Here is a 56,633-nt window from a genome sequence, read left to right as displayed (position 1 = left end):
ATTTCTTTTAATAGTTTTTAAAGAGCTTTCCACCCATTACCTCATTTGATTTTCAAAACAAGCCTATAAAGTGTGTGTTATCATGTCTATTTTAAAGGTGAGGATTCTGAGCAGCATAAATGTCTCAGGGTCAGAAAACTAGAAAGAGAAGTGACATCTGAACCCAGAACTTCCTGACTCCAAATGTAGGATGGGAAACCCTGGTCTTTATGTGAAATTTATCACCAACTGTCCTGACCTCTCAGCATCAGGGTTCCCAAGGGCAGCCACTATTTTTTTAACCTCCTTTGTTAGGGCAGATAGCAAGTATCCAGCATACTGTTCATAAATCATAGGCTTTTAGAGCTGGAAATGATCTCAGTCCAACTCAAGTCAGCTTTTATTAAGAAGCTTTCTTATCAAGAAGGCTTTATTAAGCACCAGGGCTAAGTGTGGCCCAACCCACTTAGAGATGGGCAGAGATTTATTTATTTATTCAACTGCTTTTGAGAAGCTAAGGGACAGGAAGCTCAGGATGCTGGCTTTAAACCGAAAAGGACCTCAGAGATGTACTGCAACCCTTCCATTTTAACAGAGAGGGAACTGAGGCCCAGAGAGGGGGAGAGTAGGAATTCGAATCCAGGGCAACCATTCTCCCCTCCCCCTCCCCCTCTCCCACATCCCTAGAACCCAGACAACACAAAAGGAAGAAGAGACAGTAGCATCAGAAGCCACAGCTGGAGTCCTCCAGCGTCTGCGGTGATAGAAATCAGGGGCACTGGGGGCGGGGGTGGGGTCACCGTGTGCGCGCACGCGCGGTCACGCGCACTCTGGGACGGAGCCGTTCGGGAGCTGGAGAGGACGCCCGGCTGGCGCTGTCCCTCCGACCTCGGGCTGAACTCCACCCCTACCCTTTCCTCCACCCCCACCTCCGGGCCGCTAGCCGCCTCCGGCGATCGCAGCTGCTGGGGGCCGACCGGCTGCGCTATGGTGTTCACGCTATCCGGGTCCCCGCCGGCTCCACATTCTCTTCGGCGTCAGTTTCCCCGCCGGCGCGCATAGGCGGCTGCACGGGCGGAAGTATCTTGCAGCGGTAGGGTGGCGGTGGTCGGCGGCGGCGGCGGCGAAGGGGCGGCCCGGGAGCTGGGGCTGGGGCTGGCGGGGGTGGCGCGTCGGCATAGCCGTCGGTCATGTTCCCTTTCGGGCCCAGCAGCCCCATCGGGGCTGAGGCGGACGAGCTAGCCGGGGACGAGCTGGGCTTCGTGAGCCAAAGCGAGGAGCGGTCGCACGAGGGGAGTGGAGCTGCGGCCGGGCCTGCCTTTTCTCCTTCCTCGCCGCAGCCCAGCGACCCCTCCTCCAGCCCTCCCCGCGACCCCCGAGATCCTCGCACGCCTTTTCTGTCCATGCCCGACAGCCCACCGGTGGCGGGGCCCTCGGGCTTGTCTGCGGGGCCCTCGGGCTTGACTGCGGGGCCCTCGGGCTTGTCTGCGGGGCCCTCGGGCTTGTCTGCGGGGCCCTCGGGCTTGACTGCGGGACCCTCGGGCTTGTCTGCGGGGCCCTCGGGCTTGTCTGCGGGGCCCTCGGGCTTGTCTGCGGGGCCCTCGGGCTTGACTGCGGGACCCTCGGGCTTGTCTGCGGGGCCCTCGGGCTTGGCAGGGCCCTCGGGCTGGTCTGCGGGGCCCTCGGGCTTGTCTGCCGGGCCCTCGGGCTGGTCTGCCGGGCCCTCGGGCTTAGCGGGGCCCTCGGGCTTGTCTGCGGGGCCCTCGGGCTTGTCTGCGGGGCCCTCGGGCTTGTCTGCGGGGCCCTCGGGCTTGTCTGCCGGGCCCTCGGGCTTGTCTGCCGGGCCCTCGGGCTTGTCTGCCGGGCCCTCGGGCTGGTCGGCGGGGCCCTCGGGCTTGTCTGCGGGGCCCTCGGGCTTGTCTGCCGGGCCCTCGGGCTGGTCGGCGGGGCCCTCGGGCTGGTCGGCGGGGCCTTCGGGCTTGTCGGCGGGGCCCTCGGGCTTAGCGGGGCGCTCGGGGTGGTCGGCGGGGCCTTCGGGCTTGTCGGCGGGGCCCTCGGGTTTGGCGGGGCCCTCGGGGTGGTCAGCGGGGTCCTCGGGGTGGTCGGCGGCGCGCGCGGGGGAGCTCGCGGCCGGGGCCAAGGGCGAGCCGAGCCCCGGGTCCCCGCGTGCCCCCCTTATCCCCTCCCCCCCGGACTCCCCCACCGCCCACTCCACGGCCGCCGCCGTCGCAGCCTGCCCCTCCGCCTTCACCTTCTTCTCTAGTCGCGTCGCCGCCGCCGCCGCCTCAGACTCCGGGTCCCCGGAGCCCAAGCGCGGGGGGGCCGGGCCGACAGGGCGCCCTGTCGGCATCCCCCTCTTCCGCTGGCTGAAGACCCGCAGCCTGGGCCGGGGGCTGTACGTGGACCCAGCCCGCGACAACTTCCGCACCATGACCAGTCTGTACAGCTCCATCCACCCGGCGGACTCGGTATACCTCAGCACCCGCACCCACGGAGCCGTCTTCAACCTGGAGTACTCCCCCGATGGGTAGGTCGCGGCCGCGAGTGGGGGGGTGGAGGGGGCTGCGGAGAGGAGGGGGCTTCACCCCACCCCCACCCACCGCCCCTGCCCGGGGATGGAGGGTGAAGGAGGCCGGCAGGCCTCGGCGCATTGCCCCGGCTTCCATGCCCCGCCTCTTTTATTTATCCTATATTCCATAAGGCCGTGTCCCCCCTTCCACGGACTGCGCTGCCCCTTAAGCCCTTTCAGTTGGCCGTTAGTGGCGGACCCGTGTTGGGTCGGTCAGCCTTTATTAAGCTCTGACTGAGCCGGGCATTTTGCGAGATGCCGGGGATTGGAAGAGCTGACCGAAAAATGGGTACGCTGCCCTCCGGAGCTCGTGTTCTAATGGGGGAGACGTGTGAATGCACAGCTCTGTATCTACGCCATTTTTGTCAGGCACGTCCCGGGGGCCGATCTGCTTCATTCATGGTCCGGGAATCGCCGACTGTGTGCCGGGCACTGTGCGAAACGCCCGGGAGACCCTTCCTAGAAAGGATAACGGCCCCGTGCCCTCGAGGAGCTCACCATCTCTTGGGGAAAGGAGGGGGTCAATAGCTGTGGACAGAGGATAGGGAGTGTCCCAAAAGTCTTAGTGCCTTAAAAAAAAGGGGCTCAAAATTGCACCAGGACTTTTGGGACACCTGTACATAGACTAGATGGAAGGTAATCTGGAGGAGATGGACTAGCTGTGGTGAGGTGGGCGGCCGGTGGTGAGGTGGGCGGCCGGCGAGACGCGACTGGGAGCTGCCGCCTGCAAAAAGGCGGGGTCTGAGTGTATTCCATCACAGCTCACATTACCTTTTGTTGAGCCATTCCCCAAAAGGAAGATTCCCCATTAGGTCACAGTTTTGGGCTGCCATGCAAAGAGCTTCTATTAATATTTTTGAATCTTGAAGGAAGCCGGGGTAATTATGTGACGGAGGGTAAGGAGTATTGGGGACAGACAGCGGAGAGGAAGGGGGGAGGGAGTGCTGAGTAGGCCAGAGCAGGTCTAGAGTGTGTGGAAAGGAGTCAAACGTAAGCAGAATGGAGTGCTGAAAGCTTTAAATATCAAACAAGGACTGTTTGGACCCAGAGTTAAATAAATAGATGTATATGAGAGACATTGGTCAGGGCTGTGTTTTAGGAATATTTCTTTAGCATCTGAGTGGAGGATGGATTGGGATGGGATGAGACTTGAAGCAAGGAGACTAATTAGAAATCGGTAAACATTTATTTAGTGCCTTTTGTGTGCTAGGTAGGCACTGTGCTAAGCTTTTAAAAGAAGGCTTTTGCTAGAATAGTCTGGGCAAGAAGTGATGAGATCAAACCTAAGGGTAGGTGTTGGCTCTGTTGAGTAGAGAGAAGCATAGGAAAGATGTGAAGAGAGAAAGATAGGATGTGATAACAAATGAGATATGTGGGGTAAGTGTGAATGAGGAGTCAAGGATGGGAACTTGATGACTGGAAGGGTACCTTTAGGCAGTAATAGGAGAGTTGGCAAGAGGGGACAGTTTGGGAGGAAAAGAGAGTGAGTTCTTTCTGTTAGGAACATGTTGAGTTTGAGGTGTCCAAAAGGAAATATTTGGAACAAAATATATAAAAGTACAATAAAACATGGATAACATTACATTTTAAAACTATCAGTATGTAGCCTTGTCCAGGTTCCCAATATACACGTATCTTTAGGGATTCTTCTATATCAATTAATGGTTCTCATTTCTATTTGAGTTTGACACCACTGGTGTAGAGGCAGATGGAAAGAAATTGCATGTTATTAATTGCTGTGTTTTGTCTTGGTATTAGTAATTTCAAGAATTTTGGTGCTACACTATTGGAGTCCCTAAATCAGATGTTAGACTGTGAAAGAGGGCATTGGAGCTTATCTTTCAGTTCTGCATCTAATGATAATGGTAGAGGTATGCGAACAGGAATACTGACTGGTAGGTACCATACCACAAGACATGTTTGTCAAACCTCCACACCTGTTGGAAGACTTACTGGATCAGGAAGAAAGGAAGCTCAATTTTAGATGGTTATCTCTAGACCTGGGGTGGTTTTTCCCTAGTTCTGCCTTTCACTTTCCCTTCTGAAGGCCACTGAGGTGTCTGTTGTTGTGACCATACTTTGTGAGAGGATGAAAAATGACACTTGTTGTTTCTGCTATCAAACTACCCCCGGTCAGAAAAGTTATGGCATCAATAACTAGATGGAGGCCACAGTACATCGTACCTGTCCCAGAGAACAAAGTGATTTATCTGTTCAGATCAGCCAATGGGGGCAGGATTGGGAATACAGCCTCAGAGGAGGGAGAGGGAAGTGACAATAATCAACAGTAAAAGTGGTGGATGGGAAGAAAGGAGGAAGAGTTGAAAAATATGACAGAAGGAAAAGAGGCCAAAAGGTTGGGCCAACTTCTTCCCTGCTTGGCTTGTTAAAGGTTTATGAAGACTAGCTTTAGGATAACACTCAAATTTAGAATGACCAGACATTTATTAAGACCCTACATGCTACACATTGTGCATGGCACTGGAGATACAGATAGAAAGACAGAAACATTTCTCTACTTTCAGGAGACAAGAAACACATATGTAAATATATGCAGAACAGATATGGAGAGAATACAAATACAGGGTAGTTAAATTCAAGGTTGTTAGGGAGGGCAGTTGCAGTTGGGATCAGGAAAAGATTCCTGTAGAAGGATGTTGTGGGAATAAAATGAGATAATTGAATGAAAAATGCTTCAGAAAGTTGAGTGGTCTAGGAATTCTGTAAGTTTTTTTGTGCATTTGTATAATTTGGCCTCTCTTGTCATTCATGTTACTGTTTTAGAATTGTTAAAACATTTCCACTGTTCATTCCTTTCACTGGTAGAATTGTACAATAGTGTAAGCTAGTCTATTCATCATAAAAATATAATCTACTCTGACTTTATGTTTTGGGAGTTAATAGTAATGAATTGGAATCCATATAGAGAATGTTAATCTTTAGGTTGTATACAATGACCTTACAGAATGCCATTAGGTAAAACTGACAGAATAAAGTACTACCTTAAATTACATAAATTGTTTGCAAAGATAGAGGAAGAAGGGATCCTACCAGATTTTTTTCATGAGGCAAATGTGGTCCCAAACTAGGGAGAGAGAAAGAAGGGTTCCCATCATTTCCACCTCAGCAGCTAATTAATGAGAGTGAAATACAAAATAAAATTTCCCCCTTTGAAGGATGAGATTATCTCTAAAACAAGTTAAGAAGTTATTGGTTTCTTTGTTTCATTATAGAGTTTCCCATCAAATGGCTAGATAATGGAACATTTATTTCCTCTTTCCAGTTAGTCACTTAGCATTTGTTTAGCATTTACTATGTGCTAGCCAGTTCATCTTTAGTATACTCCATTGACAACTTGGGACACTATGAAATAAAGGGCATTTTTTTTCATGTTTCAGGTTTGATTGGTTTTTTTTCCTCTTTTTTTTTTTTAAAGTGAGACAGTTGGGGTTAAGTGACTTGCCCAGGGTCACACAGCTGGTAAGTGTTAAGTGTCTTGAGGCCAGATTTGAACTCAGGTACTCCTGACTCCAGGGCTGGTGCTCTATCTGCTGCGCCACCTAGCTGCCCCTTGATTGTTTTTTCAAAATTAGGGAGGAAATTTCTGAGTGTAATGAGATTGAGGGAAAAAAAAGAACCTAGTAATTAAACCTGTTGCCTTTTAAAATGTCATTTTGTGGGTTCCGGCAATCCTAGACTATAAATCTTCTATTTTCAGCTAGGATTGTCATTAAAACCAAGTTTCCAAATAAATTGACCTTAAAATATATACCATACAGAGTGTTAAACCAAGAATTAAAAAAAATAAACATTACATCATTTTTGTTTGTTTTTTTGCAGGGCAATGAGGGTTAAGTGACTTGCCCAGGGTCACACAGCTAGTATGTGTCAAGTCTCTGAGGTTGGATTTGAACTCAGGTCCTCCTGAATCCAGGGCTGGTGCTTTATCTACTGCACCACCTAGCTGCCCCACATTCCATCATTTTTACTAAAAATTATTAATAATGATTTAGTGAGAGTAGCGGGTTTTATACAGTTAAAATAATTATTTAAAAGTGCTTATTTCATCCTTATCTCATCTGTTTTTATTTTGATTTTGTTGATAATATACATAAATTAATACAGTAGTATTGCAATTTATGAATATATAAATATTGAGAGTATGTATCAAATTTGGTTTTTTACTGATAAGGCTGCATGATCAAATAAGTTTGGAGATCTCATACATAGACAGGTAAACTCAAAAAATGTTAGAACTGGAAGGGATTGTAGAGGTTACTTTATCTAGTCTCTTTATTTTACAGATGAGGAAGAGTTAGTTCTGAGACAGGTAGTCACTTGCCCAAGGTCACATAGTGAATAAATGGCAGCTCCCAAACCAGAATTTACATCTTGTCATGTGTCTAGCTCATCCTTTTTCTAGAAATCCTCAGGGTTTGAATTTCTTTCTTTTTTTTTTTTTTAGTGAGGCAATTGGGGTTAAGTGACTTGCCCAGGGTCACACAGCTAGTAAGTGTTAAGTGTCTGAGGCCCGATTTGAACCCAGGTACTCCCGACTCCAGGGCCGGTGCTCTATCCACTGCGCCACCTAGCTGCCCCAGGGTTTGAATTTCTGAAATCAGGCCTGTCCAATTTTGTCTTAGTTGTTTTAAAACAGTTGCTTTAGGGGCAGCTAGATTATGCAGTGGATAGAGCACTGCCCCTGGAGTCAGGAGGACCCGGGTTCAAGTGTGACCTCAGACACATACTTGCTGTGTATCTCTGGGAAAGTCACAACCTGCAAAAACCCCAATTGCTCTAGTTGCATATGTTGGATTTGAAAACTCTAGAAGAAACAGACAACTGTGCAGGAAGAATCAGCATGTGCACAGCCATCTTTAATAATTGCCCTTTTTTTTTCTTTTTTCTTTTTTTGAGAGGCAATGGGGGTTAAGTGACTTGCCCAGGGTCACACAGCTAGTAAGTGTTAAGTGTCTGAGGCCAGCTTTGAACTCAGGTCCTCTTGAATCCAGGGTCGGTGCTCTATCCACTGCACTACCTAGCTGCCCCAATAATTGCCTTTTGGACCATAATAAAGCATCAAGATGCCTCTTCTTTAGGGGGCAGCTAGGTAGTGCAGTGGATAGAGCACCGACCCTGGATTCAGGAGGACCTGAGTTCAAATCTGACCTCAGACACTTGACACTTATTAGCTGCGTGACTCTGGGCAAATCAATTAACTCCCATTGCCCCACAAACACAAAAACAAGCTGCCTCTTGCTGCTGATAATTATTGGAAGCCATTTTGGGGGTATTTGTGGCAGAATATTTTGAATGTCTGAGGAATGGAGAGTTTGGTTTGAGTGATAGAGTTGATCCTGAGAAAATAATTAACATTCAAGTTATTTTACAGTAACTAATGCAGCTGTGAGGAACATAATGGGGACTATTGGTAACTGTGAGTCAGGGCATTTGTTTCTAGTAGGGCTTTTGGGTATAGCTCCCCAGAAATTCTCTCTGCTCTACTGTTTGCATTTATAAAGAAATGTTTCAATGACCCTTTGCTTTCTTGCTTTCTTTTTTTTTTTTAAATCATTGCTACTAGCTCATTTTTAGCTTCCTGTCGCCCCACAATTAAAAAAACAACAATTCTCCCTTGAAATAAATAAGCATAGGGGCAGCTAGGCGGCACAGTGGATAAAGCACCAGCCCTGAATTCAGGAGGACCTGAGTTCAAATGTGGCCTCAGACACTTGACTCTTACTAGCTATGTGACCTTGGGCAAGTCACTTAACCCTCACTGTCCCGCAAAAGAAAGAAAGAAAGAAAGAAAGAAAGAAAGAAAGAAAGAAAGAAAGAAAGAAAGAAGGAAGGAAGGAAGGAAGGAAGGAAGGAAGGAAGGAAGGAAGGAAGGAAGGAAGGAAGGAAGGAAGGAAGGAAGGAAGGAAGGAAAGAGGCATAGTCAAGTAAAGCTAATATACACATCATCTGTGTCTTAAAATAAATCTATTCTGCACCTCATGTCCATCATTTCACTTTCTAGAGGTGAGTAGTGTGCTTCATCATGGTCCTCTGGAATTGTGGCTGATCATTGCTTTGATCAGCATTCTGAAGTCTTTAGGTTACTTTTCTTTACATTGTTATAGGAATTTTATGAAGTGTTTTCCTGATTCTGTTGTTTCATTCCATATCATGGTTTATACAAGTTTTCCCAGGTTTTTCTGAAACCATTCCTTTTGCCATTTCTCGTGGTATAATAATAAATAAATATTATATTTATTAATAAATATATTACATTCTATTACATTCATATACCACATTTGAGGGAGCCATTGCCTAGTTGATGAGCACCCCCTTAATTTCTAGGCCTTTTCTCTAACAAAAAGTGTTGCTATAAATACACGTGTTTATTTGAGTCTTGTCTAACTTTGTTTAATCTTTTTGGGGCATAGTCCTAGTAGTCATATTGCTTGGCCATAGGGTATGCACAATTCAGTAATTTTTTGGGTATAGTTCCAAATTGATTTCCAAGTTGATTTGATTAATTCATAGCTCCACCAACAGTATGTTAGTGGACCCATTCTTCTTTATCCCCTTCAACAATTGCATTTTCCTTTTTTGGCTATCTTTGCTAATCTGAACAATACGAGGCTAGACCTTAGAGTTGTTTTAATTTGTATTTGTCTTATTAATTATTTTTTTCTTCTTCTTTTTGTTTTTTTTTTGGTGAGGCATTTAGTGTTAAGTGACTTGCCCAGGGTCACACAACTAGTAAGTGTCAAGGGTGTGAGGCCGGATTTGAACTCAGGTCCTCCTGACTCCAGGGCCAGTGCTCTATCCATTGCACCACCTAGCTGCCCCTTATTAATTATTTTTAAGCATTTTTTCATATGGTTGTTGATGGCTTGGCTTTCTTCCCTTGAGAACTTCTTGTACATATTCTTTGACCATTTATTGGGGAATGACTCTTATTCTTATATATTTAAATCAGTTCTCTATATAACTTTGATATTGAGAAAACTATTTTCCTTCCTAATTTTGTTTGTGTAAAATTGATATAATCAGAGTTGTCCATTATCTCATGTGAGTCTCATAATTCCTTGTTGAATCTAGGTCTCTTCCCTTATTTGTAGTTGAGAAAGGTATCTTCTTCTTTTTTTTTTTTTTTCATGTGTACACATACATTTATTTTTTTTTTCTTATGAGATATTTTATTTTTTCCGTTACATGTAAAGATAGTTCTCAACTTTTGTTTATACATGCTTTACAATTTCAGATTTTTCTCCCTCCCTCCCCTCCCTCCCCCCTCCCCTAGACAGCAGGTAATCTGATATAGGTTATATCTATATATCTCTATACATATACATATAGATATATATACACACACACATATATATACACATAATAACATTAATCCTATTTCTGCATTAATCCTGTTACAAGAGAAAGAATCAGAGCAGTGATGCAAAACCTCAAAATAGAAAAAAAAACACAACAGCACCCAAAACAAAAGAAATAATATGGTTCAATCAGCATCTATACTCCACAGTTCTTTCTTTCTTTTTTTTTTTCTTGGATTTGGAGATCCTCTTCCATCATGAGTTCCCTGGAACTCTTCTGTACCATTGCATTGGTGAGAAGAATATAGTCCATCACAGTAGGTCAACACTCAATGTTGATGATACTGTGTACAATGTTCCTCTGGTTCTGCTCATCTCACTCATCATCAGCCCACGCAAGACCCTCCAGGTTTCTCTGAACTCTTCCTGCTCATCATTTCTTACAGCACAATAGTATTCCATTGTATTCATATACCACAACTTGTCCAGCCATTCCCCAATTGATGGGCACCCCCTCAACTTCCAATTCCTTGCTACCACGTAAAGAGCAGCTATAAATATTTTTGTACATGTGGGTCCCTTTCCCCCTTCCATGATTTCTTTGGGCAAAAGACCTAAAAGTGGGATTGCTGGGTCAAAGGGCATGCACAGCTTTATCAAAAGGTATCTTCTTCCATGCTCTTCAGGTTTATTATGTGACCTTTTATCTCTTGGTTCCTATATCCCCTTCCCAGCAGTTTTTGTCACATGATGAGACCTAGTCATTTTTTTGCCTTTGAGTTTATACAGCACTATGCTGCTATGTTCATTTGCTCTTCACATTGTGTACTTAATAGTTCTACTGCTGATCCGTTTTTAAAATTTTTTAATCAGTGCCAAATTATTAGCTAGTAACAGGTTTTTTTGCTAGCTCCCCTTCCTTTCCAATTAAAAATTAAAATAAAATTTATAGAAATAAATAAAAATTTCAATCAAATTTCCCCACATTGTGTTTATTTATTTTACATTTAATTTAATTAAAAAAATTTTTCCCTACATGTAAAGATAATTTTTTTGAGTTCCAGATTTTTTCCCCACCCTTCTTTCTCTTACCCCCCCCAAAGCCAGCAAGCAATCTGATACAGGCTATACATTACAATCATGTTAAACATATTTTCACATTAGTCATGTTGTAAGAGAAGAATCAGAACAAAAGGGGGGAAAAGCAAGAAAGAATAAACAACAACAGCAAAAACCAAAGTGAAAATAGTATGCTTCAATCTGCATTCAGACTCCATAGTTCTTTTTCTGAATGTGGAGAGCATTTTCCACCATGAGTCTTTTGGCATTGTCTTGGTTCATTGTATTGCTGAGAGGACTTAAGTTTATAACAGTTGATCATCACACAGTGTTGTTTCTACTGTATACAATGTTCTCTTGGTTCTACTCATTTCACTCAGCATCAATTCATGTAAGTTTTTCTGAAATCCATCTGCTTATCATTTCTTACAGCATAATAGTTTTCCATTACATTTATATACCACAACTTGTTTAGACATTCCCCAGTTGATGGGCATCCCCTCAATTTCCAATTCTGACTAAAAATTGTTACCCAGCTTTTTGCTTTCCTTCTAATTTTGTTTGCATAGATTTTGTTTGTGCAAAATCCTTTTAATTTAATGTAGTCAAAATGATCTACTCTAAATTTCATAATGTTCTCTCTCATCTTTGGTCATAAATTCTTCCCATATCCATAGAACTGACAAGTAAACTATTCCTTCCTTTTCTAATTTGCCTGTGGTATCACCCATTATGTCTAGATTATGTATTCATTTTGACTTTGGTGTAGGGTGTGAGATGTTGGTCTATGCCTATTTCCTGTCATACTACTTTCCAGTTTTCTAGTTTTAAATTAAATTAAAAAAATTTTTTTCCCCTTGAGATCCTTCACCTTTTGTTCCTCCAAGTGGAGGAACTGAAAATTGAAACGCTCCTGGAGACAAGTGACCTGCCTTCCAGCACATATACTGGGGGGTGTAGGGCTAGTTCCTAGTCTACCATTTGGGATCATTGATGACAAGCCTTGCTTGACATGTGGGAGATATCTGACTAAGACAGTTCTGAATGCCTCCTAGTTTCTCCACAGGAAAAGAGAATGAAAGAGGAAATGTGACACAGAACTCTGCATGTTGGCTCTAGAGCAACAAGTGTGATCAAGTGTGAGAGTGGGTCTTGGCTTACATAAGTGGTCTTGTTTTTAAAGATGGATACTCTACACAAGTAATGGACTAGGAATTTTTATCTCATTGTCTTCTAAGCTGTAATAGCTTCAGCATGTTACTGGTTCAAATCCCTACTTGACTTTCAGCAAGTTATTTTTTAACCTGCCTGGTTTTTCCTTAGTTATAAAATTTGGGAGTTGGGACTAAATGATGTCTAAGGCCTTTGCCACATGTAAATTTATGTTATTATCATTCTTGACTGAATTTTTACCAGAGTGGGTTTACTTTTTGACCAGATTTCTCTTCCTCATTTAAGCCAGCCCTTCTACTTGTTCTTCTTTTAACCTCCCTGTTACTAGGTCATCAATAGAATTCAATAATTAGAAGATACTGAGCCCAATCAATAATACATAACTTTTCAGGTTTTCTTTTTGTTCCTTACAAACCCCTGAGCCTTGGGTTAAAACTCCTCTTCTGGGGAACTTTTTTTTTTTTTTGGTGAGGCAATTGGGGTTAAGTGACTTGCCCAGGGTCACACAGCTGGTGTCAAGTGTCTGAGGCCAAATTTGAACTCAGGTCCTCCTGAATCCAGGGCCAGAATTCTATCCACTGCATCACCTAGCTGCTGATCAGTTTTTAAAATTTTTTAATTGGTGCCAAATTATTATTATTTTTTTAATTAAAGGTATAAATTTTCTGTAATGCCTCATGGCAGGAATTGCTATCTTAAACCCCTCCATTTCCATGACTAAATGTACATCACAGCCATTTATTCATTGTTTCTTTGTCTACTATTGTGTTCGTGGGTATATTGTACATAGAGCCCCTTTTGATTCTACTTGTTATAAACCACTTTTGGTTACATTCAAGGATCTAATGGCCTATAGCTGTTGTCAGCCTTTACTATAGCTTTGCAAAGTCAGTTCTTTTTGTTCTAAAAGTATTTTTTAAAATTCACTTTTATTTTACGATCCAAATTCTTTCTCTCCTTTTCCCCCTCCCTCATCCACTGAGAAGGCAAGAAAAACAAAGCCCTTTGCAAACATGTATGGTCCTACAAAACAAATCCCCTTATTCCATGTATGAAAGGAAGGGAAGAAAAAAGGAAATATCTAAAAATATTTTAGTAAATTTTTGACCTGTTGCATGCTCTGACTGTAATATTCATCCTCTTGTTCCTTTTTGATGAGGAAACAGTTAATCTTTCTAAAGCTAACGTGTATATATGCTCGTATTCCCTCTTGTTCAGATGACAGTGAAGCTCATGTTACCAGATCCCCACCCTCTTTCTCCTTGTTTTTATAGACCCACTTATTCACGCCAATTATGTAAGATAATTTTCCCTAACCTTCTTTTCCTCCCCTAGAGGAGTATTTTCTTCCTCCCTTTTAATTCTTCAAGACAAATGAGAACCACTTTTGTGAAATTGCCTTGTCCAATTGAACTCCCTCTGTGACACCTGATGATTATTTGGTTCAGAGAGGTCATCTTTCCATATTTGAATGTTAATGGCTTATTCTTGTTTAGTCCTTTATCATTGTTAGTTTATGTTTACTTTTTTGTTTCTCTTCACTCCTGTGTTTGAACTTCAAAATTTCTACACAGCTTTGGGTCTTTCATGAGGAATTCCTGGAAGTCCTCTATTTCATTAAAGGTCCATTCCCCCCTCTCCCCCCCCAATTAGGATTCTATTCAGTTTTGCTGAATTGTTATTTTTGTCTCTAAAACCCTATATCCTTTACCCTCTTGAATATCACCTTCTCACGTCTTTTATTCTTGATTTGTTGAGTCATTTTCTGTAATATCTGACTCTTTGTGACCCTATTTGGGGTTTTCTTTTGTGAAGATTAGAGTAGTTTGCATTTCCTTCTCCACCTCATTTTACAGAAGAGGAAACTGAGGCAATAGGGTTAAGTGACTTGCTCATGGTCACACAGCTAGTAAGTGTCTGAGGCCAGACTTGAACTTAGGAAGATGAATCTTTCTGTCTGCAGGCCCAGCACTCTATCTACCACACCAGCTTCCCTTCTTTATAGTAGTAGGTGCTACATGTGTCATCCAATCTGCAGTTCCTTGGTACTTGAATTTTTTCTTTCTAGCTGCTTTCAGTATTTCTTTCTTTGACTTGGAAACACTAAATTTTGGCTATAATGTTCTCAGAAGTTCATGTTTTTGGAGTTCTTTCAGGAGGCAACTCCTTTTACTTACATTTTGACAGAGACCTGGGCAATTTTCTTTTAGAATTTCTTGAAATGTGAAGTCAAGGCTCTTTTTTTTTTGTTTATGGTTTTTCCAGGTAGTTCATTCAGGCCCTCTCCCTCCATCTTCTTCATTCTTCTCTCCCTCCCTTCCCTATGTCCTGGGGCAAACTCACATTTTGTAAACATGTCTATGGGAACAATTCACCCAGGTAAAGAGAGAACTTTCTGTATATAGAAATGCTGTGATTTATGTAGGATTATTCTATATCCTGAAACTTTGCTAATATTGATTGTTTCAAGTCATCTTTTAATTGATTGTCTAGGGTTTTCTAAGTATACCATGATGTCATTTGCAAGGAGTGATGGTTTGTTTCCTCATTGCCTATTTTTATTCCTTCAATTTCTTTTTCTTGTTTAATTGCTATAACTAGCATTTCTTTTCTTTTCTTTTTTTTGTGAGGCAATTGGGGTTAAATGACTTACCCAGGGTCACACAGCTAGTAAGTGTCAAGTGTCTGAGGCCGGATTTGAACTCAGGTACCCCTGACTCCAGGGCCAGTGCTCTATCCACTGTACCACCTAGCTGCCCCTTAACTAGCATTTCTTTTTTTTTCTTTTTTTTTTTTTTAGTGAGGCAATTGGGGTTAAGTGACTTGCCCAGAGTCACACAGCTAGTAAGTGTCAAGTGTCTGAGGCCGGATTTGAACTCAGGTCCTCCTGAATCCAGGGCCAGTGCTTTATCCACTGCGCCACCTAGCTGCCCCTTAACTAGCATTTCTAATACAGTGTTGAATAATAGTGGTAATAATGGATATCCTTGCTTCACCCCTGGTCTTATTGGAAAAGCTTCTGGTTTGTAATTGTTACAGATAATGCTTGCCCTTGGTTTTAGATAGATGCTACTAGATTGTCAGTTTTGCTGGCATATAATTGGGCAAAATAACTTCTTCTTTTTTGAGGGGTGGGGTGGGGCAATGAGGGTTAAATGACTTGCCCAGAGTCACACAGCTGGTAAGAGTCAAGTGTCTGAGGCCACATTTGAACTCTAGTCATCCAACCAGTTCTGAATCCATCTAATTAATTGTATTATTGTCTAGACTACATCTTTCCATTTACTTCTAAATATTCATACAAGATACTTTAAATTCATTCATTTATTTATTTTTGTGGGGGCAGTGAGGGTTAAGTGACTTGTCCAGGGTCACACAGCTAGTGTCAAGTGTCTTAGGTCAGATTTGAACCTCCTGAATCCAGGGCTGGTGCTTTATCCACTATGCCACCTAGCTGCCCCAATTTTGGGGGGGTGGGGTGGGGCAGTGAGGGTTAAGTGACTTGGCCAAGGTCACACAGCTAGTGTCTGAGGCCAGATTTAAATTCAGGTCCTCCTGAATCCAGGGCAGGTGCTCTATCCACTGTGCCACCTAGCTGCTGCCCCCCTCCCCCCATTAAAAAAATTTTTTTTTATAAGATACTTTATAAAAAACTTTCCTAAGTCTGGGTAAGCTACACACCTCTCATATTTCCCTTATCTATCAGTTTAATTAAGTAACCCTGTCAAAAAAGGAAATGAGATTAGTCTGATATAATCCGTTCTTGGTGAATGCTCTGTTGTTTGTTTTTTTTAATTTTAATTTTAAAAATTTTTTATTTTATTTTTTGGCGGGGCAATGAGGGTTAAGTGACTTGCCCAGGGTCACACAGCTAGTAAGTGTCAAGTGTCTGAGGTTGGATTTGAACTCAGATCCTCCTGAATCCAGGGCCAGTGATTTATCCACTGTGCCACCTAGCTGCCCTGGTTTTGTTATCTAGGTATTTAGCAACTACTTTGATGATCTATTCTAGGATTTTCCAAATCAAGCTCACTGGCTTATAGTTTACAGATGCTATTCTTTTCCCTTGTGAAAATCAGGACCCCATTTGACCATCTCCAGTCTTGTGTACTTTTGTTTTCAATGGTTTTTCAGATATCACTGACAGTGCCTAAGCAATCACATTTGCCAGTTCTTTCAGTCCCAGAAGATGAGACCAAGAACCATTCTTCAGTTAATAAAAGGTTAAAGGATGTAAGCAAACAGTTCTCTGAAAGAAAAGTTGCAAGCTATTAACAACCATTTGAAAGATTATTCCCAGTCAGTAATAAGAGAAATGAAAATCATAACAGCTCTGAGGCTTCTCCTCAAACCCAACATATTGGCAGATGGAAAAAAAATGGGAAAAGTTAATGTTGTAGAAGCTGTGGAAAGATAGGCACAATGATGTATTGCTGGTGAGACTATAAATTGGACTGGAAAGCAATTTGGGATTGTTCTAGGAAAGTGACTAAAATGTCCATTGCCCTTTAACCGAGGAATCCCACTAGTAGACATATAACTCAGTAAAAGGAAAGAAAGTCCCGATACATATCATATATATATATATATATATATATATATATCCTGCTCCTCCCCCCCAGGCAGTGAGGGTTAAGTGACTTGTCCAGGGTCACACAGCCAGTAAGTGTCAAGTGTCTGAGGTCAGATTTGAACTCGGGTCCTCCTGAATCCAGGGCCAGTGCTCCTAGCTGCCCCCAAAATATTTTTTAAGCAACTCTTTTTGTACTAGCAAAAAACTGGAAACAAAAGTAGATAGATGTCTATTGATTGGGGGATGTCTGGGCAACTTGTATGTAAATGCAATAGAGTATTACTTCACTCTTAAGAAATAATGAATATGAAGAATATGGGGAAGCATGGAAGGACATATGAGCTAATCCTGATGCAAAGTGAAATAAGCAGAATCAGGAAAACAATCTCTGATGCTCTCTCTCCTTTCAGCCACTTCCTTTAGCTAAAGGCCCATCTTCTTCAAGAAACCTTTCTCAGTACTCCTTAATCTTAATGCTTCTCCTTTGGGATTGCCTTCAGTTTATCCTGTATTACCTTGTTTGTTTGCACATAACTTTGCCTGTTCTCCACCATACTCTGAGGTACTTAGGGGCAGGGTTTGTCTTTTACCTTTCTTTTTATCCCCAGAGCCTAACTCAGTGCTAAGGTACACACTATAGGTATTTAATAAATGCTTCTTGACCTTAACTTGACTATGGCTACCACAGTATAAATGGAAAGAACAAAAGAGAATGCTATGTAATTATAATGACCAAGGTTGTTTCTTTAGAAAAGATGAGAAAATGCACCTCCCCTACCTTCTTTGAAAAGGTTGAGGAAAAGGAGTGTATTGTATATATTCTTAGAATTAGTTGATGTGTTGCTTGGTTCTACTGAACCACTTTTCTCTCCTGTTCTGAAAATTCTTTGTAACAGGGTAGCTCTTTGATATGGGAGGGAAGAGGACTCTATTTGGAAATGAAGATGTGAAAACAAAATATATAAATAAAAATGTTAAAATGTGAGTTATGATATGTTTTCCTCCATTTGTGGGTTGGTGGGTTTTTTGTTTGTTTTTGGTAAAACCCTTCTCTTTTTAAAAACCCTTTAAAAAAAAACCTTCTCTTTTAAGTCAACACTTTGTCCTTGCCATTCATTTTGCATACATTACTTTGTAATTATCACATTCCTACAAGTCCCTTCCTCCCATTTTCCTTTGAATACCTGGGCTGAAACAGTGTCTTCTCTTTCTCTCTTGTGTAATGTCAGGTTGAGTCATTGCCTCCATGGTGAGACCTAAAACACAAACCTGTGAAGTTGTTTGCATGGGCCTTTGACACTGGCTAGGGGTGAGCACTCAAGTAGAAAGATTTAAATCTTTTGCTGCTTCTGTGTTATTTCATGAAGCTTTGCCTTGTGAGGTGTTTGTGGCTTCAGCTGTGGACATATTTGGAGCATATTTCCTTTTCTGAGACTGGTGGATTGGAGGATGTGGAAAAGTTATGAGCTTCCTACATACCTCAGTACTCATTATCTGAGTCCTTGCAGTTATGGATTAGTATTTTATTTTTGTTTAAACCCATGATTTCTAATGAGGAATATCCTTCTGCCAATGCAGATTACTAACAGTTATGTAATTTTTTTTTCTTAGACTGTTACCTGGGGGCACTGAGAGGCACTGTGAGGCACTGTGTCATCAAGTGACACAGTTATATGTTGGAGGTAGAATCCAGGTGGTCTGGATTTAGGCTCTGTGACTCTATCCTATTACCTAACCTTGTGGTTGCTAAGGAAGCAAAAGTCAGCAAAACAAAAGTTGCTATAACAAAAATACTCACTAGTGAACTATTTGTAAAATTTGTCCCCATTCTCTGTCTTTTTAACACTGTTGTTTCTTCTTACCTATTCTTAGTCCTTAAGAATCTCTTTGGTCATTGTTATCACTGACTGTGCACTTCCACTTCAAGAAAGAATGATTTGAATATTAAAGGGCCTTTGGGAAAATTGATAAAGCCCTTGAATATTTTTGCAGTGACTCTCACTATGATTGTACTATAAAAGTCAAAAGTGAAGTAAAGGATTATTGATGTAATTTTGTGAATAAATATTACAAATATTGACTCTTGATATTCTTTGTTTTAAGAATTAGCACGGTCATGCTAATTATTATGTTGTGAAAATCAAAAGTGAAGTACTGTAGTAGAAAATAATCTTCCTGTGCTGTTAGACACTTTTGTTGGATAAATTACAGCAAAAGCAATACTTGATTTACTCATTCTAAGAACATGCATTTGCTGTTATACATTAACATACATTGTTAAATAGAAAATAAAATTATTTTCTTTATTTTTTGTTTTATTTTTCAGTTTAAAAGTCCCAGTTAAATTTTTTATCTGCTATTTGCTTTTTTTGTTTTGGCCTTGATTAAGTGGATTCAACTTTAAATAGTCTTTTTCCAGTGCCACTTATATTAAATAAGGAAGTCCTCTATTCCCATGTCTCCACAGTGTGCTACCATTCCTTGGTTGAGATTTACCTAAATCTCTTGACTCCTACTAGTCATTGTCATAGTGCAGAGAATTGTTCTATTTTGGTTCTGCTACTTTCTGGTTGTTGCTAACTTTCTAGGATACTTGTCACATGTTGCCTATGTCCCCGTTGTCTACCAAATAAAGGCAAGTGAGTGATTCTGGCATTTAAGTATCATGTGGCTGTTCCTTGGTGGTAACATACCTAGATCACAAGTTCAATATTTTTTAGAAAAGAAGGTAAAGCCTCTTAAGTAGCAGCAGATATTTCAGAATTCAGTACCTATCAATCAAAAGAGTCAACAAACACCTGCTTAGTACCTGGTACTGTGCTAAGCCCTGAGGATAAAAATATAATAAATGATGAAATTCCTACTCACAGGAAGTTTATATTCTTTCTTTTAAATTTTATTTATTTATTTATTTTTGCCATTACATGTAAAGATAGTTCTCAACTTTTGTTTATACAAGCTTTCCAATTTCAGATTTTTCTCCCTCCCCTAGACAGCAGGTAATCTGATATGGGTTTTATATATATATATACACACACACATACATACATAATAACATTAATAGTATTTCTGCATTAGTCCTGTTATAAGAGAAAAATCAGAGCAATGATGAAAAACCTCAAAATAGAAAAAACAACAGCACCAAAAACAAAAGAAATAGTATGGTTCATTCAGTGTCTATACTCCACAGTTCTTTTTTTTTTCTTCTTGGATTTGGAGATCCTCTTCTATCATGAGTTCCCTGGAACTCTTCTGTACCATTGCATTGGTGAGAAGAATATAGTCCATCACAGTAGATCAACACTCAGTGTTGATGATACTGTGTACAATGTTCTTCTGGTTCTGCTCATCTCACTCATCATCAGGAAGTTTATATTCTAATGGGGAAACAACAAAGACATATGTAAATATATGCAGGATAAATATAAAGAAAAGAAATACAAATAAATAGAAAGCAGTCAAATACAAGTTCGTTTGAGAGGGAGGAAAATAGCATTTGAGGGAATTGGGAAAGGCTTTACACAGAAGATGGTTCCTGAGCTGTCTTGAAAGAAGAAAGAAAGATTTTGTGAGATAAGAGGTGAGGAGGGAGTATGTTCTGGACTTGAAGTGGTGGCCATTGCAAAGGCACAGAAAAAGGAGATGAAATGGCTTGTTTGAATACCAGAAGGAAAGCCAGATTAGCTGGATCCCAGATTATGGGTATTTAAGATCTGGTTTATCAGTTTAGCCTATCTAAGTTAGTAGAAATATATGTTCATCAATGTATTTTTCTAACATTTTAATGTGTTTATGTGAAATAAAATAAACCTCTGAAAATACTGCATATTTTGCAATATGACTTATTTTCTTTTTAATTCAAAAATTTTTGTAAAACATGTGAATGGTGATTATTTGGGTCTTGGTAAATGTTGAATTTAGGAATTGAATGTAAAATGGATATGAGTAAGCATAGTTTCACCGAAAAGAGTAAGACTTTATTGACTAAAAGAAATGCTAGGAAACTTAAAAAAAAAAAAGAAATAATGTTTGCTTTCTTTTAGGTCAGTGTTGACAGTTGCTTGTGAACAGACTGAAGTTCTTCTTTTTGACCCCATATCTTCAAAGCATATAAAAACGCTTTCTGAAGCTCATGAAGACTGTGTAAATAATATCAGGTTAGTACATTATTTAGTAGAAAATAAAACTCAGTGTGGCCTTAAAATGTTGTTTTGCAAAGTGTTTAAAACAATGTCTGATTTTTTTATATCATTGAGGAGTGAGATGTTCCATATATCTTTGAATGTTTCAGATGAATATCCCCTTGGGAACTAAAACTCCTTTACAAACACATGTGTGTATGTATATAACACATATGTACATAATATGTATCTATTTATCATTTTGTTTGTGTGTACCTATATACCTACACATCTCTTTATCTCTATCTTCCCTGAATGTATTTTATACTTCCTTACCTTCTTAAACACAATGTGATTTAAACTTGTCTTTATGACTCAGCAACCTCATGATTTGCAGTTATACTGTGCTACAGTATAGTGATGCCCTCTGGTGTTTTCATGTGTGTGTAGTTCTTTTGCCTCTTTATGAGGAAGCTCCATCCTGCTGTGCTTTTTGTTTCCTTATGCTTTTAATAGTTTTCTATTTCTCTTGTATCAGTGTCAGTGTGCATGCTCTAACCCCATTGTTTCTTTTCTATGCTCTGGGAAAATAGATAACCAGTGTTCCTCAGAATATTTGATTTGTAGCACTGAAAATTTTTAGCACTTGCCAGTCATCTTGTACAATCTCTTTAATATTACAGATGTGAAGATTGAACCCCACTGAGTTGAAGTTAGTTGCCCAAAGTCACAGAGCTAATCATTGGCAGTCAAAACTGGAACTCCCAACTCACAGTATTTCTGTTATACCACATTTATAAAATTTAAGTGTGTGTTTAGTAAATCTGTTCCAAGTGAGCAAAGGTTCTGCCATGATTAAAATACATGAATTTTACCCCAGAGACTTTAGGGGTCAGGGAAGTTCAGGCTTATTGGCCTTATGTTAGAGAAAGTTGAAGTTGCTTGATAAGTGTCATCTGGTTAAAGTGAGGTATTACTGTGTAGATTTGGGGGATTCCAAAAAATGTTATCTTGTGGTGGGACTGTATGAGATAAAAAACTGATCATTGTGCAGGACCTTTTTTTTCTGCTTCTGGTGGGGGTAGGAAAAAATGACATTTAAATTTCATTCCCTATAATAACAGTTTACTCTTGTAATCCAGGTGGTTTTTACATGGCAGTTTGCTGTTAAATTGTTGATCTAGTACTCTTATAGTGCCACATTTTTTTTCTTAATTTTTTTTTGAAGAGTTCATATAAATTCTCACAGAGTTTAGTGCACTAAGGACTCATGGCTTTTATTTTGAGGTAGATTATACTTTTGTTAAGGCTAGTATGTCTAATCATTATGGAATGTGGAAAAAAGTCATATTCATCTTTAGAATTTTAAATGTTTGAAATGTAGTTTGGTCTTTTTTGCATTTGTCTTTATAATTTTTTTTTTTTTTGCGGGGCAATGGGGGTTAAGTGACTTGCCCAGGGTCACACAGCTAGTAAGTGTCAAGTGTCTGAGGCCGGATTTGAACTCAGGTACTCCTGAATCCAGGGCCGGTGCTTTATCCACTGTGCCACCTAGCTGCCCCATTTGTCTTTATAATTAAACCCATGCTTTACTGTGCAATATTTTTGCCATGAGTATTAAAACTAACATATCTCAGGTTTTTTTTTTTTTTTAAAGGATTCAGCTTTGCAAAGAACACGAATTGGGAAAAAAAGACAGGGTATTTTATCCTATTTAAGCCATTGCAGTTACCAGTTAATAGAATGTTCAAGACAGTTTAAGATGCTGCTGAAGATTTATAGTATTGTAGGATCTTATATTGTTTGTGCTCCTAGGTGTCTTTATGGATATGTAGGTGGATTTTTGATGCAATAGAACTGAACTGAGGTTTCTCCAGGTATGTATGGGTGATTAAGGAGTGTTCGGGACTCATTTTCTTCTAGTGAGTCTTCTGATTTTTGTCTAGTATATTCTCTTGGAATTAATTGACTAATGGTAGGTTATAGGTTTCCCAGTTGCCTTAAGACTCTTCCCCTTCCCCTTCCCCTTCCCCTTCCCCTTCCCCTCCCCTCCCCTCCCCTCCCCTCCCCTCCCCTCCCCTCCCCTTCCCTTCCCTTCCCTTCCCTTTTTTTTTTTGGTAAGTTTACATTGAGCTCTTTCCTTTTCATACACAGCTAACTTTTTGGGGGCGGGGGGTGGTGGTGGTGGTGAAGGGCTGAATGTCTGGACTCCTTTCATTTCTCATTCTCTACATTTTATAGCTCATTAACACTCATGCTAATAAGAAGTTATCTTGGGGTCAGTGAATATGGCTACTATACATTTAATTATATGTAGCAGTCAAATGAATTGTAGTAGAATGAAAGATAAGTACAGAAATATACTTTTGTCAGTTTTTCTCTGTCTCTCAGCTTTAGTAAAATGGATGGGTTGGGGGGAGAGGGGGGGCTATGATTAATGAATAAACATGCTTTTTTTTTTTATCTGTAGGTTTTATTCATCCATGTTATCTTTATTTTACATTACCAGGAAGAATCTAATCATAGTTGGCTATAGAATTGGGGATTACATTTGGTATATCCACAAAAAGTTCTTTCTTATTCAGAAATTAGTTATTTTCCCAAAAGTGAATTGTTGCAGTTATCCAGTATGTGTTTTATAATTAGATCGTGTATATCTGACAGTGGTTTGAGTTTTTTCCCCCTTTTTTGATTACTTATGTGAGAGGAAAATTTTCTTGGTAGACAGCATGTTTTGTTTTGGTTTTTTTGGTGGTTTTGGAAGGAGAATAATGGAGGTCCTCTGTTTCCATAGTTTGAATCTACATTGTTCAGTCCTAACATTCCTTCTTCGTAGGTTTTTTTTAACCCCTGAAATCCTCTTCTCCCAAAAGGTCTTTGTTGATTAAATAGATGTGGGAATGGTAGATTATGTTTTTCTAACTTAGAGATACAGCTCATTTTAGGGAATCCTGACATTTGAGTCCCCTTTTTGAATTGCTTACTTCCCATTGTTGTGTTAGGAATATATTTTTAGAAAGGGAAAATACATTGGTTAGCAAACACCTCAGAACACATTATTTAAAAAATAATTTTATTGCTTTGAAATAGATACTTCAGTGATTAGAAGATGCTGTCAACTACAGGCAGGGAGAGATGTACTTATAACTGGGTTATATTCCCATTTAATGATGTTTTTACTATATTTGTGAAATTAAAAATTAATGCATCTTTAAAATACATTTAATCAAAATTAAAGACAAAATTAAAAGAGTGAGCCTTTGGATTGGGAATCAGTATTGTAATCTGGGGGGTTGAGAATCGGGTTTTTATAAACCTTAAAATACCATGTAAATATGTATTTTTATTACTATTATTATAAAATTAGTATAAAATTCTTTTATTTAGCTGATCAAAATTATTTTTTATTACTATTTGGCCAAATACATTGAATCTGCCACTTGGCAACGTTTGGTACTACTGCTTATAAATCAATTTACTTCTGTAAAGGGGAAGGCTTATCAACTATTGTAAATGTTCTGCCTCTGGTATTTGCTCAGTATGTGACCTTGGGCAAGTAATTTATGTTAACTCATATAAGCCTCAATTTCTTTATCTTTAAAATGAAGAGGCTGAAATAAATGTATCTATAAGGATCTTTCTAGCTCCATATTTATGAACAAACTGAAAACTCTACATTTTTGTAAACATTTTTTGTAAACTTTCACTAATAATGATGATTTACCTTCAACAGCTATGTCTATGGCAATTCCTTTGACAATATATTTTCCATTGGCACTAAAGTTTCTTTTATATATGGCAAATGTGCTAAATTTGCTTTGGGTTATGAGTTACACATTCTGTTATCCCTTGTCCTCTTTCCCATCCCAAAAAGAAACTGAGAATGTCTTCCTTTGTCTTGACTGTATTACAACTTGACCCTCCCAGTACCACTGAATATCTTTAAAAAATCATTTTGTGATGTAATTTTTAAAAAGCCACTACTCTGATATGAAGTTGTTGAGATACTACTTCTGACTTTATTTTGTATATTTAAGAGTGGGAATGGACTGATTTTCCTTTTTCCTTTTGTTGGTAGGTTTTTGGATAACAGACTGTTTGCAACATGTTCTGATGACACTACAATAGCCCTTTGGGATCTGAGAAAATTAAACTCAAAAGTGTGCACTTTACATGGTCACACTAGCTGGGTGAAGAACATTGAATATGACACTAATACAAGACTCTTAGTTACATCAGGATTCGATGGAAATGTCATCATTTGGGACACTAACAGGTTTGTGAGGAGGGGAGCAGAGTAAGCTGTGAACACAATCACCTATTTATTTATAAATCTTTAGAACAAAAGGTGACTTAATAACAAGGTAAAAAAACCATCCAGATCATGAGACTAATTTGCTGTTTGCTAGTTACTTATATATCAAGAATTTGAAGAACATACCAAAACTTAATAGATTAGTTAATAAGTGCCTACAAAATGAGTTTGTGTAGTTTAAAGTGAAATATTTTCATAATTTCCTACTTAGAACTGAAGTGTATTACCTTCATAGATACTTCTCTGGTACTGTACAGATGATGCTTTTTTACCTAAAATAATCTTTTTTGAAGAATGTCTGACTTTTTTTTTTTTGCCTAACTTAGTATTTATAATGCAGTTTTTGCTCAGATTTCCTTGTGCTAAAATGTTAGTTTTCTAGGTGAAAAAAAAAAATTATCATTTAAAAAAACTTTATATATTTACAATGTGCCTTTACTATAAAGAGAAGCAGCATGGCATAATGGATAGAGACCTGATGATTAAGCCAGAAAGACCTTGGTCCAGATCCTTCCTCTGACACATGCTTATCCTCTTTGTTATGGGCAGCTCTCTAAGACTTCCACTTGAAAATAAGGTGCCAGTTTGCATTGGCAGAGGAAGTTTCCTCATTAAGGAGGAATTCATACCATTGAAATTATAGGTGTAGCCCTTCATCCCTCTAATACCTGACATGGCAAGGCCAGATCTAAAAAATTCTTTCTGAAAACAAATGGTACAAGTAGTGAAATTTTATAAATGTTCTCTTATAGTCTAGGCCATATGTAGTCTGTGATTTAGAGAGAGAGACAGTTAGCCCCTGATAGAGTGATGCCAAACTGAAATAGAAGTGGGAGCCACTAAATTGTACTTAAGGATTCCTGTAGGCCATATATTGACTTGGAAAACCACTTATTAATGTTATCTGTGTTCTATTTTATTTTTATTAATTTTGTTAAATATTTCCCAATTATATTTTAATCTGTTTGGACTCTATTTGGGAGTGTTTTGACACTTCTGATGTTACAGACTTTTAGCAGCACCAGTTTCACTCTTGAGAGTAGGGGTCCTTAACCTGAAGTGTGCAGCCTTTTTTTTTTTTTTAAATATTTTATAGTTGTATTTTTAAATAGTTGGTTTCTTTTGTAACTGTGTGTCTTATGCATTTAAAAAGATTATTTTTAGAAGGGTTCATAGATTTCTTTTTTTTTTTTTTTTTTTAAGTGAGGCAATTGGGGTTAAGTAACTTGCCCAGGGTCACACAGCTAGTAAGTGTTAAATGTCTGAGGCTGGATTTGAACTCAGGTACTCCTGATTCCAGGGCTGGTGCTCTATCCACTGCGCCACCTAGCTGCCCAGGGTTCATAGATTTCAAAAGGCTGCCAAAGGGGTCACACACACACAAAAGTGAAGAACCCCTGATTTAGAATGATAATATGAAATTTTTTAAGACATTAGGTCTATGCTATGTATGAATCAGTGTTAGCAGAGTAGTAAATTATTATTTCAGGACTCTTAATTTACTTGGTGTGGGTACCCTATCCACTGCTATAGGTTGCAGACTGCTATTCTTAGTAGATAACTTCATGAATAGTTACGGCTAATTAGGGAGTTGTTACTGTAGCCCACTGTTTATTTCTTATCTCAAGGCAGCCTACTGTAGTGGAAATAGCATTGAATTGGAAGTCTGAAGATTTTAGTTTATCAGACATGAGACCATGAGTACAACAGTTAATTTTCTTGGAATTAGTTTCTTCATTTGTAAAATGGTAATAATAATGGAGAGTCCCATCTTTCTTAAAGGATCCAAATGAGAAATGTATCTCAATTTGTTTTAAAGTGTTTTTATATATATATATATATGTGTGGTAATATCACCTTTCTTCTATGGGTGTATCAGGTATTAAGAGGAATGCATACATTCTTGTCCATTAACCAAAGAAAGTTATAAGTGTATTAAAAAGGTTTTATTTATTTATTCATTTGTTCATTCATTTATTTTATTTAGAGTTTTTCCCCGCCTTACATGTGTTCCAAATTCTCTTCCTTCCTCCATATTCCACCCTTAAGAACTCAAACAATTCAATATAAGTTGTACATGTGCAGTCATGCAAAACATAGCAGACAAAAAAACCTTTAGAAAAAGGAACTAACAACCACAAAATATACTTCCAGCTGAATTCAGGTACCATCAGTTCTTTCTCTGTAGATGGATTGCATTTTTCACAAGTCCTTCAGAGTTGTCTTGGATCATTGCATTGCTGAAAATAATTAAGTCATTCGCAGCAGATCATCTTATAATACTGCTGTACATTTAAAGGTTTTTGAAAAGGTTGGCTATTGTCACATGATTTTAGATGGAAATCTGATTCTTGTTTTTCATGCTTAACATTTGTGAATTAAACAAATCTTTGAGAAATAACCATTTTAAAAATTGGGCAAGGAATTAGTAGAAACAGGGTTTACCTAATGAAACAGAGCTTTCCCCTAATTCTTTGGATATTTCATTAATTGAAGATTGTGGAGTTGTGGGATAAAGTACAGCAAATGCTTCCCATACCCATTTCTCCCTTCTCCAGGTTGATCTTAAAAAATGCACTAGACTGAATCCTAATTGGAAAATCAAGGGTTATTTTTTCAGCCCAGGTTGGCATAAGGAGACAGAGAGGTCTGCGGATATTTGAAGATAGTTTCTGGCCAGAACAATATCATTCTGGAGCATTCCATTGCAGGGAGAAGAGAGAGGCTGTGCGCCAAGGCAAGAGGTCTCATATTCAGGATAGAGGGGTCTATGTAGGGTGCAGGAACAGGTACCAGCTGGAACCTCAGTCACTTACTATTCGGTTATGGATCACAGATCCAGGGTGGATGGAAAAAGGGACTTATGCCTAGGGGTGACATTCCAGAGTGAGGAGCAGTTCTCTATCATATAAAGAAAGGAGCAAGTTTAGAAACAGATGGTGGCTCTGTGGCTCTGACCCTCAGAGCAGAGAAGAGATCTCACTTCCAGCCTCCAGCCCAGTGTAAAGCCTACAGTGGAATAACTAGGGCAAGAATTCCAGACTAAAGGAAAGCCTGAAGTTTTAATACTCTGAACCAGCAGCATTTTCCAACCTGGTTTATGGTGACTGACTTCCACAGCAGTCTGTTAGAACTCCTGCCAGGGGCAGATCTCAAATTCAAGTCAGGAACTTGCAGACCCTTAAGCCAGGGGGACAGCAATCTGACTTTTCCTTGGATGATGATACTTTGGAAATACTGAAAGCTTGCAGGGCTCGATCTGAGCTCCCTCCAAAATCATAGAATAACAAAATACCTAGCCCAGACATTTCTACCAGTGCACAGAACCTAACATAAAGTCCAATGTCAGGAAGTAGGCTCAAAGAATGAGCAAACAAAAAAAAAGAATCCTACCATAAAGATCTATTGTGGTGGCAATGATGCATAAGACATAAACCCAAAAGAAGAGAATGACTCTACAAAACATCTACAGCGGAGCCTCATGAAAAACAGTTTTGGCATAAATTCAACTGGAATTCCTAGAATAGATGAGAAACAAGATTAAAAAAATGTAAAATATTTTTAAATTAAATGAGAGAACTTAGAGAAAAAATTAGGAAAGAAATGAAAATTATGGAAGAAAGAATTGAAAGAGAATTAACAGCTTGGCACAAGAGGTACAAAACCTTGCCCAAGAAATATCTTCTGAATACCAGTGAAGCATTCAAGCTATCCATTTTATTTCTTGTGCTTAATTCCTATCCTCTTTTCTAGTGGTCTTGATTTTATTCCAACTTTATGTTCAAGTTGTTATTGGTTGTAGGATACTTAGATCCACTGTGATTTTTGTCTTTATCTTTTGAGTCACTTGTAATTTTGACTTTCCTGAGATCATTGTGTTCCATGTTTTCATAGCCATATAGTGTTATGTGGAAAATGTTGGTGTTTTTAAAAGATGGGTTTTAGCAACAGGGAGAAACTTGGGATCATTGAAAATGCCATAGTTCATCCAACTTGTTCTGTTCAATCCTGAGCCAAACTTACATAAAGAATCTAAAATGCATTCTTAATCTTTTTGGCTTTTCCTGTATTGATTGTTAGACCAGTTTATTTTGAATTTCAGTGAATCTTATTGAGGAGACCTTATAGTAATTTAAGGCTTGATAAAATAAAAATGATAAAACAAATGGCAAATCAAAATTTACAAACAGAAGCGTCAAGAGAACCGTATCATTTGTACATAGGAAAATTTTCCCTTTGGATTTTATGCTTCATATCTATTACAGGTGTTAAACATATGGCCTTGAATCAGATTAAAATGTCATTGGAAAATATTTAACAAAGTAAATAAAAATACAATAAAACATGAATAATGTTTATGTGGTTTTCTAAGTCGTTCTGTGACCTGCAGATGTAGTGGCTTCTTTTTCCATTTGTGTTGATGCCACTATACCCTACATGACACTGCTATTGCTTTCATGAGCAGCTCCCTGTTTTGTGTTTCACTTGATTAAAAAAAAATTATTATGGGCTAGAAAATCATGAATAAACATGAATATTTGTATATGCAAAGGATAGAAAAAAATGGACTGTATGCAACTGAATTAATAACATAGAGCTTGTTTTTTCAAATATATATTAAATGTTATGGGATATAACCAACATTGCTCTGCTTGCCTTTGTCCTCTTCTGAACCTTCATTTGTTCTCTTAAGAATATTTTTTAAATGTTTCATTCGTACTCTTTAGCTTTTTTTTTTTTTAATAAGCATTATTTTACTATTTCACTAGTCTGTCTTCTTATGTGTGCTCCCTACTCCCTGGCTCTCTTTTGCAACAAATGAGCTTAATCAAACAAAACTATTTGTGTTAAGATTAGACAAATCTAAAAATGTACATCTTATTCATGTCTTATTTTACCCTACTATATCTCTGCCAAGAGGTAGATTGTATCATCAGGCCTTTGTAATTGTGATTTTTCATTGCATTGATCAAAAGTCTTTAAGTCTCTAAGAGTTGTTTTCCTCTGTTTTGTTCTCATCTGGTTCTTCTCATTGCACTCTGCATGAGTTCATAGAAATCTTCCCAAGTTTCTTTGAATCTCTCGCTTTCTGAATTTCTTAGGGTGCAGTAATAATTCTGTTAAATTCATATGCCATTTTTTGTTCAACCATTCCTCAGTTTTCCAGTTATAACAAAAGGTGATCAGTCTTTGATCTCTTGGGTTATGAGCCTAGTAGTAGGGGACTCAAAGGGTAGGCATAGCTTAGTGACTTTTTTGGGTATAGTTCTAAATTGTTTTCTAGAATAGTTCATCCACTTCACAGCTCCTCCAACAGTGTATTAGTATGAGGATGTTTTGATGTCTCTACAAAACGTTAGAGTTGTTTGAACTTTTATTTTTCTTATTACTAGTGATTTGGGGCATTTTTTTTTCATATTGTAGATAGCTTGCCTTTCTTTCCTTAAGAACTCTCTGTTCATATCCTCAGACTACTTTTCTACTTGGGAAATGGAATTTTTTAAATAGATATTTCTATTCCGTATACATCTTGCATTTCAGACATTTTTCAGAGAATTTTGCTGCTATAGAGATTTATTCCCCTTATGATTGTAACTATTGCTTTTGTTTTTACAAAACCTTTTCAGTAGTGTGTAATCAAAATTGTCCATTGACTAGACTGATCTCAATGATTCTATAGAGATGAGAAAGTCAGCCTATGTGTTAATAGTTGTTGCTCTCTTAGTAGTTTTTTTTTTTTAGGAGGGAGGGGTGTGGTATTTTCCATTTTTCTGTAATTCTTCATTTATTTGGATTTTAAAATTTATTTTTATTTTTATCTTTTGGTGAGGCATTTGGGGTTAAGTGACTTCCTCAGGGTCACATAGGTAGAAAGTGTCAAGTATCTGAGGCTGGCTTTGAACTCAGGTCCTCCTGACTCCAGGGACAGTGCTTTATCCACTGCACCAACTAGCTGCCCCCTGTATTTTACTGTTTTAAAATGATAATACATCTTCCACTTTCTTCCTCTAGTGTTTTACAGATGAGTTTGTTTTCTAATGCAGTCATTCTCTTTAGTTATGTGTGTGTATGTGTATTATATACATACATATACATATATAATTTATTTGTCTTAACATTAATTTAAAAGTTTTTGAGTTCCCAGTTCTCTTCTTCCCTTCACATCCTTGCCTCACTTCCCCAACAGAAGGCAAACAATATAATATAAGTTATATATGTGAAGTCATGTATTTTCCTTTCAATTTGTGTACTCTATCAGCACTTAGAAAATTGGCAATGTATATAGTGTATCCTCCACTAAAGTCTTATCTCACTGCCTCATTCTCACAAGGAGGAGATCCTGAGTTTTCAAGCTCTGTATCAGTAGAGTGTAAACTGGAAGGCTTAACAAATTTTTTTGTCTCATCTGACACACAAAGAAACACTTAACCAAGAAATTGATCACCAGGCTACAAATCACTTTTGGGGACAGCAATTCATGAAACTGTCTACTACTGCATGATGGTAGTCTTGGATTTGAAGGATCTCTAATCTGTATCTGTCTATCATCTATCTATCTACTCTATGCTTTTCATTTTCCAGCTATTTTGGACAAATGGAAATATATTTTAGTTAGATTAGCTTTTTTTTTTTTTTACCAATAGTTAATTAACAGTGTTTTAAAAGCAGTGCTTAGGAATTATTTGGGTAAATAGCTATTAAAGACAACTACTTCTGATCTGTAGGTGCACAGAAGATGGATGCCCACACAAGAAATTCTTTCATACACGTTTTCTTATGCGGATGAGGTTAACTCCAGACTGTTCCAAAATGCTGATTTCAACTTCTTCCGGTTATCTTCTGATTTTACATGATCTTGACTTAACAAAATCTTTAGAGGTTGGAAGCTATCCAATTTTGAGGGCAAGAAGAACTACATCAACTTCAGGTAAGACTTGCTTTTTTAGTAAAAAGTTTCTTAAAATTCAAAAGATTGTTCTAAGATTATTCATGGGAAAAAGGAAAGAATTAAAGAGATTCTAGGAATCAGCTCAGTTCAGAAGATTCTGAATTAATAACATTGGAGAACTTTCATAGCATGTTACTTCTGTATCATTGAAAAGGAGTATCCTTCATGTATCTGGATGTTCATTAGTCTACTACAGTTCACTGCAAACAGTTGTTGCAGGAAAGAATACTAAACACACAAATGTTCTTTTACTACATTCTCTTAACTTGATAGTTCTATTAATAATGAACACTTCAAAAATTCATCACTATAATTATGATTAATGTTCATAATGAAAATGAAAGCTCCAAGGTACTATAAGACCCTAAAGTACCTTTTGTAATTTTTAAAGGAAGATATCATGTGTAATTATTACAGGTTTTTAAAAATTTTGTTCCATATGTAGTCTTTAGCTTAGAAATGCTTGATAATAAATGACACATAGGTATTGATGACCAGCTGCTAATCAGTCAGTCAAGAAGCATTTATTAAGCACTTATGTGGCAGGTACTGTGCTAAGCTATGGGGATACAAAGACAGGTAATATATGAGGATATACTTCCTGTACTCAAAGAGCTTACATTTTAATGGGTGCACTCACACACATAGAGATACACACGTCCACATATAGACACACACACAGACACCTGTGGTAATAACTTAAACTCCTGTGGAGTCCTTCCCTTCTCTTAGTACCAAACATTCATAATGTCAGGGGGACTCCAGACTGGTTAGTCCTCTGTAATTCCGCTATAATTAAAAAGACCCATGAATTCATTCATTGTGGGTACTTCTATAATTAAGCAGATCACAGACTCTCCATACCTTCAGAAGTTAAAATGGCCAAAATTATTCATCACATAGTGGCAAATTTTCTCATAAGTTTCAAACTTTAACTGGTCTTCAAATGATATATTGAAGCCTTTCTCATGGCAGAGAGGGGGGAGTACTTGCTAGAACCTGTGTAGCTGTGAGGAACTCAGGAATTTCCCCATTCCATGAAGAGGCATTTAATAGAATTTGAGTGGAGAATAATTGAGTTATTTAATGTGTTCAATAGGATTTTGTGGGAAACTGTTATTTATAATATGGGTTTTTTTCAGAATATATGTTCTAAATTCCTATAAACTGAAACAAATTAAGTTTTAGAACATGTCTTTGGAAGTTGAGACAATCTTATTCTAATTTTTTGAGATTGTTAATGTATATAGGCTATATATGGGAACACCATTAATCCAACTGGTTTATTAAGTGGAACACTCCTTTTGTCACTGATATCAGATAATTTGAGTTTACTGTACTTTGACTTTCATAATCTTATCAGTGTGGGTATTCTCTTTTTCACTATGGATCATAACCCATCTCTACTTGTTCTTTCCTTGTGATTCTTATCCATATTCTCCTACAGATCTTCCATAAAGGATTTACCCAGCAAGCTGCATTCCCCCAGGTCTTTGAACATTTCAGAAGTACTGGTGCAGTTCCTAGGCTGTTCTATCCATTTATTTAAAATTTTTTTTTTTATTTTTAGTGAGGCAATTGGGGTTAAGTGACTTGCCCAGGGTCACACAGCTAGTAAGTGTTAAGTGTCTGAGGCCAGATTTGAACTCAGGTACTCCTGACTCCAGGGCCGGTGCTCTATCCACTGCGCCACCTAGCTGCCCCTATCCATTTATTAATTAACCTTGTTCTCCTTACCTGACTGCTGCCACCTCCATTTCTAATCATTTACTTCAGTAATACCTTTTAACTCCACTTCTTGTTGGTGTTTTTTTGGCTTTTGGGTTTTTTTTTTTGTTTTGTTTTGTTTTGCTTTGGTGAGGCAGTTGGGGTCAAGTGACTTGCCCAGGGTCATACAGCTGATAAGTGTTAAGTGTCTGAGGTGGGATTTGAACTCAGGTCCTCCTGAATCCAGGGCTGGTGCTCTATCTACTGCGCCACCTAGCTGCCCCTCTTACTCCACTTCTTAAGCATAACTCATCATAAGAAAGGTTATAGTCTATTTACATCATTTGTTGAGGTCATTAAAAACACTATTTAATTTTCCAAATTTAATCCACTTACCTTTTTACTTCCTCTTCAGTTCTGTGACTGACCCATTGTCTATATGCAGCATATTTCCTGGATTTGCATCCTGATGTTTATATTTAGAAATTTAGCCACTGTCATTTAACTGCCACAATGAAATCAAAAAAGCCCAGAAAGCACCTTAGTCAGCACCTGACTTGACTTAGTTGTAGGATGAAGAAAAATAAGTAGGGGTGGCTAGGTGGCGCAGTGGATAAAGCACCGGCTCTGGATTCAGGAGTACCTGAGTTCAAATCTGGCCTCAGACACTTAACACTTAGTAGCTGTGTGACCCTGGGCAAGTCACTTAACCCCAATTGCCTCACTAAAAAAGAAAAATAACTAGATTGGACCAAGAACATATAGAGGAGGTCTGGGTTGGAAGTGATATAATTGTATGGGCCCTAGGGGAACACATAAGTTATCCGAAGGAGAAAAGGATAATATAGAGGTAGGAAACAAATCTTGGATCACGTTAATACTGAAAAAAGTGGCTGAGGGAACATAAATCAAGGGGATCCCTGATATGGAGATTAATAGAAGACAAACAAGCTTTCATAAGACAGAATCAGCAATGGACCACATCTTTACCATCTCACAATTAATTGAAAATACAGAGAATTACAAGATTCCATTGTGTTTGTTGATTATGAAAAAGCATTTGATTCAGTAGAATTAAAAGTCTCCTTATAAGCTATTTTATAGTAAGTTGTCTCCTAACCATATAGCAAGATCATTCAAGATTCCTTGGAAGGTGTGACAACAGACTATTCATTGACCTCCTGATAATAAACATCAGGGTAGTCTGAAAATGAAAACTTAAATTGGCCAAAGGATATTTCCTACCTTGTAGAGGAGATCCATTGCAGAGGCCTGAGTGAAAAGGCATTCCCTGTGGATAGTTAAGTCCTCTGGATCAGTTTCTAATAGAAACCTATGCCACATACTGACTCAGAAAACCACAAATTAATATTATCTCTGTTATGTTTTTATTTATTTTGTTAAACATTTCCCAGTTACATTTTAATCTGTTTTTGGAGGCAGCAGGCAGGGAGTTGTCATAATTGGATTGGTGCCACCTGCTGGAGCAAAGCTCCGCCATGAGGAAAAGGCCTCTGAAGGCAAGCCATGTGGTCAAGGTCCTTAGCGTCAGGAAGTGATGTTTGCTCATGGGTACTGACTATCAAGGCTACCAGCCAATCAACTTGAGGAGCCTCCCATTTCTGGGAGGAGGACACGAAGTAGCCCATGGTGAAAGGGGCTCTCGCTTTTTAGTTCCTGACCTCACCATGGTGGGTTGGATGATAGGGTCTCTTAGAAATAGATTTTTACCTTTCTCTCTGATCCTAATGCTCTTTAATAAATACTTAAACATTTCAATACTCTTGCTAAAGCTTATAATTTATTGGCGACCACTCATTAGATTTTAGATAGTTTAGCTAGAATTTTAGACCCTTACAGAGTGAGTTGGTCACCTTTACTCTAGATGCTTCTGTTTGTGGATGATGTGCTGATTGTATCAAGTCCCAATACGTTTTCTAGCCTCCTGAAAGAGAGCTATAATCCCTAAAAGGAGTTTTAGCCTCTTTATACAGTTGGTCAGTCAACAAACATTTATAAGCACCTACTTTATACTAAGTCTTGAGTTAAGCACTGGGTACAAATAACAAAAAGACAGTCTCTGCCCTCCAAGAGCTTACTATATAATGGGAGAAGATAATATACAAAATGTTGCTGAAGTGGGTAGGATGTGGTTGGGGGTGGGGTGAGAAGATGATGTTCATACAGTTGCAGAGCAACTTACAGTAAATGAAATTAGCTGGGGGGAAAGTCTAAGCCCTCTAAAAAAGGAGGACTTGGGAGAAGTTCATTACTTTTTTCTCTAGCCCTCTGGTCAGAAGGGAAAGGCAACTGAGAGTGCCAAGGAGGTGAATCCGTTTCTAAGATGATGAGCTTTTTCTGGGGGAGGCTTGATGTTTGAGGAGTTGAAGCCAAGCAGAAGAGCTGGTGGGGTTTGGTTTTGTTTTTTAATGGAGAAACTTGAAGCAAGGAGACTAATCAACAGGCTCTTTTTGTAGCCTGGGTGTGAGGTGATGAGGGCCTAGACTGAATTGGTGGTAGTATCAGAGGAGAGAAGGGGACAAATACAAGAGATGTGAAAGTAGAAGTGACAGGACTTGGCAACAGATTGATTCTGTGGAGTGATATGGTGAAGAGGCAAAGATAATACTTAGATTGTGAGCCTGAGTAACTGGGAGCATAGCAGTACCCTCCACAACAACAGGAAAGAAGAGTTTGAGGGGGGAATATATGAGTTGGATGTGTTGAGTTTCAGAAGTCTATGGACTAATATGGAAGTGTTTTGCATGACTATTACATGTATAACCTATATTGAATTTCTTGCCTTCTCAATGGGGCGGGGGAGAATTTGGAACTTAAAGTTTTAAAAACCAATGTTAAAATTGTTTTTAGATGTCATTAGGGAAAAATAAAATTCTAAATAATTATAAAAAAAAAAGAAGTCTGTGGTACATTTAGTTCTAAGAAGCAATTAGACATACGAGTGGAGGTTTAGGCAGAATAAGTAGATCTGAGAATCATCAGCATAGAGATAATAATTGAATCCATGAAAGTTGATGAGATCACCAAGTGAAATAACACAGCAGAAGAAGAAAACAGAACCCAGGACAAAGCTTTGGGAGGGATACCCACAGTGTAGTTGAAGGGACCTGGACAAAGAGCCACACAGGTGAATGAAGAGTGTCAGTCCTAATTACTGGTTTTTGTTTTTTTTGGGGGGGGGGGTGAGGCAATTGGGGTTAAGTGACTTAATCCAGGGTCACACATCAAGTAAGTGTGTCAAGTGTCTGAGGCTGGCTTTGAACTCAGGTCTCCCTGACTCCAGGACCGGTGCTCTATCCATTGCGCCACCTAGATGCCCCACTTAGTAACTTTTGAAGAAATTAACTGATTTCTCCCCATTATCCCAGTATCTTTTCGCTCCTTGAGATATGTTACAAAATGATCCCTCCCTGCTTTCAAGATCTTGTGGATCTTGGATTTCATTGTACTAGGCTTCTTCTAAACATTCTTCTCAATTTCATTTTCATAATGAATTTATTTCACTGTCACTGTTGATGAGAATAGATCATTAGAGAAACTGACATCTGTGCCATTTTAAATGCATTTTTCCTCTTGCCATCTTCATCTATGGATGATCTTTGATAATCCATCCTTACTGATTCTTAGCCCAAGTTTATTGCATACTTATTTACTCCTCTGATCCCTTTTACTATGCTGTGAGGTTATAATACTTATAATCTTTCATCATTCCATGGTGCTTTATAAGTGAGTTTGTATTCTGAACTGTGTTGCCATGTTTGTTGACTGTAGCAGTTTGTGGGCTTTTGGGGTCTCTTTGGTGTTAAATACTTCATGTTGGTAAACTTGGTAGAAATGGCAGATAACCAATGTCACAATTTTTGCCTTTTCATTGGTTTTCTAGTTTCTGCCATCTATGACTTATTTGAATTGGCCAAACTGTTGGAATTGTATATGGTGTCTTTTCATATTTATCCTTTCTTCTAATTTGATATAGATTTTTGACCTTTGCTTAAACCAGTTGATGGTTTGACTACATACCAACATGATTTCTAAAGTTACTTCTACGTTAGTAACTAGTTTTTTTTTTTCTGTAAGATTAATCATTTTCCCCTTTTTTTGGCAGGAGGGGAGGGTAAAATTTGATGTTTGTACCTTCCAACACTTTTCTGGGAAATAATAATGATGATGATAAGGGCAATAGTAACAATAATTTTAATAAATAATAATAATAAGTAAGTGCAAAGCTTCTGAAGAGTTTGCAAGCATTTGGATTCTTTGATCTGAAACCTAACCACATTTTCCAGCATATTTTTTGCTGCTCTTCCCTGTGCCCATCTTTGAATTGAAATTGACTAGGTATCAAAGTATGTGATAATTTGATTTGGAAGATTTTTTCGAATTATTTACAGACTTTATTTTTTCATCTTCTGCAATAGCTGTTGGCTCTATGCTTCAGTTATCTTCTTATACTTACATTAATCATGAATGCTATAAAGAGGCTAGGTGGTGCCATAGTGCATAGAGCGCTAGGCCTGGAGTCAAGAAAATTCATCTTTGTGTGTTCAAATCTGTCCTTAGGCACCTACTAGCTGTGTGACCCTGGGCATTCCCTTAATCCTGTGTTCCTCAATTTCCTCATGTGTAAAATGAGCTGTAGAAAGAAATGGTGAGCTATTCCAGTTGCTAAGAAAACCCCAAATGGTGTCATGAAGCTTCAAACAACTGAACAACAAATACCCCTTACATACCAAGTTGCTAAAAGTAACACTACTAAAATTATACTAATACTAAGAAAGTTGTTTGTAACTATAATCCTTTTTAGCTTGCCGTTATACCCACACACGTATGCACGCATATGCTTATATGCCAGAATTATTTATCATTAGCTGTAGGTTAATGATTTGAAAGACCTGCCTTGTGTTTTAATTTACAGTTAAAAAAGACAAATTTTTCCAAGACATTTCTTCTTCTCCTCCTTCTCCTTCTTCTTCTTCACAGGACATAGCTTTTTCCACTCTCAACCAATTTTCACCTGAGAAATTTTTGTGCAGCCCCAGATATATATAGGTATATAAACTGTTGCCAAATTTTTCACAACCCCCACATTCAGTTACATGACCCCGTATGGGATCGAAAACCCACAGTTTAAGAAGCTTTGTTCTAGGGTTATCCAGAATGGATCACATGATTAGAAATCTATATGAGTGGGCCTTAAGAATTTTTTTTTTTGCAGTTATTGATTGATACAAACATCCTAACATGACATTTGGTGGCAGGACCCCTAGTGTGGTGCTAGCTTCTGTTAAGTTTCTTTCTTTTTAAAAAAAATTACTGATTACCTCTGGCACGCCACAATAGGGTCTGGCAAGGACATGGTGGCTACTCAGAGTTAAGGGTTGTAAGAATGGGTCTGATATTAAGTGATAAGCCTGGGAGGATTAATGCAGGTTGATAGGTAGGCTGGAAAATAATGAGAAAAATGGAGAAGATTGGGGGTTTTAGGTGCTTTTTTTGTTTGTTTTGTTGTTGCCAGGAATTGTGATTTGATCAGTTTAGGTGAACATTGGAAACTGGTTTCCAGTGAGGAAACTTCTACCAGTGCAGATTTCCAACTGCTGTACAAAATTATTATCTTAAAGTTTTTGGAAAAGAGAAGATTTGCCTAGGGTATCAGCCATTATAGTTTGGAGGCCAGATTTTCTCTACTGGGAAGGCAGGTAGATATTCACTATGTCATGATGCCTCACAATAAGGCTCTGCATTTGGGGTGGGGGTGATATTTAAAGAATCCTAGAGATGGAAGAGACCTCAGAGGTTATCCTGAAACATAAATCTTCTCTATAGCATCATCTGATAGACAAGCACCTACTATGTGCCACGTACTCTGGTAGGTGTTGTGAATACAAAGGCAAAAGGTTGACCAGTTCCTGTCCTCAGAGAGTAAACAGTAATATATAAAGAGGTCTGTTTTATATAAACACGAATATATTTGTATTATAGATACATACATACATGTATATACATAGATACACACAAATATATAATGTAATATACACATGCTTACTTGGATCAGAACTGTGATTTTTATTGATACAAGGAGCTCCTGCTGAGGAACTTCTGCTGAAGGACCCAGGACAGAGCGTTAGAGTATCCCCAGTTAGCAGACACAATATGGAGATTGTCTAGGAAAAGAAACTGATGAGCAGCAGTCACATAGGTAAGAGAACCAAGAGAGAGCTGTTTCACAAAAGATAAGTCAAGAGTGTATCCAGGAGGAAAGAGTATTCAGCAGTGTCAGATGCTGCAGAGAGGTTTAAGAAAGATATGGATTGAGAAAAAACTTGGATTTTTCACGTAAGGTCACTGGTACCTTTGGAGAGAGCAGTTTCAGTTTAATAGTGAGGTTGAAAGGTAGTATGATATAGTGACTGGAGTGCTGGCACAGCAGTGAAGAGGACTCATTCCCTTGTTGACCTTGGAGAAGTCATTTCTTCTCTCTTAGTCTCGGTTTCCTTAGCAATAAATTGAGCAGGCTGAACTAGATGTCCTCTAAAGTCCTTTCCAGCTCCAAGATCCTATTTATAACCCTTTATAGTGTTTTTAAAATGGCACATACAGTGTTCCTGATTTTAAGGTGATTAATAATTTTAAAGTGTTTTAATATGCTCTGAAGTCAGATTTCATTGAATTGGTCCCAACAAGGAAATTAAAGTAATGAATCTATTCCTTTTCTAGCATTAGAAAACAGTATGCATAATACAACAAATATTTTCATTGAGACATTGAGTCTATAGCTATGATGGAAAATGTTCTGGACTTGGAATCAGGAAGACTTGAGTTCAGATTCTCCCTTCTATACTTAATACCATCATTACTATGAACAAGCCACTTAACCTCTTCAAGTTTCTGTTTCCTAATTTTAAAATGGAGGTAATAATACTGTAAGTACCTCACTCACAGGGTTGTTGTGAAGTTCAAATGAAATAATGTGTATTAAGTGCTTTGTAATCCTTTTAAAGACATCACATAAATTTAAGTTGACATTAAATTCATAGATTTAATTTATTCAAATTCATAACAAATGATAATGACCTGTAATTTTGTATTTTTTTCACTTCTTTGAGTTAAAAGAAGGAAACTTATGGAAGGAGGTCACTGGGGTATGTTTGCTGTATTTAATTTTAGTTGCTGTATGACATATATTATGATGTATTTTGGGTGACATTTTAGAGTGATTCAGAAGTATAAAATATTTAATAAGCAACATCATCAATTTGTTTCATTTATGTTGGTGTGGGCTTTTTTGCATTTTCAAGATGCGGCTACTTCTCCAAGTTCATCTGCTCCTAGACCTTCTGGTTCACCTTGTCATCATAGTGAGTCTAGCTCAAGTTCATTACCTGAGAAGAATGCATCACGATCCTCTCAACGAGAAGGTGAGTCAAAAAGTAGGATTTTAATATCTTGGAAAAACTGTTTCCATTAAATAAGCTTGGAGTTTTCTCTTTAGTTTTAATCCATAAAAATTATTAGGCTCCTCAGCCACCTCCTTGTAATTTAGGTCCTGTTTATTAGCTTTAAATTCTACCACTCAAATTTCAATGTCTTCTGAACATTCCTAACACTTTGGACCTCTTAAGGTTGTTGTCAGATTCCGATGTGATGATTATATGTATAGTGCTTTGCAGACTTTATAAACTGCTATGTAAATGTCAGTTATTAATTTGGCATTTATCATTATTAAACCCTTTATGTGCATTAACTTAAAAATGAAATACTGTATTAGAAAAACTGTTAAATGTCAATAAAAGAACTATAGTTATTTTCCTCCCTCTAAGTTCCCATTAGAATTCTTTGTCCATTCATTCTCATTAACTTTTTCACATCTTTGTGTTCTTCTGGTTCTGCCTTTTGTTGTTGTTATATTCTCAAAAAAGCATTTCCAGATTTATTTGTATTCATCTTGTTCAGCTAATTGTTTTATAGCATTTCATTACACTAATGTGTCACAATTTATTTAATCATTCCCTGTTGTTGGATACTTAGGTTGATTTCAGATATTTACATTTATACATCATAATGCTACAAAAAAATTTTCAACATATAAGGTTTACAAATTTTTTTTAACACTAACAAGCTATATTCCAGGGAATGGAATTATTAGGTCCAAGGGCATGATAAGTTTTGTTGCCTTTATTTCCTATTGTCAGATTCCTCTCCACAAAGATTTTTTACAAGTTTATAGTGCCATCAATGAATAAGTGTACATCTTTCTCCATTATCCTGTTAGCATTTTGATTTGATAAGATTCAATTCATTCAAGAGTAAAAACAACAAAATGAATAGGCATCAATTTTTATTCAGCACAATCAAAAGTATTTACCCTAAGCAAAGAGCCAGTGAAACAGGCCATGAAGAAACATTAGAATAATTCCCACCCAAAACAGGTACAAAACAAGGATGCTTTTGGCACTTTTATTTGATATAATTTTGGAAAGTCTAGCAATTGTCATAAGATAGGAAAAAATAGGTATGATTGTAAATGAACACAAAATATCATCATTCATGCTTATGTATCCAGAAGATCCAACCACTTCAACTAGAAACTTATTGAAGATAGTATCAGCAAAGTTGAAGGATAGAAGAATAGTCCACAAAAATATTTTATACTCTTATTTACTAGAATATATAGGATCTATTTGAAAAAAGAACTATAGAACTGTAATGACCAAAGCAAAGTAGGACCAAAACACCTGGAGTAACAGTATATGTTGATAGATGTATTGGATTAATATAGTAAAAATGACAATACTTATAAATTAATTTATATTTAATGCAGTAGCGATCAGAATTTCAAGGAGCTTCTTTAAAGAATAAGAAATGATAATAAAAATTTAAGTATATTAAAGAGTAAAGAAAAGCAGATTGTTGTCTCAGATGGAATTCCATCTGTACGAGAGACTTACATTTAAAAAAAAAAAGGAGACCTAGAAAATGGAATGAAATCTTTATCTGAATCATTGGAGGAGATGGATTATTTTTAGCTCAGCCAGTAGAAGGAATTACTCCTCATTAACTTCATATTTAGATGTTGTATCTTTTAAGTTAAGCCTTTTTTTTTTTTTTTGGTGGGGCAGTGAGGGTCATGTGACTTGCCCAGGGTCACACAGCTAGTAAATGTCAAGTGTCTAAGGGCGTATTTGAACCCAGGTCCTCCTGAATCCAAGGCTTTTATCCACTACGCCACCTAGCTGCCCCCCAAGTTGAGCCTTTTCTGAACAGAACCTATAAAGGTTTTTAAGAGCAGCTAAACAACTGCAACACATCTGTTTTGATTCCTTCTAAAATATAGGTTCTAATACCAGTTTTATTTACTGAATAGTCTTGCATTTACCATTCTTAAACTTTTTTGTTGCCTTAGGTGTGTCACCTCGTAATAGTCTTGAAGTTTTAACACCAGAAGTTCCTGGTGAGAGGGACCGTGGTAACTGCATTACATCTTTGCAGTTACATCCTAAGGGTTGGGCTACCCTTCTGCGATGTTCTAGTAATACAGATGATCAAGAGGTAAGAAACCAAAGGTTTCCATCTTTTGAATGTTCTTGAAAATAATAGCTTTCAAAAACAGTGTTAATTGGAGTAATACTTGTTTTGAAAGTATATCCTATACTGTATGTGAATGTTTTAGGTCTATCCTTTTAATGAATATTGGATGGCAACCCTCATAGAAATCAAAGATTATGTACAAGACTGGGCACAATGCTTCAGCCAAACAGAGGTCTATTGAGTGTAAGCCATTGTTAGGTGATATAGTGATATAGTGTAACATAATATACAATCCCTTTTCTTAAGGAATTGTTCATCAGGAATCCTACTGGCTTCCCTTTATTCCTTCTCACTATTCTGGGCTCCCTAAATTCTTACCCCATTCATTCCACATTCTAGTTGGGTAAGGGCTACAATCAGAAAGCTTTTAAAACAGCAATCTTTGTCTTCGATGTAACCAGCATTTGATCATTTCAGACAATCTCACCACCACTTTTGCCTGGTGTAGCAACTGTACAAAGTTTTTGGTTAAGGTAAAAGGTCATATGGTAGCTCTCTCGACTTTATGGATAGCAGTGTTTCGATATAGTTGGCTGTAATGTGAAATTTAGCGCAAAGCATATTATATTTTTCCATTGATTTCCATTAATCTTTTTAAAGTTATAGTTTATGGAAGTTTGGAAGTGTGGTAGGTGGAAGATGAAATAACTGAGGAAACAAAAGTTTGAGCTTCCAAGCATATCAGTTTATTAAGCAGTGCATGTCAATTGCCTAACAAATTAGAACCAGATTTTCTCAGGTTAGGGCTGGACCCCAAATACAGGAGGAGACAGATTTTTATGCATTTAAAACAATCTAAGACTAATTAATTAAAAGAAAATTAACTAGGCTACAAAATTAGGTAATCTGATTTCTAATTGGAGGAAAAATTAGGGACTTTCCAAGTTGGGAGGGGGAGAACAAACGGGTGCAATTCCCTGAAATCAGAAAAAGAGGTGTCATGCTCTCCCCCCAATTGTCTATATTCAACCAAAGGAAAGGAAACAATTATTGATTGACCAGTACAGAAGCCATCTAGATAAGACATATGGCTTGCTTGAGATATATGATTGTGATTGTGTGATTGTGCATCAGTTTTTGGGTCTGACTTGGTTTCTGATCAGCCTAATGTAGGGCTTTAGTTAAGAGTCTCTAAGCAAGAGGTAAACTTGGTTCAACTTTGAAGCCACACAGGGATAGGTTCAAACAATGCAATATGGTTTTCTTAGCTCCCACAATTGACTAACATTTTCCCACAAGACAGAAATTGGACTAGGCCCATAATTGAATAGAAAGGGAACTGAACTAGCTCCAGAATTGAGTCACAAGATAGTGTGGTTCATTCTATTCTCACTACCACTTCCTATTCCAGTCCCCTCAGAAGGCATAGGAGAATAGAGCTTGAAGAGACTTGCCCTTTTCTTGGTACTTATTGAAACTCCAGAGGCTTGGGCAGCCACTGTTTTCAGTGTTTTAAAGTGCTGCATATAATGGAATGTGTCACGGTAGAAGAAACTAGAAAAATCTTCAAAGCAGAGAGTGCAGTCACATCAGCTACTGCTCTTTAGATGAAGCCAAGATGGCAGATCTGAGGCATACATTGGGAAACTACCATTACACATATCAGTTCTCTTACAGGGGTTTTATGAATTCCATTGGTTAAAAATTTTTCATTTATTTTATAGGATTGTAGGGTTTAGAGCTGAAAGAGACAGAGATCATCTTGTCCCACTGGGACATAAGCCAGGTCCTCTGATTATAAATCTCATGCTCTTTCTACTACATCATGATGCTGAATTTGTTGAGTGAGTTTGTTATATAAGAAACAGTTCAGAATGACTAATTGTCATTTCCTTTCTTTTTTTCTTTAGTGGACCTGTGTCTATGAATTTCAAGAAGGGGCTCCAGTACGACCCGTCTCACCTCGTTGTTCTCTAAGATTGACTCACTATATTGAGGAAGCTAATGTAGGCAGGGGGTACATCAAAGAACTTTGTTTCAGCCCTGATGGTCGAATGATTTCTTCCCCACATGGCTATGGGATCCGCTTGTTGGGATTTGACACCCAGTGCAATGAACTTGTTGACTGCTTACCCCAAGAAGCTAGTCCCTTGCAGGAGATTCGTTCTCTCTATTCTCACAATGATGTGGTTCTGACAACCAAGTTCTCTCCCACACATTGTCAGATTGCCTCAGGGTGCCTTAGTGGACGTGTTTCTTTGTATCAGCCAAAGTTTTAGGCACAACTGACATCAAAAAAGGAACTCTTCTGGTGTTCGACTTTTAAATTACTTCAGTTTAGGTGAAGTATTTTCTGTATCGATCTTGTAAGCGTGGTTTGAGATCCTCGTTCCTAGGGGTCCATGAACATCCTAACAATGACATAGGAGTACACAGTCTAGCACTGGATGTTTGATACTGCATCTCTAAGTCAGACTCTATGCATTGTCTTTCCTCTTCAGCATTCCTCTGCTCCTGCTGATCCTGTGCCATTGTTCTCTGGTTATGTTGCACAGTAGCTCTTGTCAGGGTTTTTCTTTGGGTGTGACTCTTTGTAGACATTGGGCAGGATTTTTGGTTGGGGTAGAAGGAAACTCGTCCTAGTACTGAATAAAACCTAGAAGTTCGATGTTGGCATATTGATTGTTACAAGTGAAATTTTATCTTGTCCATTCATTTGGCCCTTTTAAATTGCCATTTCACTACAAAGACTATATAATGAAAATGTTCTCGTACATATTAGATTAGATTTTACCATAATGACCTTTGAAGTTTATTAAAATTGCTATACTAGTTTTCACAACATGAGGGATTTTGTTTATTGTAAAATACTAGAAAAATGTTGTCATGTCTCTGTAATTTGTTTCCTTTGTGTGAAGTTAAATTGCTAGTTTCCTTACTGTGTATACTTGTTTTTATTGACAGCTCTGAGAAGTGAAGAAAGGGACTTTTCTTTTTCCTGTGGTGCAAAAAAAAAAAAAAAAAGGTTCTGCTGGCTTAGCCGAATGCATTTATTATTGAGTGATGGGAGAAGCATCATTTAGATACTTGTGTCATCTTCTTTGCTGCAATCTCTATATAGTGTAGTACCAATTGTTATACTGCCTGGGGCAAACCAGTGAGGAAAGGTGCCCTCTCTTACTCTGCTTTCTCCCCTTATTCCCATTGGGAAAAATTGTGTGTAAGAATACTGAGTTCTTTGGGAACTCTTAATTTGTTTCATTAGTGTTGTATTTGTTAGTTGAGAACTTCAGCACTATTTCCAAGTTATAATTGTCTAGTTATATGATTGATATTGTGACTGTATTGAATGAAATGTAATATAAGAGCACATACTGAATAGGTTTCATATTTAAACCAGGGCTGGAAATCCTTTTTTTCTCCTTTTCCTTCCTTTTTTAAAAATTTTTTTTATCATGGGTCTGAAAATCATTGGCCTACAAGCAACAATCACAGGCCATACTTAAGAAATGACAATTATTCACAGGCTGCCATGCCAGTGCAAACATCCTCCCACCCACTGTTATTGCTAAGTAACTATCATTGGTACTTGCATGTATTAAAATATTACTTTTCGTAGATCTATATTTGTAGAATACTTGTGAAGAGTTAGATTATAAATTAAGTAGTAGCTCAGGCCTAGCTCTTGGACCAGAGATCACATATCCCAGCTTAGGCAGTAAACGTCAAAACTATAAAAATATTGATATAATTATACCAAATGAAGCCAGTTTTAAGCCAGTTTTAAAACCTGTTGAACCAATCGGATTCTAAGAATTTCATTCATAAGGAGAAAAGGGTATTTTTTTGTATTTTAGTATTTCAGTAATCAACATATGTGACATTTCTTAATAAGCCCTCATAGCCAATCATTCAAATGTACAAACGTGTGCCTCATTTTAGCCAGTAGATACATTCCTCATACATTGGGGAAATTTATGTCCACTCAGTCATTTTCTTGCTGATTTGTATTGTACAATTCAGAAATGCTTTTCTATAGAAAAGTGTTGCCACAAGACATAATAAAAACTACTCTTGTGCATGCAGAGAACCTCTTTATGTAATATATTTAGAGAAAAATAATTTCCTTGGGCAGAGGCCCTCAAACAATGCTACTAGCCAAAATGAAGCCACAAAATGCAATTTATTACATGGAAACTTTAAATACAATACCACAAATTGTGTTCTCTTAGGGGCAAATTCGTCTAAGAGAGAGCTGTCAAGTCATGTTCTTGGCCTTTTGCAATTCATTCATTGACTCCCTTGGTACAGGTAATTATTGGTTTTTAAGAACTGAAGGGTTTTGAGACTTGAAAGGTTTTTGTCTTAGGGTGGATGGATAGTGGCTGTTAGTGACTATCAAACTATTTAGTATCATTGGAAGTTTGTTATGGAAAGTGTTGGCATAATTTTCTGCATGGGTGGGGCATCAGGTACTCATTAAAGGCTCTTCTCTTATTCCACATGTAGCAAATTAATTTTTCTTTAATTGGAACACAGTTTCCTAACAGAAATGCCTCAAGGAATAAGCAGATGTTATATAATGAAAATGGAGTGGAGATAAGCCCCAAATGAAAAATTAAAATTTTAAGAACTGCTTAGACTCTGTAGATCCTAAATTTTGTTAATAATGTTCTGTAATGACTGCACAGTAACCAGCATGTATTAAGTAGAAAAAGAAAACAGCATAAGGAGTATGTTGTACTTTACCTGAAGCAATGACCTTTTTTATTTCTATAATTTCTATTTCAAGTTAATTTTTTTCAAATTAGTTACATCTTATAGTAATAAAAATTCAATCTGTTGTTATTTCATGTAAAATCTAGTCATTTTTATTCATAATAGGTTGTAAAACTTGAAGGTATATTGAGCAGTATTCCACTTTTAAAGAGCTTCTAAGCCCCCATCAGCTTACTTAAGTCATGATATATTGTATAGTCTTTTAAGAGAACAGAACTTTTGATCTTTGTTGGGGGTCCTGAGCATAAACAAATGTATACATAAGTGCATTCAGGGGTAGAGTGGGTGGCAAATTCAGTTTTAGTATGTTTAAGTATATGTAACATTTAACCTAAGGTGCTAAAGGACTTCTTTCATTTGTTCTCACCATTTCCCTGGGAAAGGTACAAATATTACTTGATTACATTGTTACCACTATTAGGGGGACAAGTAGAAAAAGGTTGTTAAACTAGTTGTTCATTGGTAGATTTTATTCTGGGAAATAGATCTTTTTTTTTCCCCACTTGGTTTTTTCCTCTAGAACAGATAATAAAGGAGGTACAGAAACATTCTTAATAGTTGATGACAATCAAATATTTATGAACTAACAATAAATGATGTGTAAAATAATGTACATTAATCCTTCATCTGGTATATCTTTCCAAGAATGAATTATTATACACAAATAAATTTTCTAGGTGAAGTTTATGCCTTTAAAAAATCACTTTTGATTGGAAATTTCCAAAATGTACACTTCCTTATATTCAGGATCATTATGGATGTCAGTTGTTGAATCCCAGCTCTGTTACTTACTACGTACCTATGTCACGTTGGGCAAGTCAATCTCTGCCCCTCAGGTTTCTCATCCATAAATGAGAAAATGAAGGTGTTGGATGAGATGGTCCCTTCCAACTCTAAATCTGTGGTAAATTGATTCCATAGATGAATAGATGCATTTCATGATTTTTTAAATATGGAGAAAAGCACAGAAAATACAACTAGACATTATGTATGATTAAAAGTATCTCGAAAACTTTCCAGATATAATTTTGTCCTTAAGGCAGGAAACTTTAAACCATTATTTTACCAACTGTATGTAGTCTGTTCAGATTCTGCTAGGTAATACTTTGCAGCATATACTTAAACCAATGAACATTAGCAGAAGCTACACATTTAAATGCCATTGCAGTGGATCATGTACATTTGTGGTATCATGTGGCTTTCCTTAGATATAAAAATGTTATTATGAACTTGAATGGCATAAGCCCTAATGGTCAAGGACTACATAAATGAAGGCAGTTGGAAAAAAATCTGTTTCATTTTACTTAGGTTTGTACACAGCAGATAGGAATATAAACATAAATTGAAACCTGAACATTTCATTCAAGAATATGCAGATAGATATATTCATTGAGTCACAAAATACCTCTCGGAAAGGCAGGTAGAAAAAAAATGCTGTTTCTTCATTTAGATTCCATAATTGACTCTCATTTTAAAGACAAAAATTGCATTACACTTAACAGTTCACTTTCCTTTGTGTGTTTATATAATTATCTGTTTATTTATTTATTTATTTGACTGTCTATTTATTTGTTCTAGATAGGTTCAGCCCTCTTTTGACAGACTGTGGCCTCTTCGCTCCAGGGAGTCAGACTTACTGTGGATACCAGCTAGTTTAGCTCAGTCCAATTTACTTCTACAGATTATACTTACTGATAATTTTCTTATTTACTTTTTGAGTCCATAATGATTCCCAGTGCTTTAGGATTAAAAAACAAAACACTTATCTGATGTCAGGTCCTATAAACTAACAATACAAAGCACAGCACATAATAGTTAACCTCTTGTGAAACTTAAAGTCTGTAAAAAGGTTGCTAGAAAAATAAATTTTGGTCATTTTAAAGACTAGCATGGGGCAGCTAGATGGCGCAGTGGATAGAGCACCGGCCCTGTATTCAGGAGTACCTGAGTTCGAATTGGTCCTCAGACAGTTAACACTTACTAGCTATGTGACCCTGAGCAAGTCACTTAACCCCAACTGCCTCACCAAAAAAAAGGAAAAAGACTAGCACATAAGGTTTAATGAGCAGATTTCATATGGAATTAATCTTTAGTATAACTATGGAAAACACTAGGTATTTATTTTAGAAGTTAGGAAGCAGCTGGAAGGAAGGCCTAGGGCCCTTCTTGCTGGATAGCACATTCTGATCTTGCTAAATCAAACTGTTATTCTTCAGTGGATTTTGATAGGTTCATATTCTCAGCATGGAAGTAAATTGGATATTTGGGTTAAATTCTACCTCATAACATATTCTACCTCATTTTTAGTTGAAAAAATGTTACTATGAAAGATGGTTTTTTAGTTTAAATAACCCAGGCATACACTTTTAGCCTAGAAGAAACCAGTAGGCTCTTAAGAGAACTAATAACAGAGGTAATAGCTTGTTTTGTTTAGTGGTATGTCTATGTGGTACTCCTAGGAGATATTTTATACTAAGACCAGTCATGTCCTGATTTTCTGACCTGCTCTAAATCATTCCTTGGATTGTGTGATCTACCTGCTTTTTCCAATAATTCACATTTCTATAGCACTTGAAGGCTTACAAAACACTTGGCACAACCCTGTGAGTTGGGTTGTCCAAGTACTATTTCCACATTACAGAGAAAGAGACAGGTTTAAAGAGGATAAGGGACTGGCTCAGATTCACATGAGGATCAGAGACAGGCATAGTTTTCTAACTCATTCAAAAAGTTGTGTCTGTTTATATTCTATTCAGGTGAAATTTTCTATTTATTTTCGGTTAACATGATTGCTTTGATTAGGGCTCTATCACCACATTATAAAAGTTTGGAACTCAACTGTGACTGTGTTTAAGGATAAAGCAGGGCAGCTAGATGGCACAGTGGATGGAGCATTGGCCTTGGATTCAGGAGTACCTGAGTTCAAATCCGGCCTCAGACACTTAACACTTAGTAGCTGTGTGACCCTGGGCAAGTCGCTTAACCCCAATTGCCTCACTAAAAAAAGGATAAAGCAGGTTTTCTTGGGGGGTGGGGTGGGTGTCAGTTCTGAGGAGGATTAAAGATTGGTTAGCACAGTAGAAGTTCATGTAAAAGTTGATTTTTATTTATTAGACTCAAAAAGAATCAAGCATCTGTACAGTTTTAAGTTTTCTTCCATATTTATGCCAAGAATAACTTGCCACATAACAATAAAGGGAATCCAGACACTGGCAACTAAAAATACCAATTGGCTAGAGAAGAGCAGCCATAAAAATGAGGTGAGCAAGGCTGAAAGTGCGAAGTATACAATTGATTTAAGGAGTTGGTACCAGTGTGGGCATATCCAACTTTTAGAGGAAAAGTATCTCTCTCCTTGTTGCTATTCTGAGACAAAAGATTGGTGGCATAGCCTTTCTGGTATTAAGTTTAACATGAGTACCATTGTGGGCAGCTAGGTGGTGCAGTAGATACTCTTTTTTTTGACTGGAATGATTTATCAAGTCTCTTCACTCATGGTTTTAATGATTTTCCTCTTGGGGCTAAAATATTCCCTAGGCACTTTTGCTCTTTCAAGGCCCTTAAGTAGTATACTTTTTGACAGTACACTCTTTCAAAGAGTACAAATACAAACTTGTTTTTGTATTGCCCAATCAGCATCCATCTTCACTTCTGGTTAGAGCTCCAAGCTAAAAAACAAAAACCAACAGTCAGAGAAGGAGAGACATTGACCTCAGATATAGATGAAAATGAAATATTTGTATATTCAATATATAGGCTGCTTTTCTTGAGGTATAAAAAAGAGGGAATGCAGGTTTCCAGATTTTGGTATGTAAGACAACCTATCAACATGTTAAAACTACGTACTTAGGTACCTAAGATAGCAGATTATATTAGAAATCTCATCTGCAACAAAAGGTTACCTAAATTCCAGTTTCTTCATCTTGAGTTTAAATTATTATTCAAGGGTATTGTTTTCATATCAGAACTGCCCTTTTCCACTATTGTGCTTATTAGTAGTTACCTAAGGGCCCTTCTAAAACTATTTCATTTTGGGTGACATCCTTCATAGCACTATACACTGGCATCCATACTTCTCTGCCATTCATTCTGCTCTAACCTTTTTAGAGGAGAGGTAAAGAAATGGGGAATCAGCAATGAGAGCTGTAAATGAAGCTTAACAACCTAAGCATTTCTACTTTCATCAGTTCTTTGCTTGTTGCCTAATTTACTAATCCTCAATAAAATCCCTTGTAACAAGTCAGTTCATCGATTTATATGTCAACCCAAGTTAACTAGTTTGTTAGTTTATTTAGTAAATTAGTTTAATTATTTTCTGCATTCTATAACACAGGCAGAAAGAAGCAGGGAGGACATAGTATCATCTTTCTCACAAAAAATGCCAAGTAGTGAAACAGAACATCTGAATGGCAGTCATCTTGCCTTTCATCACAAGAAGTAAACCTAGCGAGATGCTATGCCTCCAACAAAGATTTAAAAATGAATAACCTTCATAACATTGCTTAGAGGCTGAATGACTTAAAGTATGCTTCCTTTAAAGAATATTTTCTCCCCTCGCTTGAACTGGAAAAGGCATTGTGACAACCTAGGAAGGAATCTTCTTTGAAGACATCCCAGCTGAGTAGGCATCAGGCTGATTATAGACCTTTGGTTTGAATTTTTTCTTCAAACTCTTACTGGTTGCTCCTTTACATAGTATTACCTTGTGGGACCAAACAAAAACAAATCTATCCCTTTTCCACATGGCAATCCTTTCATAGATTTAAAACTATGAGCTCTGACCTTTTTCCCAGTCTTATCTTTCCCATGCTGATAACCATCTCTACTAACAAACTCCTGGGGTATTATTTACAGTTCTCTCACTACCCTGCTTTCTCTCCTTTGGATACACCAGATTGTCAGTGTCCTAAAATTCTGTGTCTAGACCGAAACACTAAAGGTATGGACTTGCCAGAGCATGAAAATAGGATAATCATCTCCCTTACTCTGGATGTCGTATTCTTATTAACTCAATTTGATTGCATTAGGTATTTGTTTGAGCTTCAATGACATACTGCTTATTCAAATTAGGTTAGCAGTCAATACAGTCTCCAGGTGTTTTTTCTACATGAAGTGGTGTCTAGCCTCACCTGCAATTTGCACAAATGATAAAAAATCCAGCGTAGCATTTGACATTTACTTGAATGGATCTATGATTTCATCATCCCTTACAACAATGTGTATCCATGCCTACACATATTATTCTGTGTGACTAGCCCATCTTTTCACCGTGGGCCTTCAGTTTGACAATATTATCTGTTGTCTTCATTCTTGCCATGTGACAGGCCAGTTTTTTTCCTAGCCATGTATTTGTCCAATGACATCTCTTACATCCCTTTGTAGAATTCATTTGTTGATGTGTTGCTTGCTTATGCTCTGTGCCCCTCTTCATTACCTTTTCAGTGATCTTCAACTTTTAATTCTTCAGAAATCAGTCATATGGTATCACCAGGATAATATATTGTTTTTTTTAAATGGGCCTTTGTTTCAGCAAGAAGCCTGGGATTATCAAAAGAACCTTCTTGCATTTCTCAAATACAATCTAGCCTGCTTTGCTCTCGTTCAACTACAGACTGGGCTCGTGGTCTATTTGCATTGTCCAAGATAAATGAACCAGTTCTGTGTCCTATCCATCCATCTGTACGATCATTCTTGATCCAGCTGGTTTTTTTTTTTCTTGCCTTGAAAAAAGTGGCATTTTCCTGTACTGAACAAATGCTTTTTATAATCAATAAACAGTAAGCACAATGAGCTCATTGTATTCTTTGCATAAAGAGGTGGTCATTCCCCCATAGTTTACAAAAGTCTTTCTGGTTTTTTTCTCAAACCTTAAGAATGCTGTCAAGATGTATGCAGATTGTCCTCATATAATTTTTGTAGAGATGGGAAAGAGGGTATGTGGGTAATTACTTTTTTTTGATCACCGTTTTTGTTAATTTAATGCCCTAGCATTTAGAGGTTTAAACTTTAAGGTTTGCATAATGTCATTTGATCCTCCCACTAACTTTGAGAGGTAGGTTCTATTATGATTCCCACTTTACAGATGAGGAAACTAAGGCAGACAGGTCAAGTGGTTAGCTCAAGGTCTTATAGCTTAGTGTCAAAGGCTAAATTTGAACTCAAGCCTTTCTGATTGCAGGCCCAGGATATTGCAACCCCTCTGGTATTGCCTCTCATCAGGACAAATGTTTTTTCCAAGACACTTTCATAATTCTTGACACTTGACAACACCTCCAAATTTGCCTTAAGCACAGATTCCACTCTAAATTTAGTCTAGCTGATCATTATCCTTGTTTTTTTTTTCAGTATAATTTCCAGTTTGTTTATCCCTATGTTTGGGACAAACTGCCTCAGTTTATCCAAATAACTCGAGGAGACCCCCAAGTCAAGCAGAGACAGATTTATTACATCCTCACGAGGACGGGCAAAACCCAATTACACATTGAAGTCTTGCAAAGATATGCCCAATCCTCTAGGTTTTTATAGTAATCTTGAAAAGGACTGTCCCCACGTACACCTAGGGTGGATGAGCTCACAATCTAACATCCAATCCTGTCTCATCCAAGGTGCGTACCCAGCTCGTGATCTATGTATAGAGACATGTCCAAGAACAAAGGGGAGAAGGGGAAGGGGTACAAGTCTGAGGAATGTCAAAGAAAGAGGGAGGCAGAAATCACTCCCTTATCTGCCATGACAGGGACTGGGATTCTGACATGTGAGAGGGGAGTTTTTTATTACAGGCCATAAACTAAGGTGTAGCTGGCATGTGGGAACTAAGCAGAAGTAAAGTAAATAGTGCTAATTGGTAGAACTGTGACAAGTAATAAAACTTACTGGGGGACTGGATATCTCCCAGACCCCATCCCCAAAGTTTACAGAACTGTCCCAAGTCCATTATCTCAACAATAAAACTTAAAGGGGACAGTGAGAATTTGACAAGCAATTAACTTTTAGGCAAAGTGAGAGGCTATTCTGGGGGGGGGGGGCTAGGTATCTTTCAGACTCCATCCTCAGAGTTTAATCTGACTCAAATCCATAATTGTCCCACACACCTATTAAGTTTCACATTACTTTCTGCCCACTATTCCAGAATGTGGTCACCTTTTTAGATCCTTAGTATGTCATTCAAAGTACTCCCGATTTTTTGTCATCTGCAAATCTGATAAGAGTGCCTTCAGGCAGCTGGGGGGGTGGGGTACAGTCCACTCCATCTTGTCCACACTTTTCTATCCACTTTTGGTCTGAGGGGCTGGCACAGGAGGTATAAAAGAACCTAAGAAAAATAAAATACCTGTAAATTCTCATTCTGGCTTCAGGACACTTCTAATATCTCAAGTCAGTAGGCATTTTATAGCATAAAGGTCAGTTCACTGTTTTACAGAGATTAGAAAGATCCCATTATAAACACTATGTTAACTAGATTTCCTAAGGAACTTTGGTTCCAATCTGCCAATAAGGGTCAAATATGAAGGGATACTATTATAAGTAATTTTCTTGGGCATGTCTCACAGACTATTTACGGAAAGGATTGATTAAAATTAAGCCTTTTATACCGACTTCCATAACAAAATCAGATGCATTTATCTGAATTTAAAAAAAACACACTAGGGGCAGCTAGGTGGCACAGTGGATAGAGCACCAGCCCTGGAGTCAGGAGTACCTGAGTTCAAATCCGGCCTCAGACACTTAACACTTACTAGCTGTGTGACCCTGGGCAAGTCACTTAACCCTAATTGCCTCACTAAAAAAAAAAAAAAACAACAGAAAAAACCACACTATTGATTCTAAAACTTTTGTTGGACTATGCATTGTAGCCTGCTGGAAATGTATGGAAGCACATTTTCAAGTGTGGAGATCTCTCTCAAATCTCACCCATGAACAGAGGAGACTCCTTCATGCTTGGGAAAATAATGACACCTGAATCTCACAGACCTTAGCTACCCTCTTATGACTAAGACAGCTGGGCTAAAATGTCATATAGGTGTCATCATTTAAAATGTTATCCTCCCACCCTGAAAAAAACGTCAAATTTTAGGTTTTTCAAAGTGCTAGATTTTCATCCTTTATGCAAGGATGTCATGTTCTCTGGTTTAACTGGTCAGTGCATTTAGAAGGACATATAATTTACAGACTTTGTGCAGCTGTTAATCCCATGTAGCTGTTAGTAAACTATTATCTGTTGAGGTCATGGTTTCATGCTTAAGTTCACATACAGTATTAAAACATTCAAAGGGCAAGGACAAGACACTTAGTAGGTCTACATTCATTTCACCATTCCTATAAAGGAGGAGCCAGCAGTCTATTCAGAACACAGCAAAAACAAGACTCCATTAACATCTGTAGTTGGCTGGTAAGACTTATTAAAGCTTGTGGACTTTACTCATCTGAGAACTCAGGTACTTGCTTAGATCTGACTTCTACTTAACTCAGAATTACAATAAACCTAGTTGTATGGTTTCCTAGATGTCCAAATTGTGTAACGCTAAAGTGACAGGTGAAAAC

At 38.0% G+C, this 56,633-nt stretch overlaps 1 protein-coding gene across 1 annotated transcript; it reads left to right on the top strand.

The window, feature by feature from the left end:
- The first annotated feature begins 1,152 nt into the window (after positions 1–1,152).
- Positions 1,153–48,705, top strand: DCAF10 (DDB1 and CUL4 associated factor 10). Its single transcript, XM_043965664.1, has 7 exons — positions 1,153–2,506; positions 20,716–20,829; positions 24,872–25,069; positions 31,834–32,036; positions 41,084–41,203; positions 43,189–43,334; positions 45,224–48,705. The coding sequence occupies exons 1-7, from the start codon at positions 1,170–1,172 to the stop codon at positions 45,590–45,592; spliced, it is 2,487 nt and encodes an 828-aa protein (XP_043821599.1). The 5' UTR covers positions 1,153–1,169; the 3' UTR covers positions 45,593–48,705.
- Positions 48,706–56,633: the final 7,928 nt, after the last annotated feature.

This window comes from Dromiciops gliroides, chromosome 1 (assembly GCF_019393635.1).
Source record: "Dromiciops gliroides isolate mDroGli1 chromosome 1, mDroGli1.pri, whole genome shotgun sequence".
NCBI lineage: Eukaryota > Metazoa > Chordata > Mammalia > Microbiotheria > Microbiotheriidae > Dromiciops > Dromiciops gliroides.
The sequence above is the reverse complement of the archived record's forward strand: the minus strand, read 5'-3'. Positions and strand labels throughout refer to the sequence as shown.

What these genes read in the sequence shown, in the direction of transcription:
- DCAF10 (XM_043965664.1), top strand. Translation starts at nt 1,170, where the DNA reads ATGTTCCCTTTCGGGCCCAGCAGCCCCATCGGGGCTGAGGCGGACGAG. An exon ending in CTGGAGTACTCCCCCGATGG is followed by an intron (nt 2,507 to 20,715) that starts GTAGGTCGCGGC and finishes GCTTTCTTTTAG; the next exon opens with GTCAGTGTTGACAGTTGCTT. An exon ending in GACTGTGTAAATAATATCAG is followed by an intron (nt 20,830 to 24,871) that starts GTTAGTACATTA and finishes TTTTGTTGGTAG; the next exon opens with GTTTTTGGATAACAGACTGT.